This window comes from Oncorhynchus gorbuscha, linkage group LG02 (genome assembly GCF_021184085.1).
Source record: "Oncorhynchus gorbuscha isolate QuinsamMale2020 ecotype Even-year linkage group LG02, OgorEven_v1.0, whole genome shotgun sequence".
Taxonomy (NCBI): domain Eukaryota; kingdom Metazoa; phylum Chordata; class Actinopteri; order Salmoniformes; family Salmonidae; genus Oncorhynchus; species Oncorhynchus gorbuscha.
The window spans coordinates 47,073,549-47,145,637 of record NC_060174.1 but is presented as its reverse complement, the minus strand read 5'-3'; the positions used below and the strand labels follow the sequence as shown (position 1 = coordinate 47,145,637).

Here is a 72,089-nt window from a genome sequence, read left to right as displayed (position 1 = left end):
GCTGCTATCCTAATTTATTACATTAAATGATGTTCACTAAATAGCCTTTTGTTCAACAACTCATCAGTCAGTGAACGCTATGGACTGTGAGCCCATTTAGTCCATGAGCCAGACCCCCAAATTTGGGCCGGTGAGCTCACATGGGCCAACAATATCTCATCGTGAATATCTACAGTGCATTCGGAAAGTATTCAGACCCCTTCACTTTTTCCACATTTTGTTACGTTACAGCCTTATTCTAAAATGGATTAAATAAATAAAAATGTCCTCATCAATCTACACACAATACCCCATAACGACAAAGTGAAAACAGGTTTTTAGAATATTTGGCAAATGTATTTAAAAATATATATATACCTTATTTATATAAGTATTCAGACCCTTTGTTATGCAACTCTAAATTGAGCTCAGGTGCATCCTGTGTACATTGATCATCCTTGAGATGTTTCTACAACTTGATTGGAGTACACTTGTGGTAAATTAAATTGATTGGACATGATTTGTAAAGGTACACACCTGTCTATATAAGGTTCCACCAGTTGACAGTGCAAGTCAGAGCCAAAACCAAGCCATGAGGTCGAAGGAATTGTCCGTAGAGCTCCGAGACAGGATTGTGTTGAGGCACAGAATCACCTTTGGCAGCGATTACTGTGAATCTTTCTGGGTAAGTCTCTGAGAGCTTTGCACAACTGGATTGTACAATATTTGCACATTCTTTAAAAATGTCTTAAAACTCTGTCAAGCTGGTAGTTTTAACATGGCTAGACAGCCATTTTTAAGTCCTGTCATAGATTTTCAAGTCGATTGAAGCCAAAAACTTTAACTAGGCCACTCAGGAACATTCAATGTCATCTTGTTAAGCAACTCCAAGGTACAGTATATTTGGCCTTGTGTTTTAGGTTTTTGTCCTGCTGGAAGGTTAATTTGTCTCCCAATGTCTGTTGGAAAGGCGAGTGAACCAGATTTTCCTCTAGGATTTTGCCTGGGCTTAGCTCTATTCCATTTCTTTCTAACCCCCAAAAAACTCCCTAGTCCTTGCCAATGACAAGCATACCCATAACATGATTCAGCCACCACCATGCTTGAAAAGACGAAAAGTGGTACTCAGTGACGTGTTGGATTTTCAACAAACATAACGCTTTGTATTAAGGATAAAGTCCATTTCTTTTTCTATTTTGTTAGTTTGACTTCAGTGCCTTATTGCAAACAGGATGCATGTTTTGGAATATTTTTTATTCAGAACAGGCTTCCTTCTTTTCACTCTGTCATTAGGTTAGTATTGTGGAATAACTACAAAGTTGTTGATCCATCCTCAGTTTTCTCCAATCACAGCCATTAAACTCTAACTGTTGTAAAGTCACCATTGGCCTCATAGGAAAATCCCTGAGCGGTTTCCTTCCTCTCCGACAACTGAGTTAGGAAGGACGCCTGTATCTTTGTAGTGACTGGGTATTTTGCTACACTGTCCAAAGTGTAATTAATAACTTTACCATGCTCAATGGAATATTCAATATCTGCTTTTTTTGTTGTCTACAAATACACTACATGACCAAAAGTATGTGGACACGTGCTCGTCGAACATCTTATACTAAAATCATTGGCATTAATATTGAGTTGGCCCCCCTTTGCTGCTATAACAACCTCCACTCTTCTGGCAAGGCTTGCCACTAGATGTTGGAACATTGCTGTGGGGACTTGCTTCCATTCAGGCACAAGAGCATTAGTGAGGTTGGGCACTGATGTTGGATGATTAGAACTGGTTTGCAGTCGGTGTTGCAATTCATCCCAAAGGTGTTCGATGGGGTTGAGGTCAGAGCTCTGTGCAAACCAGTCAAGTTTTTCCATACTGATCTCGACAAATCATTTCTGCACGGACCTCGCGTTGTGCATGGGGGCACATGCCTAAACAGGAAAGGGTCTTGGAAGCACAGAATGGTCTAGAATATGCTGTAGCTTTAAGATTTCCCTTCACTGGAACGAAGCGGCCTAGCCTGAACCATGAAAAAACAGCCCCAGACCATTATTCCTCATCCACCAAACTTTACAGATGCATTTGGGCATGTAGCGTTCTCCTGGCATCCGCCAAATCAAGATTCATGCCAGACTGCCAGATGTCGAAGTGTGATTCATCACTCTAGAGAAAGCATTTCCACTGCTCTAGAGTCCAATGGCGTTGAGCTTGACACCACTCCAGCCGACACTTGGCATTGCACATGGTGATCTTAGGCTTGTGTGCGGCTGTTCGGCCATGGAAACCCATTTCATGAAGCTCCGGACGAACAGTTATTGTGCTGAAGTTGCTTCCAGAGGCAGTTTGGAACTCGGTAGTGAGTGTTGCAACAGACAATTCTTAGACTATTTGATTCAACAGTCTCGTTCTATAAGCTTGTGTGGCCTACCACTTCGCGGCTGAGCCGTTGTTACTCCTAGACATTTGCACTTCACAATAACAGCACTTACTGTTGACCGGGGAAGCTCTAGCAGGGCAAAAATGTGACTCACTGACTTGTTGGAATCCTATGAAGATGCCACGTTGGAAGTCCCTGAGCTCTTCAGTAATGCCTACTGTCTACTGCCAATGTTTGTCTATGGAGATTGCATTGCTGTGTAAGAAATTCAAATTCACTCATTTGAAGGGGTGTCCACATACGTTTGTATAAATAGTGTAGGTGCCTGTTGCGAGGCATTAGATAACCTCCCTGGTCTTTGGTTGAATCTGATTGAGAATCGCTGCTCGACTGAGGGACCGTACAGACACAGCAATTGGTACAGAGATGAGGTAGTCATTCAAAAATGATGTTAAAAACTATTGCACACACAGTGAGTGAGTCCATGCAACTTATGTCACTTTTTAAGAACATTTTTACCTCTGAACTTAAATAAACACAACATTGTAAATGAATTAATTATGCCCTAATCTACACTACCAGTCAGGTTTGGACACCTTATCATTTAAGGGTTTTTATTTATTTGTACTATTTTCTACACTGTAGAATAGTAATGAAGACATCAAAACTATGAAATAGCACATATGGAATAATGTAGTAACCCAAAAAGTGTTAAACAAAAAAATATATGTATATATTTGAGATTCTTCAAAGTAGCCACCCTTTGCCTTGATGACCGATTTGCACTCTTCGCATTCTCTCAACCAGCTTCATGAGGTAGTCACCTGGAATGCTTTTCCAACAGTCTTGAAGGAGTTCCCACATATGCTGAGCACTTCTTGGTCAAATAGCCCATACAATGCCTGGAGGTGTATTGGGTCATTGTCCTGTTGAAAAACAAATGATAGTCCCACTAAGCACAAACCAGATGAGATGGGATGACGTATCACTGCAGAATTCTGTGGTAGCCATGCTGGTTAAGTGTGCCTTGAATTCTAAATAAATCACTGACAGTGTCACCAGCAAAGCACCATCACACCACATCCCTGCTTCAAGGTGGGAACCACACATGCAGAGATCATCCTTTCACCTACTCTGGGGCCCCACAAAGACATGCAATTGAAATCAATAATGTCAAATTTGGACTCATCAGACCAAAGGACAGATTCCCACCGGTCTAATGTCCATTGCTCGTGTTTCTTGGCTCAAGCAAGTCTCTGCATCTTATTGGTGTCCTTTAGTAGTGACTTCTTTGCAGCAATTTGACCATGAAGGCCTGATTCCCGCAGTCTCTGAACAGTTGATGTTGAGATGTGTCTGTTACTTGAAGTCGGAAGCATTTATTTGGGCTGCAATCTGAGGTTCAGTTAACTCTAATGAATTTAGCAGAGGTAACTCTGGGTCTTCCTTTCCTGTGGCAGTCCTCATGAGAGGCAGCTTTATCATAGCGCTTGATGGTTGTTGCGACTGCACTTTCAAGGTTCTTGCCATAATATAGACTTGGTCTTTTACCAAATAGGGCTATCTTCTGTATACCACCCCTACCTTGTCACAACACAACTGATTGGCTCAAACACATTAAATCAAATCAAAATCCAATTTTATTTGTCACATACACATGGTTAGCAGATGTTAATGCAAGTGTAGTGAAATGTTTGTGCTTCTAGTTCCGACAATGCTGTAATAACCAACAAGTAATCTAACTAACAATTCCAAAACTACTGTCTTATACAGTGTAAGGGGATAAAGAATATGTACATAAAGATGTATGAATGAGTGATGGTACAGAGCAGCATAGGCAAGATACAGTAGATGGTATCGAGTACAGTATATACATATGAGATGAGTATGTAAACAAAGTGGCATAGTTAAAGTGGCTAGTGATACATGTATTACATAAGGATGTAGTTGATGATATAGAGTACAGTATATACGTATGCATATGAGATGAATAATGTAGGGTATGTAACATTATATAAGGTAGCATTGTTTAAAGTGGCTAGTGATATATTTACATAATTTCCCATCAATTCCCATTATTAAAGTGGCTGGAGTTGAGTCAGTGTCAGTGTCAGTGTGTTGGCAGCAGCCACTCAATGTTAGTGGTGGCTGTTTAACAGTCTGATGGCCATGAGATAGAAGCTGTTTTTCAGTCTCTCGGTCCCAGCTTTGATGCACCTGTACTGACCTCGCCTTCTGGATGATAGCGGGGTGAACAGGCAGTGGCTCGGGTGGTTGTTGTCCTTGATGATCTTTATGGCCTTCCTGTAACATCGGGTGGTGTAGGTGTCCTGGAGGGCAGGTAGTTTGCCCCCGGTGATGCGTTGTGCAGACCTCACTACCCTCTGGAGAGCCTTACGGTTGTGGGCGGAGCAGTTGCCATACCAGGCGGTGATACAGCCCGCCAGGATGCTCTCGATTGTGCATCTGTAGAAGTTTGTGAGTGCTTTTGGTGACAAGCCGAATTTCTTCAGCCTCCTGAGGTTGAAGAGGCGCTGCTGCGCCTTCTTCACGATGCTGTCTGTGTGAGTGGACCAATTCAGTTTGTCTGTGATGTGTATGCCGAGGAACTTAAAACTTGCTACCCTCTCCACTACTGTTCCATCGATGTGGATAGGGGGTGTTCCCTCTGCTGTTTCCTGAAGTCCACAATCATCTCCTTAGTTTTGTTGACGTTGAGTGTGAGGTTATTTTCCTGACACCACACTCCGAGGGCCCTCACCTCCTCCCTGTAGGCCGTCTCGTCGTTGTTGGTAATCAAGCCTACCACTGTTGTGTCGTCCGCAAACTTGATGATTGAGTTGGAGGCGTGCGTGGCCACGCAGTCGTGGGTGAACAGGGAGTACAGGAGAGGGCTCAGAACGCACCCTTGTGGGGCCCCAGTGTTGAGGATCAGCGGGGTGGAGATGTTGTTGCCTACCCTCACCACCTGGGGGCGGCCCGTCAGGAAGTCCAGTGACCAGTTGCACAGGGCGGGGTCGAGACCCAGGGTCTCGAGCTTGATGACGAGCTTGGAGGGTACTATGGTGTTGAATGCCGAGCTGTAGTCGATGAACAGCATTCTCACATAGCTATTCCTCTGGGTTAGGGCAGTGTGCAGTGTGGTTGAGATTGCATCGTTTGTGGACCTATTTGGGCGGTAAGCAAATTGGAGTGGGTCTAGGGTGTCAGGTAGGGTGGAGGTGATATGGTCCTTGACTAGTCTCTCAAAGCACTTCATGATGACGGAACAGGCACACCTGTTAATTGAAATGCATTCCAGGTGACTACCACATGAAGCTGGTTAAGAGAATGCAGAGTGTGCAAAGCTGTCATCAAGGAAAATGCTGGCTACTTTGAAGAATCTAAAATCAAAAACATATTTTGATTTGTTTAACATGTTTTTGGATACTACATGATCCCATATGTGTTATTTCATAGTTTTGATGTCTTCACTATGATTTTACAATGTAAAAACAAAGAAACCCTTGAATGAGTCGGTGTCCAAATTTTTGACTGGTACTATATATATATAGCCCATTGGGGAGATGCAACAGTGAGATAAATATATTTTCGACCCCCTTTTTCAATCTTGTCTCTTCGCTGCAACTCCCCAATGGGCTCGGGAGGTGAAGGTCGAGTTACGTGTCCTCCGAAACATGACCGGCCAATTCACGTCTCTTAACACTCGAGCGCTTAACCCGGAAGCCAACCGCACCAATGTGTTGGAGGAAACACCGTTCAACTGACGACCAAGGTCATCCTGCAGGCGTTAGAGCGCGATGAGCCAAGCTGGGCCAATTGTGCGCTGCCCTATGGAACTCCCGATCACAGCCGGTCGTGACACAGCCCGGGAACAAACCCAGGTCTGTAGTGACACCTCTAGCACTGTGATGCAGTATCTTAGACCACTATGCCACACAGGAGGCCCGTGTTTATATTTTTGGTCAGTATATTTAGGCTTGTCATAACAAAGGGCATGAATACTTATTGATTCAAGACATTTCAGCTTTTCATTTTTAATTAATTGGTAAAAATGTCTAAACATAATTCCACTTTGGCCTTGTGGGTTATTGTGTGTTGGCCAGTGACAAAAAGGCTCAATTTATTCCATTTTATATTCAGGCTGTAGCACAACAAAATGTGGACAAAGTCGAGGGTTGTGAATACTTTCCAACGCCACTGTATCATTGTAAGCTTAGATTCACAGATACGGGCTATATCTAAACAATAGTTGTAGTTGGTGCTTTCAAAGTTGGTTATATTATATATAATTTCAAATGTAATTTCATGACCTTTCAAATGTAATTTCATGACCTTTCAAAAACACTCGTCAAACAAAGATTAAAATGTATCAAGGTTTCATTTTTTAAATGCAATTTATACAGGTAAATATTTGTACCCTAGAGGTCAAAGGTCAAGGTTATTTTTTACCTGAACATTCCAAAAATGTGTCTGATAGCTGTGAATTAAGCTTTCCAGTGATATATGATTAAAGCGTAAACGTGAGCAATAACTTGTTGTATACTGACATAGTTTGTCACAGAGTAAAATCCCTATGGGGAAAATGAATGGGATGGAGGATGAAAGAAAGAGCGATAACACAGAGAAAGCTGCCATTTCTAAACTGCTATCACACATTTACCAAATCTATGGAGCTAGACCTTCAAGAAAATCACTATGAGACATCGTCGGCACAAGTGAGCCCGACAGCCCCTCTGGCGCATGGACTAATAGATGCCTTACTGGTCAAAGACAGCTCTGCAGGAGCATTGCTCCTATGTGTCCTTTGTGCTATATGGCAACCAAGACCATGGATACATCTATGTCTATGTAAGGGAAGGGAAAGTCATAAAGCAGACTGGAACAGGTAGTAGGCAGCATGAACATCAGTGTTCATTTACTCTGTTCACCTGTCTCTCCAACTGAGGAATGGAATGACAGGTCGCCCTTAACCCACACTCAGCCAATTGCTCTCGCAGCATGGAAATGATAACTAAGTACAGGGCATGCTACTGTCGGCAAGGTGTGCAAGTTCATCAATAAGTTGAGGTACTACATGTTGCGCGAGCGGGAACCGTTGCAACCCCCATCATGCGACACTAGTCATATGACAGTGAAAATAAATGACTTTGTGCCTTCCAGGTCCCATTATCTCATTCCAAATCAAATGGGCCACAGATGTTTTCAGGGAAAGAGATATAGCACTTCTTTTTGTCATGTTGTCAGAGTGGCCAATCAATAAATTCTAAATTGCAGTACCCATTGCTCAAGTTTACTCCGTGTCAAGTCCTTCACTCGAAGGAGTCGTGTTAGCATCGACGAGTCATTTCCCACAGAGATGTCACTTGAGAGGGAGCATTACTGAGAGGGAGCAAAGAGCAAGTGTCTGCGGGGGGAAAAAATAGACTCAAAAAATAACTTTTTCATAAAAGCCCCTCTGATCTGCTTTTCTTTTCTCTCAGATAGTTGGGGTTTATTTTTGGTCTCAATGTTTCTACTAGATATTTCCTTTGTACTTTATAGAATGATTGGGATCCAGAGTTTGGATCTCTGTGAGCTGAGGTTTTCTTGTTCTGCCTACTCAGTACATCCCCCTGGTATGTCTTTGTTTGACAAAGGGAAGGAAGTGCTGCATTACAGGGTGGAGGCTAGTTCATAGCCAGCTTTGGCTCTACTCTGACCCACAGGCAGTGGATGGACTGACAGTGACAAGCTAAGGAGGAAGGTATGCTGCAAGCCACAGAAGGGGGATGAAAGCAGATCATAGAACGAAGAAGTCAGTTTGGCATGAGTCTTGTAAGAAGTGACTAAAAAGGTGACTAGGTCAGTTTTACAGATATATTGATATGATCATAATAAAATCTATCATAGCTAATGTGGAGCTGACCATTGTGTGAAGTGCCCTTAAACATCTTTGCCATGTATGTAAATGACAGTTTTCAGTACACTTTGTAGTTTCCTGAAGTCATTCAAGGTAAAGCATCTGTTCCAAAAGCTTTTAAAAAATCATTCAAGAATAAAATAAACCTTTGGCCGACCTCAGTTACAAAAGCTTTTCACTCTGCAATGCAAAGGAACTGTCTAGAACAAAAAGTCTATAGATGGATTTCAGCACTAGTTGCTTTCAAGGGGACATTTTCCCATTACTACAATACAAAAGCCTGCTGTGACATGTCTGCTTTCATTTAAGTTTCTCTGTGAAGTATAATGCACTGAATGCTTTGGCTGCAGCAAATAGTTGTTCTATAGAGTAAATATATTGGTATACAGATGACTTAGTGGGGCAAAAGAATATTTAGTCAGCCACCAATTGCGCAAGTTCTCTCACTTACAAAGATGAGAGAGGCCTGTAATTTTCATCATAGGTACACTTCAACTATGACAGACAAAATGAGAGAAAAAAATCCTGAAAACTGTACCTATGATGAAAATTACAGGCCTCATCTTTTTAAGTGGGAGAACTTGCACAATTGGTGGCTGACTAAATACTTTTTTGCCCCACTGTATATCACAGTTTCAGAGTTTTCCCATCTACTGACTGACAGGAGAACCAGGGGATAAGAGGGATGTACTGTATGTAGTATGTACAGTGTGATTCATAAGTATTCACTCCCCATTAGGTTTCTTTACATTGTATTGTGTTAAAGTGGCATCAAAATGGATTTAAATGCTCTAATGTCAAAGTGGAAGAAAAATGCTAAAACGGTAATATACAGTTACATACATCTTAGCCAAATACATTTCAACTCTGTTTCACAATTCCTGACATTTAATCCTATTAAAAATTCCCTGCCTTAGGTCAGTTAAAATAAAGTGGTGATCCTAAGAATGTGAAATGTCAGAATAATAGTAGAGAGAATGATTTATTTCAGCTTTTATTTCTTTCATCACATTCCCAGTGGGTCAGAAGTTTACATGCTCTCAATTAGTATTTGGTCGCATTGCCTTTAAATGGTTTAACTTGGGTCAAATCGGGTAGCCTTCCACAAGCTTCCCACAATAAGTTGGGTGAATTCTGGCCCATTCCTCCAGACAGAGCTGGTGTAACTTTGAGCCTCGCGCTTCAGCGCTTAGTTGTTGCGGAAACTGACCCACTATGCTGGTTACTTTCTGCATCCTAAACATTCCCAGTGTCTGATATAAAGCAAAGTGACGCAGGTATTTCACTAGTATTTTGCCTGTGCTTAACTCCATCCCGTTTATTTGTATCCTGAAAAACTCCCATCTTTGCCAATGTCAAGCATACCCATACCATGATGTAGGGGCAAATCCAACACAAACACAACACTTTGCATTTAGGCCAAAAGGTGTACTCCTTTGCCATTTTTAAATGTATTTTCACTGTGTAATTTATGTCAATATTTTGGAGTCACTACAATGTTGATCCCTGCTCAATTCTCTCCCATCCCAGCCGTTGAACTCCATAGCTGTTTTAAAATCACCAATGGCCTCATGGTGCCATCCCTGAGCAGTTTCCTTCCTGTCCTGCCACTCAGTTCAGAGGGACAACTGTATCTTTGATGTGGCTGGGTGGTTTAATACATCATACACAGCATAATTATTAACGTGACCATACCAAAAGGAATATTCAATGTCTGCTTTTGTTATTGTTACCCATCTACAAATCACTGCCCTTTATGAGGCGTTTGAAAAGCTCCCTGGTCTTTGTAGATTCATTTGTGCTTGAAATTCAATACTTGACTGAGGTATGTATGGGGGACAGAGGAAGGGAGTAGCTCATAATAAAATAATGTCAACACCATTATTTCAGAGTCCATGTAACTTGTGATTTCTTAAGCCAAATGTAACATGTTAATAACTAATTTAGGCTTGCACAAAGGGGGTGAGTATTATGTTTTTGTTATTTATTTTGTGGAATTGTCTTTTCACTTTGACATTATGGAGTTTTGTTTAGATCAATTACAATACAATCTATTTCAATCCCATTTTGTAACTCTACAAAATGTGACAATTCCAAGACGGTGTATAGTTAACATACTCACTTGCTGTTATGATGTGCTGTCAACTCGATTCATAATCGGGCAAGTACCACACACGCACACACAACCAAGATTTAAATGACGTATGTTTTATTGAAAGCCCTGTGGTTCTCCATTAAGGAGTATTCCTAGAGTGCAATATAATGAAGAAATGGTGTGTTCTCTGCAAAATACTGTGCAGTTGATGAGGATAAACACCACCACCTATAGTGCACTGAGCCATGAGTCACAGGGTACTGCTTCACAGCCTGAGACACCTGAAAATCAAACAAAATGGTCGTCATCAAAGCCTACATGATCATCGATGTCCACCGGCTGCACGAAAGGGATCAATCTCTGCTTGTTTGACAACACCAAAGTGGAAAGTGATGAGATGTGGTGAAGCTGCGGTAGACAGACTGGACTGCATCTGTGGTTTGTTGTCTTGTAGTCTACTCGATTGTTATTAGACCATGGTCACAATGAGCTGCTCCTGCTGGGGTAGTGACACTCCCCAGCTAGCACGTAACGTTCTGAGAACCATATGTTCCCTTTCAGTCAACTTCGGTACAACATACTATGGGGAGTCACACTCTCCTGACTTCGGTAGAAGGAGCTACAATCACGCCTGAAAAGGCAAATGATGAACGTGTGGCTTGGATTAATTCCTTCAATTATTCCGAGGAACAATTCACGTTATGAAAACAAACCATTGGCACACGAGACCGTTACGTTGCGCCAACTAAACTGTCCCTTAGTGGTAAAGCGTGCTCACCCCCTGGATGTTGTGGGCTGAATTTTGTATGGTACTCATACATTTCTTCATCACAAACAATGAGCTATTCTTAAATTGCTTGACCTGACTCTAGCAAATAGTTAGATGGCTATCAAATTGTATTTGAAACGCACACCTATTAAGACGAGGTGCTGGCTAGAGGAGTAGAAAACTTGAAAATAAAAGAGAGCCGCACACTCTAGGAGCTTAGATGCAAAAATGTAATTACCAACGTTTCGACAGCCAAGCTGTCTTCATCAGGGTATAATCACAAACACTGCGGGATGACTCGTTTATAGTGTCAAAAGACACAGGTGTCTGTAATCATGGCCAAGAGTGGCCTAATATCATTGGTTAATAATCAAATATTAAAATGTCATACAAAGAACAGCATACAAACAACAAATGGATAGCATACGATAGATTAATTTGACTACACAAGTTTACAAACAATTACAATTGTTTGTAAACAATTACAATTACAAAGTCACAATAATCACAAGAATGTCTTCAGATCAAGGTCTTTAAATTAAAGATCGAGGCAGCCTCTAGTTTTAACAATAAACTATCAAGGTCACCCCCTCTCTTAGGGAGGGTGACATGTTCGATGCCAATATAACGCAGAGACTAAATCGAGTGGCCTGCCGCAACTGGATAAGTAAAGTTTTTACACCTAATGGTGCTACGATGCTCTGAGATACGTCATTTTAATTCCTTACATGCTGACTAGACCGGACACGTCGCAAAATAAATGTAGGAATCCATATTATTCCATGGTTGCACCCACACTGCTTGCACGCGCCAACGAGCGTCTGCGAAGCCAAGGGCTAAAATAGAACTCCTTTCTATTTCTGACGCAGATCGCGCTGAAAGTCCTGCCTCTCCCATCTCCTTATTGGTTTATAGAAGAGGTTGTTTTGATATTTTAACCTGCGTTTTGTGTAGGGGGACAAAATAAATGTAACCACGATAGCGCACGCGCACAGCCGGTTTGGGTTCCGTGTTAATGATGTGGACACAGAGGAACTTGAAGCTTTCGACCCGCTCCACTACAGCCCGTCAATGTGGATTGGATCATGCTGAAGGGAACTTGGCGTTATAACTACTGTCCCTGTTTAGCCACGTGTCATCTGTTCATGGGCTCTGTGAAGAGCAGTATTGAATTGAAGGAATTCATCAGTCTCACGCTTATCACCTGTGAAAGGGGGGGGGGGGCTTCCAGCGAGGCACGGAATTCATTGGCCTTGTCAGGCATGTTGTAGACATTCAACCAAAGTTGCGAGAGTGCGACTCCCAATAGTATGTTGTACCTCGTTTTCCTCCTCCAGGGAATAGTAGTTATAACGCCATGTTTCTTAGAGCTTGGGTGACAGCAGGATTGTTCTATGGTTATTTTGCATACTACCTTCCCACAACTTTCTGAGAATGGTACAGGATAGTTGCTTTGCTTTGGAACATTCTTTGGAACTTGACAACAACAAAAAAACTTGACAAGTTCAAACATGGTTCAATTTCGGTAATTTTCTAGGAACATTTTTGACATTGGGAATATTCTCATAGTTAAGAGAACGTTAAACAACATTCTTCTGTGGAAATGTCAGTACTTCAGCATAATGTTTCCTACAGGTTTCCTCATGGTTCTATATAGTCATGTTCTTCAGTTGTTCCAAGAATATTAAGAAACAACAAAGAGTTACTATTTCCTGGTTGGTACTGGAAGCCATTTTAGGTTTCAGACAATTAGCCTGGTTTTAGAGGAGTACCTTGCCAACAAGTTAACTTAGCTTGCTACTTTTTTAATCAAAGGAATTAGCTAAGTACTTAGATTTTTCAGAGCAAGAAGGGATTTACTTTGATGAATCCATTATGAATCCTGATTGATTATTTCAAGCTGCTCCTGATCGGTGACTCTGGCATTGGAAAGTCATGTCTTCTATTCCGATTCGCAGATGACACATGCACAATCGGAGTAATACGAACTACAGAATTAGACAGAAACACCATTCAACTTCAAATCTGGGACACAGCTGGGCAGGAGAGGTTTCGCACATCCAGCTACTACAGATGAGCCCACGGCATCATTGTAGTCTAGACCAGGAATCCTTCAACAATGTCAAGCAGTGGCTATGCGGGTGAAAATGTCAAAAAGGTGGGGAACATTTGTGACTTAACCACAAAGAAAGTGGAGGAGTTTGCAGACTCCCTGGGCATCCTGTTCTTGGAAACGAGTGCCAAGAGCGCCACCAATGTGGAGCAGGCCTTCATGACCATGGTTGCTGAGATCAAGAAGAGGATAGGCCACGTACTCAAGATCCAGAGTACGCCTGTCAAACCTGCCTCGGGGGGCTGCAGCTGAGAGAGAACCCCACCAACACCTCTACCCCCACCTCAAGCACCCGCCTCTGGCCTGTCAGCCCCCTCCACTTGGTCCCATTCGCCACCTACCTAGCCTAACAGAAACCGAGAGGGTGGAAAGTCTGAGAGATTGTGTGTGAGGAGAAACAAAATGAAGTTGCCTGAATTTGCACTGCAGCCGCACTACCCAAAAAATTAATCATTATCTCCCCTCCCTTATTGCTCTGGTAATTGATGATTAGTAGTTCCATCTAGGCCATCTGTTTGCAGTCAGATCAACTGCTCCTCACTGGTCCCCTCCTAGAGGCTTTACCCCACACCCTTCCCTGGACCTCCTCAGAGACAACTGATTTTGTTTGCTCTCTCCTGCCCGCACTTAAATGCCCCCTCTGTGTACAGGTTTATGAGAATGTGTGTGTGTATCTCACTGCATTCCTACTTCAGGGTTGGTCTTTGTGGTCAAATTCAATTATGTTTTCTTTTCTTCTGTCCCTCTTTTTTTCTCTTTACTTTCCTTTCCTGTTGGTTTCATAAAATATTTTTACCGGCATGTCTCTTTGAGGTGTTTATTCGCTCATATGTGTGTCAGCCTACTGCACACAACTGCAGTCTCAGTCTTGCGAAAAAGGACTGAAAAATATATATACAGTACCAGTGGGAATTTCAGTACTTCAGCATAACGTTTCCTACAGGTTTCCTCATGGTTCTATTTCAAGTCATGTTTTGAAATTGTTCAGAGTACACAAACAAAACTTTTGTAACTTTTTCAGAGAAAGTTAAACATATACATTCCATTCTCAGCATCAACAAAACTCTCTATCCTCTATGTGTTAAGTGGGTTCAGGTGTGTTGCCCACTAATTGGCCACACCTGATCTTAATGAGCGCTTGTTTCCTTTGAAATGGGGTCTGTTTGAATAGACTAAAATGAACAGATTTGTATGCATAAAAACATGGCATGCAAGCTCTATCCTGGACTAATTCCCGAGATAGAGAATGAACGATTAGTGTTTCTATGATTAATGCCTAAGTAAATTCATATAAATGTGTTCGGTGCTTGGAGTTCTAAAAAATTTAACTGAGTGGTCTTACTGCTGGCAATGTAATAAGAATCCTCCCATGAAGGCCATAAATCATGCGCTATGATTATAGTCAGAGTATGCAATGTAGGTCAAGTCACCAAAAGTGAAAACATTTGGTATGCATGGAAAGGATACACAACCTGATGGTCATTGTAAAGCAATGCATTTCCTTCTCCATCCACATGACCTTGTTTGCATCCTTCACATGAGCCGTTGAATGGCATTCCATGAATGGCACCGGGGGGGATGGCCGCCGTATTACGAGCTCCTGGACAATTGTGCTAGTTTGTGTGGTTTATTTTTTGCGCAATTGTAATATATATATATTTTTTTACATAATGTTTGTGCCATCGTTTCAAAAGAGCCTCTGGACATCAGAACACCGATTACTCTCCTCGAACTGGATAAGGAGTTTTTCTTTAATGAGTCGGACGCAAAGGATATACTGCTCCTCCAGGACAAGGTACAAATCGCTGTCATTCGTATGAAGAGGAGACGCAGTTACCGAGGTCGAAGAGCCTGGTGCTTGGCAAGACCGCGTCGGTGAGTGGATAATCCGCCTTTACCCACCCGTTCTACTGGTGAACGTGAGAATAAACTGGATGAGCTCCTTTTGAGATGGGACATGGGACAATGGGACATTAATAACTGTAATATCCTATGTTTCACCGAGTCGTGGCTGAACAAGGACATAGATAATATACAGTTAGCTGGGTTTTCCATGCATCGGCAAGACCGAACAGCAGCCTCCGGTTAGACCGGAGGGGTGGTGTGTGTCTTTGTCAATAACAGCTGGTATATCTATAATATATAAGAAGCCTCAAGGTTTTGCTTGCTGGAGTTAGAGTATTTCATGATAAGCTGTCGACCACACTATTTACCAAGAGTTCATCTATATTCTTCGTAGCTGTCTATTTACCACCATAAACCAATACCACACTCCACAAGCTATATAAGGCCATAAGGAAACAAGGAAATGCTCATCCAGTGGCGGCGCTCCTAGTGGCCAGGGACTTTACTGCAGGAAAAGTCGAATCCGTTTTACCAGCATGTCACATGTGCAACTACAGGAAGAAAAATGCAATAAGTGCAATGCCGACATCATCCCCACAGTGACCGTACTTACATATCCCAACCAGAAGCCATGGATTACAAGCAACATTTTCACTGAGCTAAAGGCTAGAGCTGCCACTTTCAAGGAGCAGGACACTAATCCGGACAATTATAAGAAATCCCGCTATGCCCTCCGACTAAACCATGAAACAGGCAAAGTGTCAATACAGGACTAAGATTGAAATCTATTACACCAACTGACACTAGTCAGATTTGGCAGGGCTTGCAAATTATCACAGATCACAAAGGGAAACTCAGCTGCGAGCTGCCCAGTGACGCAAGCCGACCAGATGAGCTAAATGCCTTCTATGCTCGCTTCAATGCAGGCAACACTGAACCATACATGAGAGTACCAGCTGTTCCAGATGGCAGTGTGATCACACTCTCTGTAGCTGATATGAGTAAGCCCTTTAACCAGGTTAACATTCACAAAGCCACAGTGCCAGATGGATTACCGAGACACGTACTCCGAGCATGCGTTGACCAGCTAGCAAGTGTCTTCACTGACATTTTCAACCTCCTGACCCACTCTGTAATACCTACATGTTTCAATCAGACCACCATAGTCCCTGTTAGGAATGGGTATTACTACTCTTACCGATACTGCTTATCGATCTGGTACTTTAACGGTATTCTTATCCGTTCTTCTTGTTGTTGTTTTTACAAAGAAAAACTCAAATTAAGAACAGAATTAACATTGCTTTTTTTCTGAAATGTAAAACAAATCAAATTTACAGCAAAAGAAACAGCAATGTTTTGAACAAATCACTATTGACTAATGTTGTGATGATGGAAATTTAAATAACATTTCCTGCAAAATAAAATAGTTGTGTAGAGCAAAACGGGTGGGGCATGCACATAGGCTGCAAAAGGTCTAGCAGTTCTTCTGGAGAAAGATCAACATATTTGCCTTCTCTGCCAGAAGTCGGGGCCTCTCCTGGCTTATTGTGTTCCCTGCAGTCAAATACCCTCTCGCTAGGGGTGGAGGGTTGAGCACAGAGGTAGCTTGTTGCAATGTTTTTGAGGGGCACTCTTCTCCCACATCACAGGATCTTTAGCCATGGGGATGGGAGGCAGGCCTTTACAGAGCTCGACCTCTGGGTCAACACACTCGCTGAGGGTGAGGGACAAGGTGTCCTGTTGGATTGTCAACCTCAACTCTCTGTCCTCCTCTGAGAACAGCTCTTCCAAGGCACTCCTTGTCTTGTACAATGGAGGACTGTCTCCTCCATTTCCTCTCCTTCAGACGACTCCTCCTGCTACTGGTGCGCTGTGTCTGTCTGCTCCAGCTCCTCTGACAACCCTGGTGTTGCTCCTGTTACATTGGCCGCAACAGTTACTTTCCTCAGCCTGTCCCAGGTGGTGTCACTCACCGGCCTCTCTATAAATCTGGGTCCGTTGTGGCCTCATGCAGGATGGCTTGAATGTCCTCATCCTGATAGCGCTCAGAGGTTCTCCCACACCTTCTCTTTGATGGTTGCCACAAACGTATCTTCATGCTTCACAGTGAAGTGCTCTTCCAGTTTGTGGAGGACGGGTATGATCTGTCCGCAGGTGGCATTCTTTTCACATGACACACAGTGTGGATGTATAGAGGATTCTCATGAGCTGGGCAAACTCCTCAGCCTTATGGAAGTCCTTGTCCTTCGGACGGTCCAGGTTGTCCTTGGTCATTGCTTTTCGCAGTTGTGGGTCCAAGGCTGCTGCTTGGATCGCTGGATACTGATCCATGAATCTCTCTATCATTAGACTGAGTTCTGATATTGACATCAAGGATGGGTGAGTGTTGCGGAAGGCCTGAAACAACAACAACAACCCATTACAGTACACTTGAATATTGAATTAGATTGTTAAATGTGGGAATTTCTAAATAATACTTTAATAGATTGAACTGGCTTCTTACCAAGGAGCTTCTGCTTTTCCTTCAAGACTGTTTTGGACATCAAGGATCTCTTGAACCACACGACTACTGCTCTGATTCGGGCTGCCCATTTATGAATGGAAGTAATTTTGTAGATTTTCTGCGCTGCCAGATTCAATGTGGTAGGGCACCACAATGCCTATTCCCCCTCAGGAGGCTGAAAAGACTTGGCATGGGACCTCAGATCTTCAAATTTCTGCAGCTGCACCATCTGGTTGGCTTAACCTGTTGCATTACCTCATGGTATGGCAACCGCTTGGCATTTGACCACAAGGCGATACAGAGGGTAGTGCGTACGGCCCAGTACTTCACTGGGGCCGAGCTTCCTGCCATCCAGGACTTCTATAACAGGCTGGTATAGGCCTGAAATTTGTCAGAAAGGCCCTGAAAATTGTCCAACTCCAGTCAGACTCACTGTTCTCACTGCTACGGGTACTCTGCATTGTTGGTTAAGGGCTCACGAGTAAGCATTTCATGGTAAGGTCTTCCTACACCTGTTGTATTCGACGCATGTGGCATTTGATTTCATCACTCACTCGTTTACAATAGGAAAAGTGAATTGGAAAAGAAGTTTGAAGTTTCTTCACCTGTCTGTGTCTTATTTCAATTAACAAACGTGATAACTTGAAAGGCCTGAGTACTATATATATACTATATTAAGAGGCTTGAAAATACTTTCAACGATTTTTGCCCAGGTACTCACTATCCAATCCAGACGCAACTGGTTTCAAGTGGTCTTGTGATCTGCTACTGCTATCTAGTGGACGAACTGGGAATCAGACAGGGGATAATAAGGTCAATGGATAGGTAGACTTCAGCTTTCTCATCATATGTATATCCTTTCTGTAAGAGGAAAAATATTCCTGTAAGACAAAGTATTATGTTGCACAAGCCCTGCACTTTTAAAATGGAAAGACCTTTATCAGAATTCCACAGTTACCTTTCTAACAGTACTAATCATGTGTTTGTAGGACTTATAGGTACTTTGAGGACAGTATACAATATTATGCATTGTTTAGAAAATGCCACCAGATGGTGTCAGAGTTGAACAGTTTAACCCAAAATAAGCTAGATGTGTTAACATGAACATTCCCAGAACAGGCAAAGTTTACACTTCTGTTCAGAACATTCAAAAAAACGTTCATTTTTGGGCCTCCCGAGTGGCGCAGCGGTCTAAGCCACTGCATCGTAGTGCTAGAGGCATCACTACAGACCCAGGTTCGTTCCCAGGCTGTGTCCCATAGGGCAGTGCACAATTGGCCCAGCGCTGTCCGGGTTAGAGGAGGGTTTGGCCAGGGGGGTTTACTTGGCTCATTGTGCTCTAGCGACTCCTTGTGGCAGGCTGAGCGCCTGCAGGCTGACACCGGTCATCAGTTGAACAGTGTTTCCTTCAACATATTGGTGCGGCTGCTTCCAGGTTAAGCAGGCAGGTGTTAAGAAGCAGTTTGGTGAGTCATGTTTTGGAGGAAGCACCACTCAACCTTTGCCTCCGAGCCGATTGGGGAGTTGCATCGATGAGACAAGATCAAAATTAGGGAGAAAAAGGGGGTAAAATACCAACAATAAAAAAAACATTTTGTTTTTTACCAGTTAGGAAACGTATGGCGTCCTTCCCACAACCAACATGAAACCAAAAATATATGTTCCAAGGTACCAAATGTGATTGCTGGGTCACTGTTCAATGGACTGTTGCCTCAGAGTCCATCTTCCTCCCACTGTCTGGGAGTACACAGATAAACATCCTGAGAAGATTGGTCATTATTCCCCAACTACATCAGCTCACCTCGGTGAGACCAAGACCAACAAAAGTAACTTTGATTTTGAAAAAGTAATTGATCACTCTGAACTACATGAGCACTGAGCAGACGTTAGTGTGCTGCAACATTGAATTTGTAATGCATGTGTTCAAAACAATATCAGGCTGTTCAAGATTAAAATGGACCAGTGACTGTGGTTAGTATTTGGCTAGGAGTAGTGAATGATTCATTATCCTAACCATAAGGACTTTCATATCATTTTTGGGGGTATTGTTTGTCTGGCAGTATCCTGGATCAAACAGCAGCCATTTGTTGTAATTTGATGTCTCATAACTTTCTATATTAGTGTATTGATTCCAAAAAAATATCTATGGGAAAATGCATGTGTTTATCTATAACAGGCTGTCAAGTGGGACAAATACTTTACTTGTGAATCTGTTGATTCACTTCTGAACTTGTTGGGAAAGCCAAGCTTTAGCAAGATGTAATTGTCTAATTTTACTTGTACAGAAACGGTCTTTGAGTAATGTGTTCTGTGTGTAATCGCTGCAGGGGGTAAATGTGTGACAAAGATGAGCATTGAAATCCCATTCAGTTTTGGGTAAAGTACAGAATCAAAACTGCATCCTCCATCTCTGTAGGGGGGGTTCAGATAATGATCATACACATGTTGTATGTCCATGGACTTTCAGAGAGAATGAGACTAAAGTATTGCATAAAGTATAAGCTGGCAGTGAACCAAGAAGTTTTCCTGGGAGGTTTTAAGGCTCTGAGAACAGAAATGACAGGTTATTTTAATGTAACTAAATAAACATTTTAGAACATTCTCTAAATGTTGTGAACATTTAGTTATGGTCATTATTGAAAGTTTTCTTAACTGTTCTTAGTGTTGAGGTTTTCCATAACTTAACTTTCACTGAATTTAATTAGGCAAGTCAGTTAACAAATTCTTATTTTCAATGATGCCTTGTTCAGGGGTAGAACAGATTTTTACCTTGTCAGCTCAGGGATTGGATCTTGCAACCTTTCGGTTACAAGTCCACCGCTCTAACCACTAGGCTACTTGCCGCCCCTCTGAATGTTTCAGTAAGACTTTGAATAGCACCTCCAGAGCACCTTTACTCTGATAAGCTGGCTTTGTTTTCTTGGAAATGGATCATACGGTATAAATTGCTTTACATGACATGTGAATTGAAGCCCAAGTTTTTAAAAATCTCTGAGCCAGACCACATACCCTCTCGGCAATGTCTGTGCACTTAAACGGGGGCTGAATTTCCTGATTTAGCCACGGTTTCAAGTCTCCTCATTAGGAAATGTGACAATGAGATTTTGGCCTTGGAGGTGTGCTTTGATGTGGGTGTCGTTTGTGTGTGTTCAAACGTGGGAAGCGTTTATACTTTCACTCTGCCAAAACAGTACACAATTACAATACAGTCACACACCCTTCTAGATAACATGAAATAGTCTAACCAGGTCTAGTGTCTGGAAATAGCCTAGCCTGGACTAGCTAGCAAGCTAGACAACTTATTTTGGCAATTAGCTTCAGCCAGCCAGTGTGCGACCGTGGAAAAGTCGGTTTGACTTCGGACTGTGGGGCTAGTGGTGACCGTCAATACATTACACAATGTAAATTGATTATGTCTCATTAAAGCTGCAATATGTAACATTTTGGCTGACCCAAAATATGTCTAAGAAGCAATAGACCTCTTCTATGTGCGCTATTTCTATGCTACCCGTTCTTAAGTTCAGTTTACTACTTTTACGGTTTTGTACACCAGATTCAAACAGCTGAAAATACAATATGTTTTGTTATGGAAAATATATTTCACAGCGGTTTAGATGGCACAATGATTCTCAACACTATACTTGCATGTTTTGTCAAAATGAAATTAGGTGAATTATTCCAATTTTAGCAAATGTTGGTGAGATTTCTGCATAGTGCATCTTTAAATGCTTTCAATATGTGTATATGCATTTGTAGATGGTTTGAGGTTAAGTCATTGAAATTTGGAGCTATGGACATTTTATTACCATGTAGATTGTGTCATTTTACTGATGGTCCCTAACAAGCCCTATAAGTATATCAAATATACTTTTATATTGACAAGATGGTCAACTGACCATTAACAATGGAAATCCATGACCTCAAAGATGGAAGGCAGGCGAGGAGGCGAGCTCAAGTGAGACCATTCTAGCTAATGAGTGGGCAGATACGCGTGTGAACAACAGGCATAACTCCGATATAAAGTCGTTGTTTTTTCAAAGTTGCTGAAATGATGTGTCCACGTACAGTACCAGTCATGTCTGGACACCTACTCATTCAAGAGAATGCCAAGAGTGTGCAAAGCTGTCATTTTTTTATTTAATGTTATTTCACCAGGTAGAACAAGTTCTCATTTACAACTGCGACCCACTCATCAAGTGGCTGCGTTGAACTTTGTTGTTGGTTACTACATGATTCCATATGTGTTATTTCATAGTTTTGATATCTTCACTAATTCTTTTAAAATGTAGAATACAGTAAAAATAAATAAATACCCTAAAATGAGTAGGTTTGTCCAAACTCTGGACTGGTACGAGATAGATATGGTCACATGATCTCGATTGTCAGGGCTTTGAGCAGGCCTACACCTTGCCATCTACTGGACAGGTTGTGGTACTACTTCTACACTGTCATAGGAAAACAGAAATGAGTAAATTGCATAAAAGGTACAAGGATAAATTACCTTTATATAACGAAGTACACACATTTGACACTTCTCAATATAACTGACCACATACAATGCAATCAATTTAACATAATGAACCTATGGTTTTCAGACATAAGAACATTTGAAATGCCTTGCTTGTAGTGCCTTTCACCTTTGTAAATCCACCCTTCTGCCTGCTCAAGATTATCCATATTTCATAAAAGCCATCAAAACTATCCTAAATCACCTTCTGAAAAACATAAGACATTTAATCCTGATTTAAAAGTCTTACTTGTCTCCTTTTCACTCAATTTCTCATGATTTACTTAAAAGGCCAAGTGCAGTGAAACTTGACTTTCCTGTGTTTTATGAAGTTGGAATAATACTGTGAAATTTTGAAAATGATAATGCCCTTTTAGTGCAAGAGCCCGTTTTGTTGGGATTGAGTTAAATTAAGCGTGCCAAACCTCTGCCAATAACATTCCCCACTCAGAAGTTTTTTTGTGTGTTTTTTTTACCATTTTAATTTAAAACAATCACAGTACGGTACTTAATTGTAACCCAGAAATTGATGTTAAGATAAAAGGTCCAATGCAGCCGTTAAGGGACGAGATGAGCATTCACCGCCATCTAGTGGATTTGTTGGGAACTTTAATTATTCATATTTACCACAGCTCAAACAAGTCTGCCTGTCTATTCAGATGTTTGCATTGGGAATCAACAATGAGCACATGAACCCTTGAAATCCCAAGTCTATTTTTCTGGGTTTTAAAGTCAATAGGAGAGCATCTTAAAGTCACACTCCAGTCCCCTTTTCACCTAATTTATCACCGGATTTATTTAAGGCACATCTCAATATGTGGTCCAGGTATCCTCATGACATGAGGGGTGGGCCTTTCCTCTTTTGTTCTCTATTCCTCCTCTATAGACGGGATGGCTGACATCACCAACAAGAGGCACAGGCTTTGATGGGTCTGGAAGCTGTGCTTTGTTATGATTCTGAATGGTAAGATAGCTAGCAACAATGACAAGAAGCTGCCATGTGGGGAATTGTAGGTAGCTTGTTTCAGGTCTCTTGTTCTTGGACCCATGCATCTTGTTTTGAGGTCTTTTGATTCCATGTCAATGCTAAAATGTAATTCGCTAGATAAACTACTAACAATGTATTTGAGAGAAGTGCTCATTGTGCAAATGAATTTGTTTTCAATAAACATTGAGATGAAATATAATTGACACGTCAACCACTTCTGTTTTGCGCCATAGTTGCGCACGTGTTGGTGTTGTTGCTAAACCAACCCGTCTATTGTTCACGCAAGCAAAGGAGGACGCCGCGGAAGGCAAAGGACGCCGAAGGCAGAGGGCACCATCAAACCAACTCCTTGAATGGCCTACTACTTGAAGTTTGCAGTCTACAAATACACTATTTTGCTCAAAACATTTTGTTACCATGAATTGTGTGTACATTACTGTATGTATGTGTAATGTTTTCAACAGGGAAAAGTAAAACAAAAACAGCTGGAGTGCATCTTTAAAGGTGAGATTAGATTCCCGAATCCCTATCCAGAAATTCAGAACAAAACATCTCAGTTTTGAAATACCCAATTGAGATTTAATCTGATCAGAACTTTTGAAAAACTGTTCCCAGGGCCAAGTTTTACAAAAACCTTTCGAAATGGATTTCAACAATAGGATTGGAATAAATCTTAGAATCTGGTATAAAAAAATATTCAAATCCTTCGGCATTCGTATTTGGTCATCCAATTTGACTTTTAAAATCAGGACTAAATGTTTTTGCGTTTTCAAAACTCAAAAAAAGGTAGTGATTACAATAGTTCCAAATCTTGATACCACTAGAAGGGTGGATGTACACTGAACAAACATAAAAAGCAACAATTTCAGGTTTGAGTTAGTTTGTATAAGAAAATCAGTCAATTGAGAAATTAATTAGGCCCCAATCTATGACTTCACATGAATGGGAATACAGATCTCTTAAAAGGTTGGGGCATGGATCAGAAAACCACTCAGTATCTGGTGTGGTGAGTATACAGGCCATGGAAGAACTGGGACATTTTCAGCATCCAGGAATTGTGTACAGATCCTTGCGACATGGGGCCGTGCATTATCATGCTGAAACATGAGTGATGTCGGCGTATGAATGGCACGGCAATGGGCGTCACGATCTCGTCACGGTGTCTCTGTGTATTCCAATTGCCATCGATAAAATGCAATTGTGTTTGTTGTCCGTAGCTTATGCCTGCCCATACCATAACACCGCCATTACTGTTTTTATTTATTTAACCTTCACAACAATGACATCTGCAAACCGTTCGCACACACGACTCCATACACATGGTCTGCGTTTGTGAGGCTGGTTGGACGAACTGCCAAATGCTCTATAAACGGAGGAGGCTTATGGCAGAGAAATACATTCACATTAAATTCTCTGGCAACAGCTCTGGTGGTGGGGGGGCATCTTAAGTAGAAATAGAATGAAACCGGCATTATATTTTTGCTCTATTGTAGTGGCCATTATGGCAGACATCAATCAAGTGCACACGAATGTGTGCAAAAATAACATTCACTGAGTAAAAAAAAAGTAATAACCCCCCCCTCTCACACACACGCGCGTGTTACTGTCAAGTTCAACACGACAAAAGCAACATCTTTGAGCTGCACTGCACATTATTCCTGTGGACATCTGTTCTACAATGCGGTCAGCAGAGCATACCTTTTGTTGGCATAATTTAACTCTTTCAGGCAGAGAGTATACCTGGCATACCCCTTTTATACACTGTATTAAAAAATGAGAGGAAAGTGTGGTGTTCCTTTCACCTCTATAGTGGCATCTAGCTTAAGCCAGGCCCAGCTCCACTTAACGGTTTATAATATATAATATAATAATATATGCCATTTAGCAGACGCTTTTATCCAAAGCGACTTACAGTCATGTGTGCATACATTCTACGCCTCATTTCCACCTAATTCTCTCATTCTGAAAATGACCACATACCGTGGAGGGAAAACATTCATTCACAGATAGTTGTTAGTTCGTTAACATTTCATTGAGATTGCCAGGGTCGTATAACGTTACCAGTTCATACTAGAGCGAATTGGTTGGGTTACTAACGTTAGCGCATCTGATGTTTTAACTTTAGCTGTCTGACTTCATTAGCCAGGTCATTTACACACCATAAACTTAATGATTTGATCAGTTAAATTGGCTAATGTTGCGCAACATTTCTCTGGCTAGCTAACGGATAATTCGATCCAGCCAGCAAGATACCTAACAATAACTGTTAACGTTACTTGTTCCACCACACTTTCTCCCTCACCTCAAACTTTACAAATGCCAGTTGTTTTTCGGATACAGGTCATTAAGTACGCTTCATCACCTCACCCAGTCTCCGTGGTCAGGCTTCTCACCTACCTCTTCGTTCTCGTTCAGGGGACCCGCTGCTGTAAATGAAATGGTAAACTAGTGTTTAGTCTTTGAGACACCCCAGTAAACTGTCTTTCCAGAGCGTGCGCTGATGCTGTAACTAGCAAGTTGACTGTCTTTTCTCCTCAGTCGCACTCTGTTATGTGAACGGTTGGCTGAGCCTTGGAAACAGACAGCATTGCTCCAAACGCGCATCACACGTCCCCAGGCATTCGGAGCCTCTTTACTGTGTTGTCACCATGCTCGACGCTAGGAACAAGGACCGCTACTTCAATGCAGATAAGAAACAGGGTTTACTTGAAATGTTAGACACAGCTGGACAAGATGGAAACGGCCATAGTTACAGGGCGCACGGAGGAAGAGAGGCCACGGACAGACAGAGCTGAATCTTCACTGCTTGACATGTATGATGAAATCCTGGTTGAGACTGAACAAATGAATAACGAAACAGCAAGTAAGTGAAACATGTTTTGATTACCAGTAAAACAATGGGAATATATGTAAATGCCAACAAGATATTTTTGGGTGTGTGTGTGTCTACTAGAACACTTAAAAGGCCTCTACAATATCTGATATCGGTATCGGCCCCACCCAAAAAATGTTATATCTGTACATCCCTACTAATAACAAGTTAGATCGCTCTTTTCTTGTTTATAATGGGTCTGAGCAGCATCACCGAAACGCATCAGCTGTAAACAAAACTGAAACACTGCATATTCATGGTACCTGACAAGTACCACACCATCAGCCTTGTCTAAAATAAGCCCACACCTGCCCCACTGTTACTGCCCAGCTGCTACAGTAGCTAATGTATGACAAAACATTACTCAGCTAGCTACATCTGCTGAGAGTGATAATTACCTTGATCAAGATGAAGTACTAACAACTTGTGGCATGAAATCTCATATAAGCTTTAAAAACTAAAATCTGAAATGATTTGTTCTTGTGAATCCAAACACCGGACCCACAGATCAATCACCAGCCATAAAAGCATGACTGACATCACCTGCTGTTTACATACACATGCATAGTAGACTATAGGAGCTGATGAAAAGAAATAAGTCAAATTATTATACATGGTCCACTTTATTTTATACGTTTCACTTGATAACACAAGGTCAGTCTGTCTACAGAAGGCCTGGTCAGGAAGCAGGTATGGTAGCAATAAGAACAAGTAAATAACAACAGTTCAAAAGAGAAAAAAGGGGTGCAGAGCAGTCAGTTGGGGGGGGGGGGAGAACTGGCTGTAGAGAAGAGAGAAATGAGAAGGGAAGGGTGGAGGAGAGTTCAGGGGCCAAGAGAGATCTATTTAACACTGTTCAACAAGCAGGACTTAATTCAGGGGAGGGAGTGTCCAGTTGTTTAGCTTTGTGGAATAAGAGCCTAAAACTAGTCGGAAGAACATGTCCATCGTACAGGTCTTTTGGGACAACTGTGGAATATGGGCCTGCCAAGTAACATCAAGCAGTTTAAATAGTGAGAACAAAGATGGTGTTCATTATTTAAAAAACTAAACATAACATGCAAGCGGTTTCCCCTGACCTAATATCAAGCTTTGTTCGTCCTCCAGTCAAAATAAGGTAGTGTCACTTCTTACAACAGGATTGGGTGGGCCTAAACAAATTGTCCATGCATCTGGAGAAATCAGGGTTAAATACAAATGTATGGGCAGTGTGTGTGTGTATGCAACTCAACACTTCCTGAACAAAAATACTGTTTAAAAAATAAAAATCGAAATTGATGTCCTTTATTCCTACAGAACGCTCAATGGCTAAAAAATGTATTAGCACAAGGGTACTCCTAAACAAGAGATGAGCCGTCTTCATTCAGTTTGGTTCCTTTAAGTTACCGGTTGGGGTGTTTTGCGTCGCCATGTATGGGCATGCGTGGGAGAAGGCTTGACGCAGTGCCCTGCCTCAGGGGTCAAAGATGGTCCCAATGCGTCACAGCATCAGCTTCCGGTCTGGGTGGTCAGCGCGGCCTGAGCGCTGGTGGCGTACCTCCAGGTGTTTGCTCTGGACACGGTCAAAGTGCTGCAGCAGGTCATTGTAGTCCATGTGGGTGTAGGCCGGACGCTTGGTGCCAACAGGCTTAGACTCAATGTACTTTGACTCATCCCTGCAACATAAAAACATGCTTCCAGATAAATTATAAACAATACATATGCATATGGGGCACAGCCGATGAGAAGTGTTATGATGAATATTGTAATGGCCATGGTAATAGAATTCTGCACACCACAATAACACAGTGTTTAGTTCTACTCACACTGTCCTCATAAGCTCTGGGTTAGGCACACAGCGCAGGCGGTGGGAGAGCAGCTGGAAGGCCTGGCTCTGGGGCAGCAGCATCAGCAGGCCGTACAGGGCCTTGATCAGGTATGGGTTGTTCTCCACATCCAGCAGTTGGAGACGCAAGTCTATAAAAACAAACCGTTGAGAGACCGGTTGGTAGGCTAGTGTGTGAGTTTGTAGTGCGGCTGAATCCCAAATCAGTACCTTCCCCTTCCATTTGCACATTCATGCACACATCTGCCATATGCACCAGTGTACCAAAGCTGAGGGAGTGAAAATTGAGGGTGTAGGGGCTAATTACACCTTCCGATAGAAACTCAGCCTAGCCAGCAAGGCTGCAGGCTCCAGGGCGAAGTGCTTTCCCGATACACACAGCGATATGTTTGGAGAGGTGTGTTACGTCTAAGGCTTGACACATGTAACAACAAATACTGCCCAAATGAAATGTTTTAACTGTTACTGAGGTTTTATCTTGTAAAACAACAGAGGGAATTTGATCATTTGAACTTCATGCTTGTTTTATTATTGACATGTGGAACATGAATTGCATCATTCAAGTCACAAGTGTGTCCCAAAGTTGAAGGGTTGATCCCCCTCGCAACTCTTAAGTCGCCCTCAAAAGTTCCATTAGAAACACATTAAAACGGAGGGCCATCCGTTTGAGTTGGTAGGGGCGAGTGGGTGGTTTGGGATCGACTGTGTGTGTTCTGATCCAATATTGATCTGTGGGACTCACAGGTAAAGATGGGGCTCTCGATCAACTGTACCAGCTTGTCAACTTCCATGAGGAAGTCTACAGTCACCTCCAAATCACCGCTAAATGGCTAACATTAAGGAAACATGGTCTGCCATAATATACCAATAGGCATACACTACGAGGTGCAACAATGCTGATATGCAAAATGTATATCAAAGACAACCAGAAAGGATACAACTTTTGGATGAGGTCATAGGCATGGCGGTAGTTCTGGGTCAGGAAGCAGAGAGACACGGTGGCCACAGGGTTGTGACACCAAGAACGATACAGGCAGCAGAACAGGGCACAACTCTCCTGCAGGGGGTGCAAAACACAGTTAACATGAGGATACACACAGCAGGGAAAACTATACCTCATTGGGTCAACAGGGTTGGGTTCAATTCCATTACAATTCTGCCCGTTCAAGAAGTGAAATAAAATTCCGCACATTTTTCAAAATGCTTTCATTTTTTAAATTGGAAATGTCCTGAATTCAAATGGAATTGGTGGTCAGCCAGGCATTACCTGTGTGCGCAGGTCCTTGAGCTGGTTGCGCAGCTGAAAGAGCTCTGCAGAGGTGAGCAGGATTGTGTTGAGCGTCTGCACCATGGTGGATGCAAACTTCAGGTCCTCTTCCTTCAACAGGATGTCTGCCATGGAGTGGAATATGTTCTCTGCGTGCAGAAGCAGACACAACTGCCTGGGGGGGGGGGGGTGAGTGCAAGGAGAGTGAGAGGTGATGGGTAACAAACTACAAACAATCCCAGGGGGTGGAGTAGGTTGAAAAATATACAAAAATCCATGGTCTTGAGAAACTTTGAGTTTCAGCAACAATAAAAAATTCACAGGAATATGTGAGTCTATACCAATGTCGCAGGTCATTGATGCACATATGTCACTACCTGATAATGAAGGCTCCTCTGTTCTCCAGCAGCTTTCTCTCCAGGCAGAAGCGCTTCAGGAGGTTGATCATGAACTTGTAGAAGTAAGAGTTCATGCTGGGGGTGGAGGGCGACGAGTCACCTATTTTGGAACCAGGGTTACAGGACATTAGGTGGGTGAGAATTAATGCATAATTTACTTTTATGCATCATACTACTGTTCCAGAGGCATTTTCTACTCACCCACGACTGTCTGTGGGCCTGCCTTGGACCCATCAGGAACCTGAAGCTCCAGTTTGCTGTCAGAATTATCACAGGAGCCTGAGGAATCGGTCTGTCCTGCTGGGGATGACGCAATCTCAGCCAGAACCTCCAGGTCCTTAAGAATGACCTGAGTAATAGATGGGGTGAGGTTGGTTACTTTTGTAAAAGATAGTTCAGCCAAATTACAAATTGCTTACATCGTAAGGAAACCAGTGTAAGGCAAGTCAGCAATCAATGCTTTGGTTCTTTACCTGGCCAATTAGATTTGCCACAAATGCTCAAATGTAAGCAGTTGAAACAGTGGCCAAGTAAACAAAACCAAAAGCATGGATTGCTGTTCAACCTTGACCTTTAACATTAGTGAGATACTCAACTGGGGGTGCATGTAGTACTCACCTCATCAGACTCATCAGAGAGGGTCTTCAGCAACATGGGGAACAGACTGTCTGTGTGCCGGAACATCTACTCATCACAAAGGCACACAAATAGACACACACAGATCAGTGTGCTAATAGACATACTGTAAAACACTCCAAAGAAAGGAGCAGCATTGGTAATACGACCCACTTTGCGAGGTGTCTTGATGTAGAGGTGGTACAACCACTTGAGCACGGCGATGCGGGTCATCATGCCGGTGGAGGAGTCATGCAGGTGGCGGTCCAGCACCTGAACTATCCCATCAAGGTCAAGGGTCACCTGTGACCGGTCAGCACTGTCCAGGAGAGAAAACGGGTAAGAAAGGAAGTACACAAGACAACGTTATGGGAACACATACTCCAAAATAGGTAACAGCAGATACTAAAAAGCCACAGAGGGAAACAGAAACAATACAGAGGAAGATCAAACACTGTAGAGGCCTTTGAGGCATGGTCAGGTATAACAGAAAACAGTAGACCCACATAAAATGAGACATAGGTGTCGGACTGCACGACAGATCTGGGCAATTCAGCAGCTTAGCAAGTTACCATTGCTCTAGACTAGAGGACACAATGCACAAGCTTTCAGAAACACAGCACAGCTAGGCCAGCAGGAACTATGGGAAATCTGGAGTTTATCTACAGTGCATTCGGAAAGTATTCAGACCACTTGACTTTTTCCACATTTTGCTACATTACAGCCTTATTCTAAAATTGATTAAATAGTTCTTTCCCCCCCATCAATCTACACACAATACCCCATAATGACAAAGCAAAAACAGGTTTAGAAATGTTTGCACATATATAAAAAATAAAAAAATTGTATTCAGACCCTGCAATTAGTACTTTGTTGAAGCTTACAGCCTCAAGTCTTCTTGGGTATGACGCTACAAGCTTGGCACACCTGTATTTGGAGAGTTTCTCCCATTCCTCTGCAGATCCTCTCAAGCTCTGTCAGGTTGGATGGGTAGCGTTGCTTCACAGCTATTTTCAGGTCTCTCCAGAGATGTTCGATCGGGTTCTGGCTGGGCTCTGGCTGGACTGGGCCACTCATGGACATTCATAGACTTGTCTAGAAGCCACTCCTGCGTTGTCTTGTCTGTGTGCTTAGGGTCATTGTCCGTTTGGAAAGTGAACCTTCGCCCCAGTCTGAGGTTCTGAGTGCTCTGGAGCAGGTTTTCATCAATAATCTCTGTACTTTGCTCCATTCATCTTTCCCTCAATCCTGACTAGCCTCCCTGTCCCTGCCACTGAATAACAAACCCCTACAGCATGATGCTGCCACCACCATGCTTCACAGTAGGGATGGTGTGAGTTTTCCTCCAGACGTGATGCTTAGCATTCAGGCCAAAGAATTCAATCTTGTTTCTCATAGTCCTTTAGGTGCCTTTTGACAAACTCCAAGTGGGCTGTCATGTGCCTTTTACCAAAGGGTGGCTTCAGTCTGGCCACTACCATTTAACCCAAGTCAAACAATTTAAAGGCAATGCTACCAAATACTAATTGAGCGTATGTAAACTTCTGACCCACTGGGAATGGGATGAAAGAAATAAAAGCTGAAATAAATCACTACTATTATTCTGACATTTCACATTCTTAAAATAAACTGGTGATCCTAACTGACCTAAAACAGGGAATTGTTACTAGGATTAAATGTCAAGAAATTGTGAAAAACTAAGTTTAAATGCATTTGGCGAAATCTGTTTGCGCTTTGTCATTATGGGGTAGTGAGTGTAGATTTGATAAGGGAAAATACTTAAAATAAGGCTAATGTAACAAAATGTGGAGAAAGGGAAGGGGCCTGAATACTTTCCGAATGCACTGTATGTGTGTCCGAACTGGCTCCATGTAAATGAATGAGCAAACATTTATCGTGACAGATCCTCCTCAGTTCCCAACGTTTATCTGAGCACAGACAAACATCTTCTAGGTTCTCTGCAGGTCTGTTCGTTCATTCCACCAAATTTACGACTGCCTTTCCCCAATTCCCCCCCCTTCCAACCCTGCTGTGCCGTGGCATTCTTCTCTCCTTCAGAAACAGAGGGACCCTTTTCTTCACAGCTAAACATTGGTGGTTCAGTGGTAGAATTCTCACGCTGCCAGGCCCGGGTTCGTTTCCCAGCCAATGCATGCACAACCTTTTTGGAGCTTCTATACTGAACAAAAATATAAACGCAACATGTAGTGTTCCATACGCACAAATTTGTTTACATCACGGTTAGTGAGCTTTTCTCTGTTGCCAAGATAATCCATCCAGGTGTACCCTGTGCTGGGGAAAATGAAAGGCCACTAAGATGTACAGTTTTGTCAAACAATACAATGCCACATATGTCTCAAGTTGAAGGAGCGTGCAGTTGGCATGGTGACTGCAGGAATGTCCAACAGAGCTGTTGCCAGAGAATTGTAATGTTTATATTTCTCTACCATAAGCAGCCTCCGGCATTTTTTGAGAATTTGGCAGCACGTCCAACCAGCCTCACAAGCGCAGACAAATCACAATAGCTTGAAGATTTTGAACACATGGCACCCGTCATGAGGCATGGCACAAGCATGACATATCGTATCCATGCAAAACAGAGACGTCAGGTCTAGTTAAAAACAAGGCTTCACTGTAAGTAATCTAATAGCTCAGACAAACTGGTAGGATTGAGTGGCTCAAAGTAAAGTTGTTGGTTACTGACTAGCATTGCGATTCTACAAGTAGAAACGGCAGGTTCATCATGCAGCAGGTAGAGCTTTTGTTCAAGCAAGAGAAGGAAAGCCTCCCACTGTGATAAGTACCTATCTGCAGTGAGATTCTCAATGTGTTTCATGCATAATAAGGGTTGCAAGGAGCAGTATGTCACTAAAGGTTGTACTCAGGGCTTTGCTGTAATCTAAGCATTGTAGGACACCACATTTTTAGAGGTTGAATGGAGTATACCACTAATCTAAGGGTTATAATACAATAATAAATACAGTCAGGTCCATAATTATTGGCACCCTTGAGAAAGATTTTAAAAAGACTTGGGACATTTTATTACTACATAAATGCTCAGACAAAGATATTTTGTTTAACAAGTAGTAATACATTTTTTTAAAGATGGGGCAAAATTGTCACCATGATTTAATCCTCTAGCTCCCTCCCAATTCTAATTTATTTAATGAGATTGGAGAACACGTTGGGAGGGATCTTAGACCATTCCTCCATACAGAATCTTTCCAGATCCTTGATACCCTTCGTCTGCTCTTATGGACTTCCCTCTTCAATTCAAACAACAGGTTTTCAATGGGGTTCAAGCCCGGAGACAGATGGCCATTGCAAAATATTGATTGAGGTCAATTATTTGACAACGATTACTGTGTTTTTCTTTGAATTTTGATTTGTGTTTGGGATTATTTTCTTGCTGGAAGATCCACAAGTGTCATCCTCCTGGCAGAGGCAACCAACTTTTTGCCTAAAATGTCCTAATACTTGTTAAATTTCATGATGTTGTTGACCTTAACAAGGGCCCCAGTACCAGTGAAAGTAAAATAGCCCAATAACAAAGATCCATCATCATATTTCACCGCAAGTATGAGGTACTTTCTGCACATGTGAACGACCTGTTTGAGTCAGTCTTATGTAGCAAAATAAGATGTCATATTTTTTGGTTATTTAAAAAAAAAAATGTTCCTTTTCATACAGGACAATCAGTATGAGTTACCATCGAGAGCATGCTTTTCACAAAAGGCTGTTCCCAATATGTATAAGAAAGTGAGGGGAGAAATTATCCAAGAACTCAAGACATGCCCAATTTCTCTCACAACAGATATTTGGTCTAGAGTAAACATGACCCCATACATGAGCCGGACTGTTCACTACATATCCAGTGATTGGTCTCATATGCCCCATTGTCTTGAGACAACCTATATGCCAGAGAACCATACTGCGGACAATCTGAGTGAAGCTCTCCGGTCCGTGTTGGCAGAATGGGCATTGGATGAGAAGAAAGTGTCCTGTAGCACAACTGACAACAGGGCAAACATTGTGGCCGGGTGAGGCAGTTGGGTTGGCCATGGCTTAACTGCTTTGGACACAAACTGCATCTGGCAGTCACAGAAGGTGTTGCAAAACACACAACCCGGGCCTTCGACAATGTAGAAAATTGTAAAAATAAAGAAACCCTGGAATGAGTAGGTGTGTCCAAACTTTTGACTGGTACTGTATATGAAATTATGCCTAATGCATTCCATAAATGTTTGGCTATTTAAATCAAATACAATTAGTCCTACTAATTGAATGATGTGCACATTTCATTCTATTAATTTTAGGCTATTTAAATCAAATACAAGCTACAATTTGTTACCAAGATGTTGGTCCTAGATTAATAAATTGTATACATCAAATTATATGAAATGCAAGGGAATAAATATTTTAATCCTGCAGGATTATAAAACACAAACAAAGTTTTGGAGCAGGTCCTGGCCATACGACGGGTATTGATTGACGATCGAGACCACAAGCATTTAGATCAGTCATGGCAGGTCAATGTTCTGCAAACGATCAATGCCGCACTGAAGCCTGTGCCGGACTTCACTGATATCCTACCTGGGGAGAACTGTGTGACAGTGTCGTCAGTCAAGCCCATTTTACAACTTTTAACAGGACACACACACAACAAGAGCTAACAAAAAAGAAAAAAAAGATGGGCAGTGTATTGCAGGACAGTTAAGCTGCCCGTTGCCTATAAACGGCTATTGTTTCAGTCCACTATCATAGGCTCGCACTCGCCAAAGTTAGGCTATAAAGTTTCGATCAAGAGACACCATGTTTCTTAAATCGAATAGGCAGAACCACTTAAAGATCTGCCCATTTTTTTGAATGTTCACCTAAAATGACATACCCAAATGTAACTGCCTGTAGCTCAGGACCTGAAGCAAGGATATGCATATACTTGATACAATTTGAAAGGAAACACTTAAGTTTGTGGAAATGTGAAATTAATGTAGGAGAATATAACACATTAGATCTGGTAAAATATTTTATTTTTTAAATAAAAAAACGTGTTTTTTTTGCACCATCATCTTTGAAATGCAAGAGAAAGGCCATAATGCATTATTCCAGCCCAGGATAAATTTTGGGCACCAGATAGCAGCAATGTGCAATTGTTTTAGACTGATTTCTGTTCAAATCTTTGTATCAAGACTGCCCAAATATGCCTAATAGGTTAAATAATACATTTAAATTCATAACTGTGCACTCTCCTCAAACAATAGAATGGTATTCTTTCACTGTAATAGCTACTGTAACTTGGACAGTGCAGTTAGATTAACAAGAATTTAAGCTTTCTGCCCATAGATATGTCTTTGTCCTGGGAAATTTTCTTGTTACTTACAACCTCATGCTAATCGCTGCCTACATTAGCTCAACCGTCCCACGGATCCTGTAGAGGCTTTGAGCGCAATAGTTATTTTCCGTTGTGTCTTTATTTACATAATTATAAGTATTTTTTTATTCATCACATGTGCTTTGGCTTTACATGTATTACTGTTATTATTCATAATTGTTTTTACATGAACATAATAACCAACCAAAAAATATCTATGAAAATTCCTATTTGAAAGCCTAAGTAGCCTACGGGCACCATTTCTCACAATGCTAATGTCACCATGCTGCTTTTTGTTGCCTTCAGTAAAAAATAGAAGACCATGAACAAAAACTGTGTGTAAGCTTAAATTTTGGGCTCCCAAGTGGCGCAGCGGTCTAAGGCACTGCATCTCAGTGCAAGAGGTGTCACTACAGTCCCTGCTTCGAATCCAGGCTGTATCACACCCAGCCGTGAATGGGAGTCCCAAAGGGCGGTGCACAATTGGCCCAGCATGGTCCAGGTTTGGCAGTCATTGTAAATAAGAATTTGTTCGTAACCGACTTGAATAGTTAAAGAACAAAATATATATATATAAATGCTGGTGGCGTTTAGACTGCCCAGCTGATAATTGGCCATTTTAAATCGAAACAGGCAATTAATTACACTGCAACAAATAGTGTATGCCTTTTTTTTTTTACATCAATATAGTGGAATCATGCAGCCCATATGTTTTGATTTCATAAGACATTAAGGTTTGTATCATTGTTACAAATAACTCAATCATAAATAACCGGTTTTAAATTATCACTTTTTAAGCTGAACGCAATAACGGCTACATGTGCACACTAGCTCGGGAAAATTATATTATATTCTTACAATAAAGTCATAATATAAAATAAAGGCACTTCATGTTTCATAGGAAAGACCTTCCTAAAATAAAGTGTACAGGCAACTAAATTGATTTATTCCACTTTGGACTTAAAATGTAGATGTTGCAAAAGCCCGCATCAGCAGCTTGCATGTGTGGAACCCATTGATGTTAATTAACGGTCAATTACCGTGAGACAGACAGTTATTTGCTTCACAATTACTGGCTGACAATTTGACCGCAACAGCCCTAACCCCACCCATCTCTTTAAGGAGTCAGGTGAGGACATGTGCTAACAGATTGAGTACGGTAGTGTACTAAACAACCAAAGATTAAAAGGTTAGCTTATACTAGGTCTATCGACATGTCTGTACACAATTGGCACAGTGAAATCATGAACAAACTATCATCACCTGAGAGCAAACTTTTCGTTGTCGTTATGAAAAAGTATAAAACACAAAAACAGGCTGCATGACAACAGCAGCCTGGTGGTCCAAAATAGTATGACTGGTGTATTTTAACACCAATAAACCAATCCATTTAAAAATGATTTTTGTATATGTCAATCTAGCAAACCAGGCAACTAAAAGCAACTTCCTAAACAATGTTTTGGTTCATTAAGTTAGCTGGCTAGCCAGTTCAAATAATGACCATGTCATAGCTGACAACATCTTAACCTTAGCTCAAATCACATCTATTTATAAAACCCTTATACATCAGCATATGTCAAAGTGCTTATACAGAAACCAAGCCTAAAACCCCCAAATCGGCAAGAAATGTAGACGCTAATTTGTATTAATTAGAGGAAAATAAACTCTCAACAAGATCATTATTTAGAAGTTAGTGGCGCACTAATTACAGAAAAGCAGGGCATTCTACCGCAGTATTTTAAGAACTTGGACAGTCTCGTTGGCCTAATATTATATCCTAATTTGAATTTAGTGCAAGTCATGTTCTTCACATTACAGTCTCTGGTAAACACACACTATCAAATCAAATATAAATTTGTCACATGCACAGGATACAGAAAGTGTGAACGTTACAGTGAAATTGTTACTTGTGTAGTGGAGTCTTCGCTAGCTAGCTAAACAATTACCCATTATCCCAACTCATGTTACTACCATGCATTAATCTGCCGAGCCACTGCCTGTTCACCCCGCTATCATCCAGAAGGCGAGGTCAGTACAGGTGCATCAAAGCTGGGACCGAGAGACTGAAAAACAGCTTCTATCTCAAGGCCATCAGACTGTTAAACAGCCACCACTAACATTGAGTGGCTGCTGCCAACACACTGACACTGACCCAACTCCAGCCACTTTAATAATGGGAAATGTAAAATATATATCACTAGCCACTTTAAACAATGCTACCTAATATAATGTTACATACCCTACATTATTCATCTCATATGCATACGTATATACTGTACTCTATATCATCTACTGCATCCTTATGTAATACATGTATCAATAGCCACTTTAACTATGCCACTTTGTTTACATACTCATCTCATATGTATATACTGTACTCGATACCATCTACTGGATCTTGCCTATGCTGCTCTGTACCATCACTCATTCATATATCTTTATGTACATATTCTTTATCCCCTTACACTGTGTATAAGACAGTAGTTTTGGAATTGTTAGTTAGATTAGTTGGTTATTACTGCATTGTCGGAACTAGAAGCACAAGCACTTCGCTACACTCGCATTAACATCTGCTAACCATGTGTATGTGACAAATAAAATTAGATTTGATTTGATTTGGTAGGTGAAGCTAAGCAATTAGGTTCGATGTTGGCTAGCTAACATTGGGCTATAACGAGTAATGGCTTTCTGAGATACGAACAATATTAATACACAGATCATACACGTAATGTTAGCGAGCCAGCCAGCTAACATTAGCTAGCTAACAGTACGCATTAACTTCAATGCTCGCTAGCTGGACTCTCTTCACCGTATACATGGATGAACACTTCTCCTTCTGTCAAGGAAGCCATGGTTGCACTTAGTTTGAAGATGTAATCCAGTGTTTTTATACAACAGCCTTTTGGGTGTTCTCCATCCGCATATTTTCAATCAAACGTCAGAATTTTCAACATCTCCTTACATATCACTCTGCCTTCCACTGATTTCAAAACTCGGTCCTCCAGAAAGTGGAGATTTGTGACACTTTTACAGTTCTTCATGATATCTTTTTTTTTTTTATCATCATTAGAAAGGTTTATCTACACATACTGAGCAGCTAATGTTAGACAGAAGCATGCTACATGAAAAGTTAATGAAAGTTCACGTTCCAGAAGGCATTTGCCAAAAAACACATTGATACCTCTCCTGTGACGTTCAACATACGCCTAGTTTCCTTAAGTCACATATGCTGTTTTTCAACACCAAACCCACCACTGGTGTACGTGGTCAAAAAGCTCATGTCATCCTACTTAATGTCCCACATTTTTTTAACCATACAATGTAGCTCAGTATTTGTATAATTTATTTTGTACAGCATTTTGACTAATCCTTATCAAGGGTGCCAATAATTATGAACCTGACTGAATATGTGATGGGTTGTATGGGATACATCCTAATGGTTTTTATAGACTACATCCTAAGGGTTGTCTAAGTACTTGGATAGTTGGAGGTGGACTGTGGTACTCTTCAGGCCAGGGCGATGTGTCACCGTGGACACAGTGGTGCAGAACAAGGGTCTTTGCAACTTCTTACGAGGTCTCATAGGGAAGAGAAGGCTAACTTGTGGTTAATCACATGTGAATGTTAAATGCAGGCTAAGTGTGGGCACACCGGGCAAAGGGAAATCATTCCAGCCGGTTGCCATGGCCACCAATACGTAAAATGTATGAATGCATGACTAAATCACTTCAGATTAAAGTGTCTGCTAAATGGCATATATTACTATTAAGACCAATATGGATATATTTTATTTTCTAGGACATGTGCATTTATTCTGAACATGCTGCCAGTGAATATTGGGATGCCCAAAGGGAAGATGTACATTTGAAATACATATTGTTAAATAAAATCTCAGCTGCAGAGGGCAGTCTATAAATTGATGAAACTGATCAAATGTGTAATTACCAGAGGTGGGACTAAGTCACTATTATTCCAGTCACAAGCAAGTCTCAAGGTCCGAGTCTCCAGTCGAGTTCCAAGTAGAACAAGCAAGTCTCGAGTCAAGTGCAAGTCATGCATTCTAACAGCAAGTCAAGTAAACATTTTTTATCTATACATGCTATGACTAGTTCAACTACCAATCTTTATTTGAGGCTACCAGACAGAACTTTATTACTTTGTCTATAACATAGATTGTAATAATTACATTTTAACAAATTCAAAATGTCAGCGTCATAAGTGAATTCTCAATTTCGACATACCAAAAGACCAGTAGCTAAGCCTCTGCTAGTAATTGTTGCCTTGATACCCAATTGCTGGTATATTTACAAAGTAAAGAGTTAATTTTTTGATTACCAAAATGTTTTGTAGCTGGATATTTACAGGAAATCAACTCTCCCTACAATTTGACATTGGCTCTGCACCCGATCCTATTGCTGTACAGCAAATCAGCACTCTGCCTGCTAGCTCAGTGGTTCTCCAACTTTGACCCGCGACCCCCCCCACAAAAAGCAGTGGTTCAAAGCTTGCGACCCCCCCCCCCCCCCTCCCATATGGGCACACAATCACTTCTCAAAATGTAGCTGATTATTTTTGGATTCTGAAGTACAGGCATGCTTGAGACAAATTAGTACCATACCGTAGGCCCATATCAGAAACCCGATCAAATAAAATGTTATGTCACATGCTTCTGCCTAGAATTCGAGCATTCCGGGTTCGCCTCTTCAATGTTGACGTTGAGACTAGTGTTTTGTGGGTACCATTTAATGAAGCTGCCAGTTGAGGACTTGTGAGGAGTCTTTCTCAAACTAGACACTAATGTACTTGTCCTCTTGCTCAGTTGTGCACCGGGGCCTCCCACTCCTCGTTCTATTCTGGTTAGGGCCAGTTTGCACTGTTCTGTGGAGTAGTACACAGCAATATACGAGATCTTCAGTTTCTTGACAATTTCTCGCATGGGATAGCCTTCATTTCTCAGAACATGAATAGACTGACGAGTTTCAGAAGAAAGTGCTTTGTTTCTGGACATTTTGAGCCTGTAATCAAACCCACAAATGCTGATGTTACAGATACTCAACTAGTCGAAAATATGTTTTATTGCTTCTTAAATCAGCACAACAGTTTTCAGCTGTGCTAACATAATTGCAAAAGGGTTTTCTAATGACCAATTAGCCTTTTAAAATGATTAACCTGCCTCTGTACGGCTATGTAGATATTCCATTTTTCTTTAATCAGCTGTTTCCAGCTACAATAGTCATTTACAACATTAACAATGTCTACACAATATTTCTGATCAATTTGATATTTTAAGTGCTTTTCTTTGAAAAACAAAGGCATTTCTAAGTGACCTCAAACTTTTGAACGGTAATGTGTGTGTGTATATATAAACTCAGCAAAAAAAGTCCTCTCACGGTCAACTGCGTTTATTTTCAGCAAACTTGCAAGCCCTCAGTTCAGCCTCTCTCAGCCTATTGCGGACAGCCTGAGCACTGATGGATGGATTGTGTATTCCTGGTGTAACTCAAGCAGTTGTTGTTGCCATCCTGTACCTGTCCCGCAGGTGTAATGTTTGGATGTACCAATCCCGTGCAGGTGTTGTTACACGTGGTCTGCCACTGAGGACGATCATCTGTCCGTCCAGTCTCCCTGTAGCGCCGTCTTAGGCATCTCACAGTACAGACATTGCAATTTATTGCCCTGGCCACATCTGCAGTCCTCATGTCTCCTCGCAGCATGCCTAAGGCACGTCCACGCAGATGAGCAGGGCATCTTTATTTTGGTGTTTTTCAGAGTCAGTTGAAAGGCCTCTTTAGTGTCCTAAGTTTTCATAACTGTGACCTTAATTGCCTACAGTCTAAGCTGTTAGTGTCTTCACGACTGTTCCCAGGTGCATGTTCATTAATTGTTTATGGTTCATTGAACAAGCATGGGAAACAGTGTTTAAACCCTTTACAATGAAGATCTGTGAAGTTATCTTTGAAAGACAGGGTCCTGAAAAAGGGACGTTTACACACACACACAGGGGTACAAGGTATTTGAGGTAGATATGTACATAAAGGCAGGGTAAAGTGACTAGGCATTAGAACTTGGAGGGAAGTATCAAGTTGAAATCTGAGCTATAGTCTATGAACATTACGCCCGGGACCAGTATCGTAAAACTCATTAGTACCATGGCAAGGAAACAGAACACGAAGCGTATTTACCTTTAGGGAAAAGCCTGAATGTTGGACCAACATTATGTTGCCATCCAAAGTCAGTTATTTATTTTCCATGCTATAGCACACAATATTTTACAGTAGGTTTTTAAAGGAGCCAAGAGTGTGGTTGCTTTGTGTTGACATTTTGAGGAAAAATTGAGATGGAATCATCTGTGGATCTGTTGAGGCAGTATTGAAATTAGAGCAGGTCCAGGGTGTCTGGGATGATTGTGTGTGTGTGATGACCAACCTTTCAAAGCACTTTATAATTACAGATGTAAGTGCTACAGGGCAATAGTCATTTGCTCCCGAGTGCCACAGCTGTCTAAGGCAATGCATCTCAGTGCAAGAGGCGTCACTACAGTCCCTGGCTCGAATCCAGGCTATTTCACATCCGGCCATGATTGGTAGTCCCATAGGGTGCAGCACAATTGGCCCAGCGTCATCCGGATTTGGCTGGGGTAGGCAGTCATTGTAATTAAGAATTTGTTCTTAACTGACTTGAATAGTTAAATAAATAAATAAGTTGAAAATGCCCATGAAGACACTTGCCAGCTGCTCTACGCATGCTCTGAGAACGAGCTCTGGTATTCCGTCTGGCCCGGCGGACTTGCAAGTGTTAACCTGTTTAAAAGCTTTACTCACATCGGGAACGGAGAGAGACCACAGTCATCAGAACAGGGACTTTCATGCAGGACTGTTTTCCTTGAAGTGAGTATAAAAAGGCAGTTAGCTCATTTGGGAGTTCTGAGTCACTGGGCATCTCACGGCTGGGTATCCCTTTGTAATCCATTATCTTCTGCAAGCCCTGACACATCAGGGGAGCGTAGGAGCCCGGTGTAATAGAATTCCACCTTGGCAGGTAGCCTAGCAGTTAAGAGAGTAACTCCGAGCAGACTAGGTGAACAATCTGTCGATGTGCCATTGAGCAAGACACTTATCCAGAGTGACTTACAGGAGCAATTAAGGTTAAGAGTGTCTGCTAAATTACTCAAATGTATAGCGTTCTTTTGCATATTTGATGTCTCGGAGGTCACAAATAAATAGGAAAATATATCAAATATAAAATTGTAGGCTATATGTAGACTTAAAAAAATATTTTCCCCCCCATTCAGTTTAAACCTCACTTTGAAAACTAGCCCATCAGTTGCACTATTGTTTTTTGCAAGTCGATGCTGCGGCGGTCTCTGGCTGAGTGAAAGACACAAAATGAGTGACAAAACCTGTCCAGATAATTTCAAGTTGAGTCTTGAAACTCCAAGTCAAGCCATTTTATTTATCAAGCCGAGCCTGAAGTCAAATTTGTGACCTTGAGTCAGACTAGAGTCCAAGTCATGTGACGAGTCCACACCTCTGCTAATTACTAACTGCACAATTCAAATCACTTAACACATACCTTGTGGGAGTGAAGAAGCAGATGTTGCTGAAACCCACAGACTCCTGTGACGCGTTGAGCATATCTGAAATCAGAGGTTGTTTAGAGTCAGAGCCACCAAAAACCCCTTTCAAGCTAAATAGTAGCCAATGTTAATACTGGGTGCACCACTGCATGTAAATTATACGTTGATTGTTGCCAGTGATCGCATTGAATGATCGAGAGCAATGTATTTACTGTAGCCTATAAATATTGTGCACTGGAAAACCTTCAGAGGACAAGCGAAAAATAGACAATTCTGTGGGGAAATGCATTGTAACTTTAATTGAATATGTTCATGGTACAATTCATAGCAATGACAAATGCATAACCCATTTATACAAATCCACTACCAGCGCAAAAGGAAATGCATGCATTGGCCGGGAATCGAACCCGGGCCTCCCGCGTGGCAGGCGAGAATTCTACCACTGAACCACCAATGCTTTACATGCTAGAACTTCCCTGCTTATGGCTTAAAAAGGAACTGCATTCCACAGAATAATCCAGCCGGAGAGTGGCCACCAACCAGAGTGAAGGGGAGGAGCACAGCAAACAAGTGACTGAACGTGTCTCAAAGCAGGATGGAAGACTTTCTCGGCACAGAGACTCCGACTGAATGAGCATGTATAACAAAGGTACATTGAGAACAGACCCCTGGAGTCACTGACTTTATGAGTACCTTAAATACTCCTGCTGTTGAGCTGCTGTTGGTCAGGGAGAGGGGTTAGTTACCAGTAGCCTAATATGATAACTGGCTGATGGCTGCTCATGGCACATTCTTCATGTACCACTTACCCTCACTCACCATAGCTGGCAGGCGAGGGTGCAGACCAACATGTGCAGGCGGGGGAAGGTACGGCTCAGAGCGCATTAGGAGAAGAATGACTCATCACCCTCCTTCCCCCTCCGGCCAACCCCTTAGTGACGTGGCTCTCGGCCTCATTCAAAAGAGCAGGATACACCCTATCCCCATCTAAGCATGGGTGGTTCAGTGGTACAACTCTTGCCTGCTGTACAGGAGCCGGGTGGCCCGGGTTCGTTTCCCAGGCAATGCAGAATACCTTTTTTAGAGCTTCCGCCTTCCGATAATACTGTATAAACCAAACATTGAAAAGGCATTCAAGGAACAATTGTGAAATATTACATATTTCTAAAGCTATATTCACTCCAAATGCTGTCAGTGATTTATGTCAAATACAATTCTTATCGGGCTAAAAAGAGGCACAATTTCGATAGCATAGCTCTGTAGTACAGCTACAAGCAAGGATCCATTTGAGAAGGTCACAGATGTGGATATTATTGGGTGTATGTCAATATGATTAGCTCCAATCTCTACAGAAAACACTTTGAACCATAAACAAAATTGGGCAAATAAATACAGAAAGACAGATGTATGTATGTAAAGACACCAAATAAACAGGGCAGGATATGTGACAGTATGCATGAGAGTCAGGCATACATAGAAATGCACATGGGATAGTACTGGACAAGAGCTTGCTAGCTAATGCTAGCAAATGATGATACAGTCATGGGTCCACAAAATCATGCAAATGGTACTGAACTCAGTACCAAAATCATGTTTTGACATTGCAGTGGCTATTGCTGTTTTGGTTGTTTTTTTACTTAGCGACATTGCGGATATCATCGTTTTGGCTTTTAACTCTGATCTAACTAGCTGCATCTAATCCGGAGTCGGCATGTTGACTGACGTCCTAAATTCCCACGAGATACCGCGACAGTTTTCACACTCACGGATACGGACCCTCAGAACTAAAATATCCGGGCACGGATTAGGAACCACTCCCAATTTTAAACTAAATTATTTTTTTCACTGGCCTACACACAATAACCAATGTCAAAGTGGTATTCTTTTTTTATATTTATATACTTTATTTTTTAAATAGGTCAATAAGTATTCAACCCCTTTGTTATGGCAAGGCACATAACTACCTCATCTCTGTACCACACACATACAATTATCTTGACGGTCCTTTTTATTTCACCTTTATTTAACCTTGTAAGCTAGTTGAGAACAAGTTCTCATTTACAACTGCAACCTGGCCAAGGTAAAGCAAAGCAGTGCGACAAAAATAACAAGAGTTATTCATGGAATTAGCAAGCGTACGGTCAATAACACAATATAAAAAAAAATTGTCCATTTACAGCGTGTGCAAATGACGTGATGAGGTAGACAATAAATAGGCCATAGTAAGCGAAGTAATTTCAATTTAGCAGATTAACACTGGAGTGATAAATGAGCAGATGATGTGCAAGTGGAGATACTAGTTGGCAAAAGAGGAAAAAGTAAATAAAAACAATATGGGAATGAGGTAGATTGGGTGGGCTATTTACATATGGACTATGTACAGCTGCAGCGATCAGTTAGCTGCTCAGATAACTGATGTTTAAAGTTAGTGAAGGAAATATAAGTATCCAGCTTCAGCAATTTTTGCAATTCGTTCCAGTCACAGGCAGCAGAGAACTGGAAGGAAAGGCAGCCAAAGGAGGTGTTGGCTTTGGGGATGACCAGTGAGGTACACCTGCTGGAGCGCGTGCTAGGTGTTATCGTGACCAGTGAGCTGAGATAAGGCGGAGCTTTACCTAGCATAGACTTAGATGACCTGGAACCAGTACGTCTGGCAACGAATATGTAGCGAGGGCCAGCTAACTAGAGCATACAGGTCGCAGTGATGAGTGGTGTAAGTGGCTTTGGTAACAAAACGGACGGCACTGTGATAGCAAACTGGATGCAGTCTGAGTAGAGTATTGGAAGCTACTTTGTAGATGACATCGCGGAAGTCGAGGATCAGTAGGATAGTCAGTTTTACTAGGGTAAGTTTGGTGGCGTCAGTGAATTAGGCTTTGTTGCGAAATAGAAAGCCGATTCTAGATTTGATTTTGGATTGGAGATGTTTTTTAAATAGGAGTCTGGAAGGAGAGTTCACAGTCTAGCCAGACAACTAGGTATTTGTAGTTGTCCACATATTCTAGGTCAGAACCGTCCAGAGTAGTGATGCTAGTCAGGAGGGAGGGGTGCGGGCAGCAAACGGTTGAAAAGCATGCATTTGGTATTACTAGTGTTTAGGAGCAGCTGGAGGCCACGGAAGGAGTGTTGTATGGCATCGAAACTTGTTTGGAGGTTAGTTAACACAGTGTCCAAATAAGGGCCAGATGTATACAGAATGGTGTCGTCTGCATAGAGGTGGATCAGGGAATCACACACAGCAAGAGCGACATCATTGATATATATAGAGAAAAGAGTCGGCCCAAGAATTGAACCCTGTGGTACCCCCATAGAGACTGCCAGAGGTCCAGACAACAGGCCCTCCGATTTGACACACTGAACTCTATCTGAGAAGTAGTTGGTGAACCAGGCGAGGCAGTCATTTGAGAAACCAAGGCTATTGAGTCTGCCGATGAGGATGTGGTGATTGACAGAGTTGAAAGTCTAGGCCAGGTCGATCAAGACTGCTGCACATTACTGTCTTTTCTGTTGGCCTTGGTTGGGGTAGCCAGGAGGAAAGCATGGCCAGCAGTAGAGAAATGCTTATTGAAATGTTCAATCTGTGGTGACCATGTTACCTAACCTCAGTGCAGTGGGCCGCTGGGGGGTGCTCTTGTTCTCCATGGACTTTACAGTGTCCCAAAACTTTTTTGGAGTTAGAGCTACAGGATGCAAATGTCTGCTTGAAAAAGCTAGCCTTTGCTTTCCTGACTGACTGCGTGTATTGGTTCCTGACTTCTCTGAACAGTTGCATGTTGCGGGGGCTATTCGATGCTATTGCAGTCTGCCACAGGATGTTTTTGTGCTGGTCAAGGGCAGTCAGGTCTGGAGTGAACCAAGGGCTATAGCTGTTATTAGTTCTACATTTTTTGAAATGGGCATGCTTATTTAAGATGGTGAGGAAATTACTTTAAAGAACGACCAGGCATCCGACTGACGGGGTGAGGTCAATATCCTTCCAAGATACCCGGGCCTGGTCGATTAGAAAGGCCTGCTCGCAGAAGTGTTTTAGGGAGCGTTTGACAGTGATGAGAGGCGGACCCATAGCTGATGCAGGAAATGAGGCAGTGATCACTGAGATCCAGTTTGAAGACAGCAGAGGTGTATTTAGAGGGCAAGTTGCTCAGGATGATATCTGAGGGTGCCCATGGTTACAGATTTAGGGTTGTACCTGGTGGGTTCCTTGATATTGTGGGCATCTAGCTTAGATTGTATGACTGCCGGGGTGTTAAGCATATCCCAGTTTAGGTCACCTAACAGAACGAACTCTGAAGATAGAGGGGCAATCAATTCACATATCAGTCGAGCAGTGAATTTCAAAACAGATTCAACCAAAGACCAGGGAGGTTTTTCAATTAATCGCAAAGGGCACCTTTCTGGTAAATTGGAGAAAAAATAAATATATAATAAAAGACATTGAATATCCCTTTGAGCATGGTGAAATTATTACACTTTGGATGGTGTATCAATACAACGATGCAGGCATACTTCCCAATTCAGTCGCCAGAGAGGAAGGAAACCGCACAGGGATTTCACTGAGGCCAATGGTGACTATAAAACAGAATTTAATGGCTGTGATAGAAAACTGAGGATGGCTCAACACAATACTAACCTAAAATGACAGAGGGAAAAGGAAGTCTGTACAGAATAATATTCCAAAACATGCATCCTGTTTGCAATAAGGCAATAAAGTCAAACTGCAAAGAAAGTGGCAAAGAAATTAACATTATATTTTGAATACAAAGTGTTATGTTTGGGACAAATCCAACAAAACACATCACCAAGTACCACTCTTCATATTTTCTTCATATTTTCAAGCGTGTGGTGGCTGCATCATGTTTTGTGTATGCTTGTCATTGCTTGCCATTTTAGGGTAAAAAAATAATAAATCCAAATGAAGCACTAAGCACAGGCAAAATCCTGGAAAACCTTGTTCAGTCTACTTAAGACACTGGGAGACAAATGTACCTTTCAGCAGGACAATAACCTAAAACACAAGGCCAAATATACACTGGAGATGCTTACCAAGACGACACTGAATGCTCATGAAAGGCCTAGTTAAAGTTATTACTTAAATTGGCTTGAAAATCTATGGCAAGACTTGAAAATGGCTGTCTAGCAATGATCAGCAATCCACTTGACAGAGCTTGAAGAATCTCAAAAAAAGAATTAATGTGCAAATAGTGTACAATCCAGGTGTGCAAAGCTCTTAAGAGAAAATAAAATAAACTGTAATCGCTGCCAAAGTTAATTCTAACATGTATGGACTCAGGGGTGTGAATACTTAAGTAAAAACATGGCATTAACTTTATCATTATGGCGTATTGTGTGGAGATGGGTGAGGGAGAATTTTTTTTAAATCCATTTTGAAACCAGGCTGTAACAAATTGTGGAATAAGGGGTATGAAAACATTCTGAAAGCGCTAAATGTCCCTCACAGTCTTCTGAGGTCAGAGCAGGGGACTACAATACTACGGGGTCCGGGGAGCAGTTGTAGTAGAGGATTTGGTGCCTTGCTCAGAGGAAAAACGGCAGGCGAAGGCATTTAAGATTTTACAACAGGACCGTCACAACCCTAGTCAGTTCTCCTCGGTCTTTCTCACTACACAACCCCCGAGCGCCACCCCCCTGCTATTAAAACAGCACCAATCAACGCATAGGCTCAATTTCTGTGTGAATACCGCTTCTTTTTTGTTTTACTACTGTTGCATGGTATTTGAAACTTCAGTACTTTTTCAATACTAGAACAATGACTACAAAATTGACAATAAGCATGGTGATCAGAAGAGGAAAAAGGTCAACATTTTGACCTAAGGTATAAAAAAAAATCCCCTTTTTCAAATTGAATCACAGCAAAGTGCTGTAAACAATAACAGGACTCCTCCCTGTTCACCTTGGAATTAACAACAATCCTTGTCCTATAGGTCAATTTGGACGACTTAAAACGAAGCATCAAGTGGTAACTTACCGTTAGTGTCCCCCTCGGTCTTTGGCGGGCTGTCTTCTCTGGGTTGGCTGTCACCACTTCCAGTTTCTTCTTCATCCTCATCATCTTCAGGGGTCACCAGCTTCATCAGGCTGTGGTTACAGGCACTGGCAGCTTCTTTGGTGCCTGGACAGGATCGGTGAAGGACACAAACCTCCCGAAAGTGCAATGGCGCCATCTGGTGACCAGATTTTATAAGCACTTGCTCGTGCTACTCCTATCATACAGTACAATACACAACCACGTTGATCTGTGATAAAGGCCTAATTAGTTACCATTCTTTGCTAACGCATCAAGTTATACATTCCATCTGACACCATGATGTTTCTATACTAAGCTTTTGATGAAGGATACTCTTTTTGCGGTCGTCGTAGGACAGGCAGGGCAGGACAGCAGTCAGGATGCCAGAGGAGTAGGGCAGGACCACCCTCCCTGCCAGCTGGATAAACTCCCTCATCCACGTCATGGCTGTCAACTGGATTAGGTCATTTGCTAGAAGGACAGAAAGAGTCATTTTGGGGGCGGGTGGGGACTTTGATTAGATAGATTGAACTTGGAAATGGTTCTGTGATAACTTGTTAAACTTTCAGGTGAATTTCAAATAATTCCTGAGCTTTCAACCTTCATTCTGTTAGGGATAACTGTGACTAAGTCATAATTTTGTATAATGGATAAGAAAAACATAAATTAAACAGTCAATTTAAAAAGAGAAGATAGTCAAAGTAGTGCAAGCGCTCACTGCCATTAGTATCAGATGTCATTGCAGCATTAGAGCAGATCAGTTCTCCTTTCCTCATTGGCTAACAAGTCACACTAACCCTGTGATGGTTATAGTGTGATGAAAGCTCAATGCTGGGTTCCTCTTACACACACTAAGCCCAACTACCATCTATCTATGATGATGTTTATCGGTTTTCCATTAAAACACTAAGAAACAATTATAAAATTCCCTGTCAATTTACAATGCAGAATAATGGTCCAATTACATAAGCATTACCGCTTGGGGAGGGCAATTAAGTAATTTACCGCAACCCTTTACAGACATAGAACACAGCTACAGTAACATGTCAATAGAGACAATTGATAACTTTTCAGACAAAAAAAGTACCACATCAGGTCTGTACCTTTTCAGACAGTATAATTCTGCTCCGGCATAAAATGTTCTGTATTTTTTCCCCCTAACAATAAACATTGCTAATTGATGTGCTGCTTTGTTGTTTTATGCTAGCTGTGTTTTATTTCTACTAAATGTCTTGGTAAGTCACGATATTTAAACTTTAAAGTACTTTTTTTAGTAGAGTGGTCAATGCGCAGGCAAGCAGGCTGCACGCAATAGCTCCCGATTGTTTGATTGACAGTTCTGGTTGCCTAATGATCGATTTTAGTCTCATTTTGAAAACAGCGTTCCTTTACAGACAAGTAAAATGGCAGTTCATATCACCAGATAAGATTGTGTTTCTGCATTTATACAACCTAGTATAGCCCACACTAACAGAAAAACATGTGGTTGCACTTTCAAGGGGCCACATTACATTATGTCTGAAAAGCATTATCGATACAGGCTACCAGTAGCCTGCTGTAATTTAATATTTGGCAAAAACAAAGAGTAGGCTACGCCATGCTCGCAAAGACTGGCCCGAAGACATCCGTGCCATGAATAGGCTAGGATATTCTACACGCAACAGACCGAAGACACACTTGAGTCATTAGCAATGACAGAGCAGGCAGGCCAGTTAGGGAGGGGCAGAACCATGCTCATGCTATGCTCATGCCATGCTATGTTTTGGTAATCTGAATCTCACAATGTCTTGTCTTACAAAACTCTGTCTCTGGTTTTATTTGAATTACACAAATTCCCCAGGCCTTTATAGCCTATAACACAGAAAATATTATTTTGTGATACTTGAACTGTGATTTTAAGTATGTGTGGGGGGGGGGGGGGGGGGACTAAAATAGTTTTTCGGGTTGGAGATTTTTCTTAACATTAAGGATCCCAACTTCATCTTAACGTTTAAAAGTTCACACCCCTAGTTAGGCTACTGATGTTGTCATCACTTGACCGCCTGTCTTGCTGACAGTGTGCCTGGGCTATTTTATTGTTATAAAAAGAAGCTGTTACCGTGTTCCAACACATGCTTTCTGTTTCATGGTTGTAACAAAGGCAATCCACAAATAAAAGTGATTAAACACTTGAATTTGTGGTTGACATACAGCAACAAATGTATATGCTATTGTGTTATCTGAAATACAAATAGTCTTTTAATAATACTTAAGACCTTCATAAAAACACCCAAATAATTTGTGATGGCATATATGAAATCTATTTATTATACTGTCAGAATGACTGCTCATTAACTTGAAGGAGAGTACCTCCAGGCCCAGCAGTTGTAGTGTTAAACCCTTAACAGTTGCTTACAGATCAATCTAATGACCTATTCCTGAAATTCCACTTTACAAGTTTAACTAAAAGATTTAATGGATGGATCCCAATGTGAAACTTACTGAGTTTGGACTCATCAGAAACCTGGCAATGGATGACCAGGATGTTGGCCATCTCTGCAAACTTGACACTAGAGGGAGTCTTCTTGATCTCCTTCAGGAACTCGCCCAAGACAACTTCACACCTGAAAGACAAGAAACAGTCACAGTTTCCTTCCTAGAGTACAGCAGACTGAGGAGGGGAGAACAGCGGGTTTGGACGTGCGAAGAGAAAAGAGGAATAAAGGGTTCTTACGTCCTCCGAATCTCTTTGCTGCTGTCCCCTAAGATCTGGAAGAGTCCATCAAGGATTTCTGGCAAGTAGTCCAGGAGGTTGATGTCTGGAACAGATTCCAGAACTAATATCTGTAGCAAGGGAGAACCAGAATAACAACCTCAGCTGCTATTAATGTATAACATTTAGGTGGGCTATAGGATAGCCCAAAAAACTCATTTTTAACAACCTTTAAATGGCTATTAAAGAATGGATATTAATTCATAAAGAGTGATGAATAATGATATTGCTGTAAAAGTATAGAAACAGGTCTTATTCTGCTCATCAATGACATACATTTTAATGTGACATGGCAATCGGTTGTACTCACCCAGGATATGATGAATTGACGGGCATACTGGTTATTGGAGTAGATTCTCTCACGCAGCAGGGGGACAAACGCCACCAGGTCAAACTTGTTACTCTCCGTCACAATGTCCTGTGAAAGCAGAGAAGGGTCATTGTTTTGAGGGTTCATGACCGAACTCGTCTCTTACCTTAGCTGCTCTTCATGTATAACTGTTTGTCACTTCAGCTATTAACCAATCATTAACCACTTCATCTAGCCAAAGCCCCTTCTAAACTGACATTAAACTTCCAGGAAATGTCTCAACATGGTTTTTACTGGAATCTCACCTTCAACAGTCTGTCAAGGAGTTCAGAGCCACTCTTCACATTGGGGTCAGGATCTGCAGCAAGCTGGAGGAGAGAGCACACAACATCAGAGGTAGCCTAAAGACATGTCTTCTGAGAATTAAGACTCTGGTTACCTTGCTGAGGCCGTCGAAGAGCACGTTGAAGTGGGGTAACACAGCTCCCCTGGCCACTTTTACTATGTTGTAGAGCGCCTCACAGGCATAGTACCGCAGTCTGCTGTCTGAATCATTAAAGCAGGTGAGTACGGGCTCGATAAGCTCCTTCAGGTACAGCCCGGAGTCCTGCAAGACGCACCAAACGTTAGGGATGCAATCTCAACTTTTTTTAAATTACTTAAATGCAGTCTTCTCAGACATGTATATTAAGTAGATGCATTTACATGACATGTTGGCACGCTTACAAACGTGTAACTTGCTGGAATGGGGTTAACAATGGCATAAAAAAACAAGGATGAAACAGCAAACAGCAAAACAACCCTGCATAATGTACAATGAATTACAGATCTGTGTATGGGTGGCCAGAGGCTTTACCTTTCCCAGGGCAATGGAGCATGCTGCCAGGCCGATGAGGCCTCCTTTGCGGCTGTGAGGGTGCTGGGACAGGGCGAACTCTGAGGCCAGTATCTGGATAACATGTCTAATCTGGGTAGAGTTGTTCTGAGCCACAAACTCCCTCACCAGTCTGTGGATTAAGGCAACAGAGAAAGGTTATGTTCATTAACGTAAAATAAACAAATGTCTAGCAAGATAGGACACACGAAAATCAGAGTAATGTTCAATCTTGGGGATACACATGGTGTGCAATGCAGGCTTTGGCCCAACACATTAGCCTCCACTGATCAACTTGGCGTAATCATGAAAAAGGCATTGATGAGTTTAATCAAGAGTGTTATTACTTGGCTAGAACAAAGCCTGCCCACAGTATGTCTCCAGCCATCAACTTATCATACAATGCAGCAACATAACCCAATCAGGGGCCTGTGGCAGGACCACCTAATGCTCTATAATCCTTTCCCATTTTAACTTTAGTGTCACATGATGCATCTTACATGCCCCAAGAATAGAAATACAAGTCAGTATCATGTGCCTGAAAGAAAGCAGGCTTCCAAATTTAATTTCACTTAAAGGCCTCAACTTTCAAAATACAGAACATCTCAAATGATAATTGGAAGGCAGTGGGTCACATTTCACATGGTTGCTCAGGAGATTGCTTACCATGTGCTAACCCAGCTTACTTGAAATTATATGTAGTGTGTGAAGTGATGGTCACATTACAGTACAAACCATTCCCACTAGCTGACTCTTACAAACGCTGCCAGTCATGCACAGGCATGAGACAGACGAGTAGTCATTTTGGAAGGCTATATATTAACCCCTACAAACACAAAACAAAATACTTTCACCAGAACGATGTGCAAGAACGACTCACTTTTCAATCTCTAGAGCAGCAACCTTCCTCTTCTCGTACAGTTTGTCGTTGAGTGCTCTGACAATATTTGGGGTCAAAGGCGAGAAGTCTTTCTCGGTGTTCATTTTCAGAGGCTTTAGCTGGGAACTTGACAGTTCGGTTAATGATAAGGGGAACGTTGTTTCATAAACTCGCCCTAAACTATTCCAATAACGACGCAAATCACTTACAGAAAACAACCCCCGATACCAAACCTGGGAATAGCAGGCTTCGAAGCCTGTGATAACCTGTCACGACGGAGCGTGGCAAGATGATCGTCGCAAAGATACCTATTGATAATATGCAGCGATCGGTCCTAATAGACTTGCTCATGTAGCCATATTTCCTGGCTCACATGACTTCCTTGAAGGGCGGTTAGTCAAGCACCGATCTGAAAATCTGTTTTGAACGTCACGTGCAAATGAACGCGAGAGGTGGGGCGCTTTAACATCAAGGCTGGGTTCAGCACGAAAAAAAGTAGTGGAACGTTCAATTAAACGGAAACGTGCTAAAGATCAGCTGAAAAACGGGGAGGGGTTGGGTTTGATTTAAGTGCACCGCTGTCATTTAAAAACGTCACTAACTGCTGCAGTTAGAAGCGTTTTGGGGGAAATGTGTCGATCAGTACAAACCGTTCGGGAACGTAGCAAACGTTCAACCGCAATGAATGCATCGCCAGAATGACGTCTACATAACGCACATGTGGTAATCAAAAAATGTCAATTTATACATTTAGAATGGGGCATCACTTGTGGGAAATAAAGTTTCACTGTTGCAGAAATGCGTAGGCTAGCTGCTTTTAGCAATGCTTATATTTACACACCAACGTTGCCGGAAGTTAATTTTAAATTTTGTCGAATGTTTGGTCCATATTACAGTCGGATGTGTTTTAATGAACATTCATGCAATGTATAATTACACAGAATTTCCACACCTGGGTCTGGTAACCCATGCAATTTCTCAGCGATGTCAAATCAAATGTTATGTCACATGCGCCGAATACAACAGGTGTAACCCTTACAGTGAACTGCTTAAGTTACTTACAAGCCCTTTACCAACAATGCAGGTAAGAAAGTATTTACTAAAATCAACTGAAAATAAAGAGCAAAAAAAGTCAGTTCCTTTATGCTTACCTCATTAAAATATGTCCACCACAAGTTGTTTTTTTGTGCAGATACATGGACTTTTGACATGAGAAACTGAGAGAAAAGTAATTGACGTTCTCAATTTTCCCCCTGCATAAGGAAACCTACGGACAAAACGATACAACCCTAATGATCGCTTCTTTTTTAAACACACAAACTGCTCATAAGAAAATAGCAATACAGCACTTACAGTTTGATGCCCAATTTACGATGGATAACAGCGTTTCAATACAAAATAATGAGTCTGCAGGAGGTTGGCTGACACCTGAAATGTTCATCAAAATGGAGGAAAGAATGTCTGGAAAGAGCCACTAGGGGCTGCTTGGAGGTTGGCCTATTCGCTCAGGTGACTTTTAAACAGCTGTTTTTTTTTCATACAGGCAATCAGCTATAGGCCTGGTAATCACCGGTCTTGTCCTTTCGATGAGTTGTGTGATTGATGATGCTACGGTTTTTTTGTTCTTCTTCAGACAGGAAATTGTTACTTTGACCTTTTTTAAAGTTAATAAAAACGAGATTGCAATAACCGATGGCTCTCAAGTTCAACTTGTTGTGTTGATAATGTTATGCTTATATAAACAATTACGAACTTTTACATCGCCTTATCAATTAAATATGTTGAATGAACATTGTAAATGTTCTGAAGGTTAATGGATGTGACATTTACTAGATATTGTTGGTCCTCGTGGTCATTTCCTGCTGTGTCCGCGATGGTGTTCTTGGAGATTTTAGTTTTTCTTGGATAGATTATTATTTGCCTGAATTTTAACATGGGATCGTTGACAGTATTTGCTCGAATCATGTCACACAGTGCAAGTGTTTGATATCCAGTGGTGTAAAGTACTTTAAATAAATATACTTTCCCTGACACCCTAAAGTAGCCATTACATTTTAAATTCTTAGTAGGGCAGGAAAATGGTCCAAATCACACACAAATCGACAGAACATCCGTGATCATCTCTACTACCTCTGATCTGGCGGACTCACTAAACACAAACGCTTCGTTTGTAAATGATGCCTGTTGGAATGGTGCTGTCTGGTTAGCTTAATAGATGGCATTTTAAATAATTGATACTTAAAAATATTGTAGCAATTACGTTTACTTTTGATACTAAGTATATTTAAAACCCAAATAATTTTATACTTTAACTCAATTGGTATTTTACTGGGTGACTTTCATGTTAACTTGAATAATTTTCTACTAAGGGATCTTTACTTTAACTCAAGTGTGACAATTGCGTACTTTATCCACCAAAGTTAATATCCCCCGACAAACGCAGCTGAAAATGGGCTGTGGGCTACTATGGAGACCTGTGACAAATGTACGTGTTTTTGCTGTCAGTAGACCAATGGAACTAGAATAGTTCTGTGTTGGAATTAATGTTCTTAATTGTATTAATCACTCCTTTTAATTATGCAACCATATGTCATGTGTGGAAAAGCCATTACTATCATGTTGATTGACTACTATTAAGCACCTGTGCATTTTAAAAATGAGTCTTGCATTGCCCACAAGGATGCACTGTCTGGCCTCCTATACTAAGTGCATATATTAAATTTTCCGTACATTACCTGTGGCGGTAACCCCCCCAGGAGGCAATGTTCCCTCTAAACTAGCTCCCCCGGGACTGCGGTGCAGAAGAACTATCAATTCCACGTAGAGAAGCACGAGATTGAACTTCACTCAATTTTCTAGAACACTAACTATCAACGTTTCCCTTTACTGGTTGAAATTGTCGATCGAATCAACACATTGGCCGCTTTCAATGCAACATACAGAAACAAAACGAACTATGCAAAACGAATTATGAAATAGTTTGTGTTGTAGGCATTACGCATCGTAGTATGATTCTAGTGCATTGACAGGGACGCAAGACTCAGGCCCTGTACTCTGTCTGCACAGATCACTGCGCCATAACCAATCAGACCTGCAGTATGCCTATATGCAAATAGACCATTGCCATATGTGGGTGAGAGACATTTATTTTGAACTGGACTGTTTACAGCACATATGTCAGAGTCAAGGCCCGCGGGCCACATCCGGCCCGCGAGAAGGTTTTTTACGGCCCCTGGGATGATCTTGATTTGTTATTAGAACCGGCCCGCAGACCGCAGCAAGCCGGCAGCCCGCAGATCTTTTACACGCACCAATACTACATTTCCCACAATGCAACGGTGACGCACCGAGCAGTAGGCTGCTTCATTTCAATATTTATTGGCACAGCAGTTGTCAGCATCACAGTAAAATTAACTTTCAGATACCCATCAAAAATGGCAAAACGGAAGGTGGACACTGAGAACTGGGGGTTTCAAACAAGGTGGGAGTCGGAGTATTTGTTCACGGAGGTAGCTGGAAAACCTGTGTGTCTTCTGTGTGGAGAAAGTGTGGCGGTACTGAAAGAGTATAATCTGAGACGACATTATGAAACGAAACACGCGGACAAAAACAAGAATATGGACATGGAACAAAGGCTACAAAAGGCAGAGGAATTAAAACGAGGCCTCAAATCTCGACAGGCTCTGTTCAAAAAAGCCAAATCACAAGGCCAGGCTGCTGTCAAGGCCAGTTTTATTTTGGCAGAAGAGATCGCTAAATCAGCCCGGCCATTTACGGAGGGGGATTTCATCAAAAACTGCATGATTAAAGTTTGTGACGAAGTTTGCCCAGAAAAAAGGCAACTCTTTTTAAATGTGAGTCTGAGCAGAAACACCATTGCCGAGAGAGTAGACCAGTTGTCCATCAATCTAAAAGAGCAGCTTGTGAAAAAGGGAAAAGATTTCATTGCATATTCCTTGGCTGTGGATGAGAGCACCGACATTTCTGACATTGCCCAGTTGTCAATTTTCATCCGCGGAGTGGACTCCAGCCTAAGCGTGACAGAGGAGTTTTTGGCTTTACGTCCTATGCATGGCACAACTACGGGGCATGATTTGTATGAAGAGGTGTCAAGATGTGTAAATGAGATGGAGCTGCCTTGGGAAAAACTCGTGGGTTTGACAACCGACGGAGCACCTGCGATGTGTGGACACAGGAGCGGACTGTTGGCGAAGATACGGGAAAAGATGCAAGAGGAAAACGCGACAGGTGAGCTGACAGCTTATCATTGTATCATACACCAGGAAGCGTTGTGCGGTAAAGCCTTGAAAATGGGGCATGTAATGAGCATCATCACGCGCACAGTTAACTTTATCAGAGCCAAAGGTTTGAATCACCGCCAGTTCAAGGCATTTCTGACGGAGTTAGAAACGGAGCATGGTGATTTGCCTTATCACACAGAGGTGCGATGGCTAAGCCAGGGAAAGGTGCTTCAAAGATGTTTCGAGCTTCGTGAGGAGATTTGTCTGTTCTTGGACAGCAAAGGGAAAGACACAACACAACTCCGAGACGAAATGTTTCTGTGTGAAATGGCTTTTCTGTGTGACATTACGAGTCATCTGAATGCAATGAACTTGCAGCTGCAGGGTCGGGATCGTGTCATCTCTGATATGTACAGTACAGTGAAGGCATTTAAAACCAAACTGACTCTGTGGGAGACGCAGATGCGGAAAGAAAATTTGAGCCACTTTCCCAGCTGCCAGACCATGAAAGAGAAGCTCTCTACCAGTGCGTTCCCGAGCGCACAGTTGGCTGATAAAATAGGTATGCTTGCCGCTGACTTTCGACGCCGATTTGCTGACTTTGAAGCACAAAAAAGCAGGTTGGAACTGCTCGGTAACCCATTTGCTGTTGACGTGGAAAGCTCACCACCAAACCTCCAAATGGAGTTGATTGACCTCCAATGCAATGATGCACTGAGGGCAAAATATGCGGCAGTGGGTGCTGCGGAGTTCGCCCGTTTCCTCCCCGACACAATGCCCCAGCTGCGCATCCAGGCTGCTCAAACGTTGTCTATGTTTGGCAGCACATACCTGTGTGAACAACTGTTTTCTTTGATGAACTTGAACAAAACATCACACAGAAGTCGACTTACTGCTGAACACCTCCACTCAATTCTGAGGATTTCCTCAGCTCAGAGCCTTACCCCGAACATTGATGAACTTGTGGAAAAGATGGGACACCACCAAGTATCACCCTCAACCTCAAACAAGTGAACATTACTGTGCAATCACATATTTAGAGTTTTTACTCAGTTCAAGTTTAAAAGTTAAAGTTTAATATTTGTTTTCACTGCATGTTACTTCTCCTTAAACAAAGTGTTGTTTTTGATTAATAGATTTTTGCACTTTATTTTATTGTATTTCAATCCAATTATATTTTAAAAATATTTCAGTTGAGTGGATGATAGAAAATTGCTATTATTGTTTTTTTCTTTGAAGTAAATTTAGCCCACTTTTGCTAAAATAGAAAATATAGGCTACTGATGGTGCCTTGAATACCGGTTTCTTTCATTTAATGTTCATGTTATGGGGATTTTTATATAAAGGAAATTTGTCTTTTGTGTCTGTTGAAAATTAAAGATTACTGACAGAGCCATAAGAAAATATTGCTTTATTTATCTGATCATATTGGAATATATTTGTTAGGTTTTCAGTAGGTTCAATTAGGTTCACTAGACTATATGCGTCATTTAAAAAATTTTCAATGAACATTCGAACAGTCCGGCCCTCGGCTTGTAGCTAAATTTTTATTTGGCCCTCCGTCCATTTGACTTTGACACCCCTGGTTTACAGCATGAGCAGTTGTGAGTAGATGTGCTTGTTTTGAGATCAAAGCCGTAGCGACATGTGCACATTTGTACATATCCTTAGCTAATTAGTTACTTATTAACCCAGTTATATTATTTCTAGACATCTTTGAATAGACAGTATGTTTTGTTTGTTTTTTGTCTTAAAGGGGCATCATTGTGTTATGAGACTTGTGTTATGAGGCTTGAATAAGCTACGTAGCCAATAGGCAGAGGGTAGCATAATTTGTCTGATTCTCTGTAATAATGGTATGGGAATAATTATGCATTTTATTTTGTAAAGTGGCTTCTTGAATCAAGCATTTTCAGTCACCTCCTTGTCTGAAACACAAGTGGGTAAATAGGTTCATGTCAAGCCCTACATGTTTTTTTCTTTCAAAAGTCTCATGAAATGTTAAGATGGTACCGACACAAGGCAGCTCCGCTTCTAGCTCCTAAGAAACTTTGCAGTATTTAGCTTTTTTTGTGTCTTATTTTTTACATTATTAGCCCAGAACGTTTTTGTGTTACATACAGCCGGAAATAACTTTTAGATATCAGAGCGGCGGTAACTCACCAGCATTACGACCAGGGATACGACTTTCCCGAATTGGATACTTTGTTCGTACCCCCAGGGCAATTGAACTGGCTGCTCCAAGACGCCGCCAGCGGAGAAAAGGTATTCTGAGTGGACTTCTAGTCTGAGGAGGTGGGCACACCATCAACCACTTCAGAGTATATTACTCGCTAATGTTCAGTCTCAGGACAATAAAGTAGATGAGCTCAGGGAGAGGATCTCCTTCCAGAAAGACATCAGTGACTAACATTCTGTTTCACGGAATCATGGATCTCTCCGGATATACTGTCCCCGTCTATACAGCCAGCTGGGTTCTCAGTACATCATGCAGACAGAAAGAAAGAACTCTCCAGGAAGAAAAAAGGTGGTGGTCTATGTTTCATGATTAACTACTCATGGTGTGATTGTGATAATGTACAAAAACTCAAGTCCTATTGTTCACCCGACCTAGAATACCTCACAAACAAATGCTGACCATATTACCTCCCAAAATGATTCTCTTCGGTTATAGTCACAACCGTGTATATTCCCCCTCAATCCGATACCACGACGGCCCTCAAGGAACTACACTGGGCTTAGTGCAAACTGGAAACCACATGCAGTTGAAGTCGGAAGTTTCCATACACTTAGGTTGGAGTCAATAAAACTAGTTTTTCAACCACAACACAAATTTCTTGAAAACAAACTATAGTTTTGGAAAGTCGGTTAAGACATCTACTTTGTACATGACACAAGTCATTTTTCCAACAATTGTTTACAGGGGGATTATTTCACTTATAATTCACTGTATCACAATTCCAGTGGGTCAGGAGTTTACATACACTAAGTTCACTGTGCCTTTAAACAGCTTGTAAAATTCCAGAAAAGTATGTCATGGCTTTAGAAGCTTCTGATAGGCTAATTGACATCATTTGAGTCAATTGGACCTGTGGATGTATTTCAAGGCCGACCTTCAAACTCCGTGCCTCTTTGCTTGACATCATGGGAAAATCAAAATAAATCGGACCAGACCTCAAACAAAATTGTAGACCTCCACAGGTCTGGTTCATTCTTGGGAGCAATGTCCAAATGCCTGAAGGTACCACGTTCATCTGTACAAACAATAGTACGCAAGTATAAATGCCATGGGACCACGCAGCTCTCATACTGCTCAGGAAGGAGACGAGTTCTGTCTCCCTAGAGATGAACGTACTTTGGTGTGAAGAGTGCAAATCAATCCCAGAACAACAGCGAAGGACCTTGTGAAGATGCTGGCGGAAACCAGTACAAAAGTATCTATATCTGCAGTAAAACGAGTCTATATCTACATGATCTGAAAGGCCGCTCGGCAAGAAAGAAGCCACTGCACTGGGTTATAATCCTGCCATGTTCTGTTATAATCTCCACCGGACACAGCCAGAAGAGGACTGGCCACCCCTCATAGCTTGGTTCCTCTCTAGGTTTCTTCCTAGGTTCTGGCCTTTCTAGGGAGTTTTTCCTAGCCACTGTGCTTCTACACCTGCATGCTTGTTGTTTGGGGTTTTAGGCTGGATTTATGTACAGCACTTTGTGACATCAGCTGATGTAAGAAGGACTTTATAAATACATTTGATTGACTGCTCCAAAACCTCCATTAAAAAAGCCAGACTACAGTTTGAAACTGCACATGGGGACAAAGATTGTACTTTCTGGAGAAATTCTCTGGTCTGATGAAACAAAAATGGAACAGTTTGGCCATAATGACCATCATTATGTTTGGAGAAAAAAGGGGGAGGCTTGCAAGCTGAAGAACACCATCCCAACCGTGAAGCACGGGGGTGGCAGCATCATGTTGTGGAAGTGCTTTGCTGCAGGGGGGACTGGTGCACTTCACAAAATAGATGGCTGCATGAGGGAGGAAAATTATGTAGATATATTGAAGCAACATTTCAATACATCAGTCAGGAAGTTAAAGCTTGGTCGCAAATGGGTCTTCCAAATGACCCCAAGCATACTTCCAATGTTGTGGTAAAATTGCTTAAGGACAACAAAGGCAAGGTATTGGAGTGGCCATCACAAAGCCCTGATCTCAACCCTATAGAAAATGTGTGGGCAGAACTGAAAAAGAGTGTGCGAACAAGGAGGCCTACAAACCTGACTCCGTTACACCAACTTTGTCAGGAGGAATGGGCCAGAATTCACCCAACTTATTGTGGGAAGCTTGTGGAAGGTTACCCGAAACGTTTGACCCAAGTCAAACAATTTAAAGGCAACGCTACCAAATACTAATTGAGTGTATGTAAACTTCTGACCCACTGGGAATGTGATGAAAGAAATAAAAGCTGAAATAAATCATTTTCTCTACTATTATTCTGGCATTTCACATTCTTAAAATAAAGTGCTGATCCTAACTGACCTAAGACAGGGGATTTTTACAAGGATTAAATGTCAGGAATTGTTAAACTGAGTTTACATATACCTTAACCAAATACATTTAAACTTCAACTGTATCCTGAGGCCACATTTATTGTAGCTGGGCATTTTAACAAAGCAAATTTGAGGAAAACACGACCAAAGTTATATCAACACATTTGACTGTAGTACCCCAGCTGGAAAACGCTCAACCACTGCTATGTCCCATTCCAGGATGCCTACAAGGCCCTCCCTTTGGCAAATCAGATCACGACTCCATTTAACTTCTCCCTTTCTATAGGCAGAAACTCAAACCGGAAGTATCCATGTTAAGGTCTATTCAACGCTGGTCTGACCAATCGGAATCTATGCTTCAAGATTGTTTTGATCACCCGGACTGGGATATGTTCTGGGTAGCCTCTGAGAATAACATTGACATGTACACAGACACTGTGACTGAATTCATCAGGAAGTGTATAGGGGATGTTGTTCCCATTGTGACTATTAAAACCTATCCAAACCAGAAACCGTAGCTAGGTGGCAGCATTCGTGCAAAACTGGAAACGCTAACCACCACATTTAACCAAGGTAGAAAACAACACCTTTACTTCGCTGATCCTCAACACAGGGGCTCCACAAGGGTTTGTGCTCAGCCCCCTCCTGTACTCCCTGTTCACCCATGCCTGCGGAGCCACGCACACCTCCAGTTAGCGGACGACACAACAGTAGTAGGCTTGATTAACAATGACAAGACAGAATATAGGGAGGAGATGAGGGCCCTGGTGGAGTGGTGCCAGGAAAATAACCTCTCCCTCAACATCAACATAATGAAGGAGCTGATCGTGGACTTCAGGAAACAGCCGAGGGAGCACACCTCTATCCACATCAACTGGACTGCAGTGGAGAAGGTGGAAAGCTTCAAGTTCCTCGGTGTACACATCACTGACAATCTGAAATGGTCCAAACACAGACAGTGTGGTTTTAACCTCGAGGCTAAATAAATTTGTCTTTGCCCCTAAGACCCTCACAAACTTTTACAGATGCACAATTGAGAGCATTCTGTTGGGCTTTCGGGCTGGTACTGCACCGCTGCAACTGCATGGCTCTTCAGAGGGTGGTGGATGCTATTTATATATTTAATTCCATTCTTTTACTTTTAGATTTGTGTGAATTGTTAGATACTACTGCGCTGTTGGAATTAGGAACACAAGCATTTCGCTACACCCCAATAACATCTGCCAAATATGTGTATGTGACCAATAACGAGTTGATTTGAAATGTAGGCCTACATTGAACACCACACATTGGCTGCTACTGTAGGCTGAACAATATAACATATTTTTCCATGTTAAAATGTTATGGGATGGATTTTATCCATTGTTTTTGATGGTAGGCCACTCTGGTAGGCCTACATTATGATCAAATAGCCAGTATGTTAAAACAAACTTAAAGCGGGTACAGCCTCAGTGTTCACAGTAAACGCGTGCCAGAAGTTGCACAGAATTTTCACAACTTTCAAGTTTGTGCTCAGCAGATGTTGGAGACAGATTTATAGCAGTGAATGTAATGTATTAATTTACTGTTTGTAGTATTTGTAATAAGCAGCCATATCTACCAGAGAAACTAATTGTTCTCACTTTATGATAGAACATTCAGATTTGTCTGCCTGACTGTGGCTCTCTTTACTTTAATTTTATGATTTTCTTGTGATCACAACAAAACTACTTATTTTGGTCAAATAGAGATTATATTGTGCTTTCTTTGAAAAAAATGGGCCTGACTGAAAATAGAACATTCTGTTTTCTGCCTAAGTGTGGCGCTGTTTACCGCAATTTTCTGGAATATCTTGTGACCAGAACTCAAAATCAAATCAAATTTATTTATATAGCCCTTCGTACATCAGCTGATATCTCAAAGTGCTGTACAGAAACCCAGCCTAAAACCCCAAACAGCAAGCAATGCAGGTGTGGAAGCACGGTGGCTAGGAAAAACTCCCTAGAAAGGCCAAAACCTAGGAAGAAACCTAGAGAGGAACCAGGCTGTGTGGGGTGGCCAGTCCTCTTCTGGCTGTGCCGGGTGGAGATTATAACAGAACATGGCCAAGATGTTCAAATGTTCATAAATGACCAGCATGGTCGAATAATAACAGGGCAGAACAGTTGAAACTGGAGCAGCAGCACAGTCAGGTGGACCGGGGACAGCAAGGAGTCATCATGTCAGGTAGTCCTGGGGCACGGTCCTAGGGCTCAGGTCCTCAGAGAGATAGAAAGAGAGAATTAGAGAGAGCATATGTGGGGTGGCCCGTCCTCTTCTGGCTGTGCCGGGTGGAGATTATAACAGAACATGGCCAAGATGTTCAAATGTTCATAAATGACCAGCATGGTCAAATAATAGTAAGGCAGAACAGTTGAAACTGGAACTCAACTAGAAATGTAAGTAAATAGTAAATGGTTTCTTTAAAAAGATGGGCCTGGCTGACGGACTCTTTCCTCACCTTATTCTCATTGGTTGTTGGTTATTTCCCAGGTAAAGAAGTGAAAACTAAACCAGGGCTGAAGCAATAGACTCCTTATTTTACTCAAATACAGATTTAATTAAATGTTGTTTCTTGGAAAAGATGGACCTTGCTGACTTAAATACATTAAGGGGAAATGATCCACAGACAGGCTGATTATCTTTCTGCACATATCTTTATTTACAATGCTGGCCACCATGGTTAACACATTTAATGCTACCAGATTTGAAAAGTAGGCCTACAGTATCATAGTGAGGTCGTGTGTGTGTGTGTGTGTGTATTAGTCAGATTATCCATCATCCACAGCAACACTTGATGACTCTACCCCCAGTGCATGTGGTGTACTACGGTCTTAGCCATGCTCTCACTAGCCCTCATCTTTTCTCTTTCTCTGTCTCCCCTTTTCCAGAGGGCCTGAGGCTCTTGGACCGCGACTGAGGACACCCTGGCCTGACGCCTGTACATACCTGACCCCCATCTACCTCCCTGTTACTTTAAAGTCTATAATTAACCTATACAGCCGACTTCTGAGTCAATTCAGGTAGCATTTAATGTCCTGCATTTGTAGTAACCATGGCAACCAGCATTGCAAATAAAGAGATGTGCTGAAAGATAATCCGACCCAGTGTTTCTGGATCCTTTCTCCTTTGTGTATTTTTCATGTCAGGCAGGCCCATCTATTTACACCATTTTTATTTAAATCTCTAGTTGAGTAAAATACTGTAAGTAGTTTTGTTCTGGTCACTAGATAATCCAAACAGGTGCAGCCAACACCGCTACACTCAGGGAGAAAACGGAATGTTCTATTCTCAGCCAGGCCCATCTTTTCAAAGAAACACTATTTAATTATCTCTATTTGAGCAAAATAAGTCGTTTTGTTGTGATCACAAGAAAATCCTAACAAATCAGGTAAAGAGCGCCACAGTCAGGCAGAACAATCCGAATGTTCTATCATAAAGTGAAAACAATTCGTTTTCCTGGTTGTTTGTTATATGGCTACTACTTATAAATACTATAACAGCAAAGTAATAGATGACATTCACCGCTATAAACCTGTGTCCATATTAATCGCATAATTTACACAGACCCACCGCGGACCTGAAAAGGCGTCCCATGGTCTGTTTTGTGAACGAGTTCAATGTATTCCAAACACTGGTGGTCATAAATGATCCCAATAATAAGGGTAGTAATCGATGCCCCCTCTAGTATGTTCTATTGCAAACTGTCTGGGACTCGTTGTTTTCTCCCTGTTCGCTACTCAAAAATAGATGACTTATTAAGTCAAAGACAAAATGAACTGCAATACACTGGTCTCAATATATATTAGCATAACTAGGCTACACAGAACCACGGCGGACCCATAGTAAATCGAGAGACTTTTTACCATATTAAAATGTATCCAAGCGCAACATGCCTAGCTCTGCCCACTGAAGCGTGGCTTACGGAGCGCTCTATTAAATAAGTGCTCGTATCGTCATGCCAAAAGATCTCACCATACCGGCTGCACTGTGCAAACATTATGGTTTAGCATCGTAAGTGAAAAATACTTGAAAGTACTCGTTTTTTGGGGTACCACTACTTTATATTTTTTACAACTTTTACTTCACTACCTACTTTACTATTTATATGTTTACAACTTTTACTTCACTACATTTCTAAAGAAAATAATGTACTTTTCACTCCAAACATTTTCCCTGACACCCAAAAGTACTTGTTACATTTTGAATGCTTAGCAGCACACGAAAATTGTCTTATTCACACACTTATCTAAAGAACATCCCTGGTCATCCCTACCGCATCTGATCTGGCGGACTCACGAAACACATGCTTTGTTTGTAAATGATGTCTGAGTGATGGAGTGTCCCCCTGGCTATCCGTAAATAAATTTAAAAAACAAGAAAATGGTGCTGTATGTTTTGCTTAAATAGAAGGAATGTTAAATGAGTCATACTTTTACTTTCAGCAACTCCATTTCCTTTCGATACTTAGTATATTTAAAAACAAATACTTTAAAACTTTAACTCAAGTAATATTTTACTGGGTGACTTTCACTTTTACTCGAGTCATTTTCTATTAAGGTATCTTTACTTTTACTCAAGTATGATGATTTAGTACTTTTTCCACCACTGGGAGTTTATCTAGCACAAGTGGATATCTCGAAGGCAATCAGCCCAACTGTCATCAGTAATCTCCATACCAAGGTCTTCCTCCCAGGTTTCCTTCAAATGTTGTGTGGTTACGGAGTAATATGCTGTGAAGTAATCTACAAATCTGGAAATCAAACTCTTGGAGTCAGGGGCGAGGTTCATGAAAATATATAGTTCGCGAGCTGGTGTAATCGCCTCAAAACGTGGTATATTTAAGCGAACGTAACTACTTATCAGAAGATATCGGAAGAAATTAGATGCGGGGAGTTTGTACGCTTCCCTTAACCGTGCGAACGTGGCAAAATGATTATTGATGTAAAGGTCTGCAATAGTAGTAACGCCCTTTCTCTTCCAGAAAATAAAAGTATTGTCAGATAGTGGGAGGGCATGGTTATGGCAAATAGGCGTACAGGCCGAAGGTTTTCCTTATTTGATACCAAATGTGTAATACATTTTTTGTCATAAAGTTATTGCCAGTAATACATGTAGGGGATTTAGTTGATGAAAAGAGAAGTGCTGGGAGAGAGGTGTTGTGTACATCGTGTTCAATAGCAAGCCATGAAGGGGTGGAGAGAGCTACATTACCACGCCAGGGAATGCATCCTGCCAATAAACCAGTGCTCCAACATTTGCTGCCCAATAATAATGCTGTAAATTTGGCAGGGTCAGGCCCCCTAATTATTAGGGCCTGATTCTATGTTTTTTTTAGAGATACGGTGTACTTTGTATCCCCACACAAAAGGCAAGATGATATAATCCAATGTAGTGACAAAAGCTTTAGTGAAAAATATAGGCAGATTCTGAAAGAGATTAACACGGCCTATCATAGATTGAGGCAAAACTCTCCAAATCTCAATGTTGCGCTTCAATTTCTCTATCATGTCTAGATAGTTGATTTATAAATTGAAGTTAGTTTCCTTGGGGATGACAACACCAACATATTCAGTTTAGTCTCCTGAGATTTTAAAAGGTATAGTTTTAAGAAACTCTGGGTTTAAGTCACCTTTAAGAGGCATGTATTCACTAAATACACACTGCTCAAAAAAATAAAGGGAACACTAAAATAACACATCCTAGATCTGAATGAATTAAATATTCTTATTAAATACATTTTTCTTTACATAGTTGAATGTGCTGACAACAAAATCACACAAAAATTATCAGTGGAAATCAAATGTATCAACCCATGGAGGTCTGGATTTGGAGTCACACTCAAAATTAAAGTGGAAACCACACTACAGGCTGATCCAACTACAGGCTGATCCTTAAAACAAGTCAAAATGAGGCTCAGTAGTGTGTGTGGCCTCCACGTGCCTGTATCACCTCCCTACAATGTCTGGGCATGCTCCTGATGAGGTGGCTGATGGTCTCCTGAGGGATCTGCTCCCAGACCTGGACTAAAGCATCCGCCAACTCCTGGACAGTCTGTGGTGCAACGTGGCGTTGGTGGAACAAGACATGATGTCCCAGATGTGCTCAATTGGATTCAGGTCTGGGGAACGGGCGGGCCAGTCCATAGCATCAATGCCTTCCTCTTGCAGGAACTGCTGACACAACTCCAGCCACATGAGGTCTAGCATTGTCTTGCATTAGGAGGAACCCAGTGCCAACTGCACCAGCATATGGTCTCATAAGGGGTCTGAGGATCTCATCTCAGTACCTAATGGCAGTCAGGCTACCTCTGGCGAGCACATGGAGGGCTGTGCCACCCCACACCATGACTGACCCATCGCCAAACCGGTCATGCTGGAGGATGTTGCAGGCAGCAGAACGTTCTCCACGGTGTCTCCAGACTCTGTCACGTCTGTCACATGTACTCAGTGTGAACCTGCTTTCATCTGTGAAGAGCACAGGGTGCCAGTGGCGAATTTGCCAATCTTGGTGTTCTCTGGCAAATGCCATACGTCCTGCACGGTGTTGGGCTGTAAGCACAACCCCCACCTGTGGACGTCGGGCCCTCATACCACCCTCATGGAGTCTGTTTCTGACCGTTTGAGCAGACACATGCACATTTGTGGCCTGCTGGAGGTCATTTTGCAGGGCTCTGGCAGTGCTCCTCCTGCTCCTCCTTGCACAAAGGCGGAGGTAGCGGTCCTGCTGCTGGGTTGTTGCCCTCCTACAGCCTCCTCCACGTCTCCTGATGTACTGGCCTGTCTCCTGGTAGTGCCTCCATGCTCTGGACACTACGCTGACAGACACAGCAAACCTTCTTGCCACAGCTCGCATTGATGTTCCATCCTGGATGAGCTGCACTACCTGGGCCACTTGTATGGGTTGTAGACTCCGTCTCATGCTACCACTAGAGTGAAAGCACCGCCAGCATTCAAAAGTGACCAAAACATCAGCCAGGAAGCATAGGAACTGAGAAGTGGTCTGTGGTCACCACCTGCAGAACCACTCCTTTATTGGGGGTGTCTTGCTAATTGCCTATAATTTCCACCTGTTGTCTATTCCATTTGCACAACAGCATGTGACATTTATTGTCAATCAGTGTTGCTTCCTAAGTGGACGGTTTGATTTCACAGAAGTGTGATTGACTTGGAGTTGCATTGTGTTGTTTAAGTGTTCCCTTTATTTTTTTGAGCAGTGTATATAAATAACATAAGTGTGGTGATCAACCTTGCCCGTGTTTAAAGTAGCAATGACAGGATGGCCCCTTATACTAATAGCTCGGGGTTCCATAGAAATGGCGAATAGCAACGGATTCAAGGGGAACCCATGGCGGCAGGAACGCTAAAGTGAAAACGGAGGGGATTTATTGTAATTAGTGAGAACTGATGCAGTCAGCCACACATATAGTATTTCAACCCAAGAGACAAAACTCTTGGCCTAACCAAACTCATTTACTACTGTCAGAATGTAGTTCCATTCCACTTGGTCAAATGCTTTTTGAGCGGCAAGTGCAATAATGGCAACTTTAGAATGTCTGTCATGTTTGGAATACATGACATTCATCAGTCGCCTAATCTTGAAAAATTAGAATCTGTCTGGGATAAAAATGAAAATAAGCATTTTGGTCAGGATGAATTCTAATCTAAATGCATTTATTTAGTCTGTTTGCAAGTATTTTAGTAAACACCTTAAGGAGGGAAATAGGACGATAGGAAAATGGATCGTCTTTATCTTTATTTAATATTAGGGAGATATTGGCTGAGTGTAAACACTCCGGGAGTATGCGTTTGTCACCGTTATGGTGCAATGAATGTATTGTTTAGTGTTGTGCTGTGTGGCGGCTTTACTGGCATGCATCTAAAATAAAAATGAGTTTGAGTTTGCCCCACCAAGATTTACATGCTTAAATTGCAACTGGTAGTCAATATGACCCTATATTGAAACAGGGCAACAAGTCGGGTGCAGTCTTTACACCTGTAGAACTATGACAGTGCTGTCATATCCAAAATCAGCGGGATAATCGGATTTTCCTCTCCCGGGGGAACAGCTACTCGGAACTGCCCTACCGGTCGTAGGCGTCAGTGGCTATTGTAGTAATCCTGTCAATGAAAGACTCGGCATCTTCTCTACCGTACCATGGGTAAGAATCAGCCGAGCAGGGGAGAGAGGAAATTGCCAATCTCTAACAGTTTTGGTATGAGTTCTGCCACAAACTGAGTTGGTCTTCCAAGCCTGTGATTTTGAGATTGGAACGGTTTGAATGTCACTCGAGGTGAATTGGCTTGAGTTTCATAGCTTCGTTGGCTTTGTTGGCTTAGAGGTTGGTGAAGCTTGTCTCGTGGTCACCTGCGTTTCCTTCCAGGTCAATAATGAGGGTTGTGTGGTTAGACAAGGTTTGCACTGATTGTAAGGACGAGTGCAGATGATTAAATCCAGTGTTCGTGTCCATGTTCTTGATAGCTGCTAATATGATAGTCGGTGAAGGCTCTGAGTCAGGGTTAGCCATTGCGGCCTGGCTATCGCAAGAGTAGCCATCCTCTCTTGTGCTGTGGTGGGTTCAGACACCAAGGCAGGGACTTTGCTGTATCTCTTGCCGTTTATTTTGTTATTATTTCGTTTCCCCTTGGCCGTTTCTCACGGGGTTTGATCAGGCAAAAGTATAATTTAAATCTAATGTAAGCAAGGGTGGGGAGGAGGTAGTCAGAGAAGCGTCTGCTCCTTGTGGTGCTCACTATCGACCCCCCTTAGGGATTCATCCCTGATGTTAAGGTCAACCCTGTTAAGTGAACTGAACTGGGTCATTCTACGAAAACGGTGGCTTTCCTTTCCCGGCCTTATTCACCAGGAAAAACACTTAAAAGTGTGAGATAATGACACAAAAAATATTGTTTTTGTTTTAATTGAAGTGTTTTATTATTAATAAAACATACGTAAGACAGTTATATTGCAAACCATTTTTATATATACATTGTAGAGCACGGTCAGTACAATGAAATTGGCTTGTCCCTCGGGTCAGGAGTCATGGTTTGGTGACATATTTTGAGTTTCAAAATATATATTTTCTCCCTCTTTAATTGTCATAATACAAAGGAAAGTATTATAGTTATTTAGTAGACTACTTAAAAACTAAAATATCTAATAAATATTACAAATCATTTTCAAGTAATAACTGTCTCTCAATTTCATGTCACTGGTGTTAAAATGTATAAAAAACACCACTTTGAAAAAAATGCAACATCCTTGATAAATTCTTCCTCTGTAAAATGTTTATTGGAGATGGGACTGTTTTGAAAAGCACATGGTGAGTGTGTACTCTCTCTTCGTATGTTAACAATTTGATGATTAACTTGGTCATTTCATACGAGGACTTAAGATGTGTCACTGGTGTTACACAGTTTATAGTAAGGGGAAAGGAAATTGGATTCA

At 41.7% G+C, this 72,089-nt stretch overlaps 1 protein-coding gene, 1 non-coding gene and 1 pseudogene across 3 annotated transcripts; 1 reads left to right on the top strand and 2 right to left on the bottom strand.

The window, feature by feature from the left end:
- The first annotated feature begins 13,008 nt into the window (after positions 1-13,008).
- Positions 13,009-13,479, top strand: LOC123990302 (annotated as a pseudogene).
- Positions 13,480-26,546: 13,067 nt separating this feature from the next.
- Positions 26,547-55,316, bottom strand: vac14 (vac14 homolog (S. cerevisiae)). Of its 2 annotated transcripts, XM_046311395.1 has the most exons (20): positions 55,189-55,316; positions 54,987-55,102; positions 52,938-53,088; positions 52,521-52,688; positions 52,387-52,449; positions 52,082-52,189; positions 51,733-51,842; positions 51,501-51,622; positions 49,353-49,490; positions 48,981-49,124; positions 42,991-43,054; positions 30,222-30,366; positions 30,051-30,116; positions 29,634-29,781; positions 29,412-29,532; positions 29,035-29,209; positions 28,706-28,824; positions 28,510-28,589; positions 27,748-27,898; positions 26,547-27,597 (listed from the first exon to the last, which is right to left on the bottom strand). In XM_046311395.1, exons 2-20 carry the CDS (start codon positions 55,031-55,033, stop codon positions 27,423-27,425), a joined length of 2,295 nt encoding a protein of 764 aa, XP_046167351.1. In that variant the 5' UTR covers positions 55,034-55,102; positions 55,189-55,316; the 3' UTR covers positions 26,547-27,422. The 2 variants fall into 2 exon arrangements, with proteins under 2 accessions (XP_046167351.1, XP_046167342.1); XM_046311386.1 differs by lacking the exons at positions 54,987-55,102; positions 55,189-55,316 and adding an exon at positions 53,836-54,241.
- Positions 43,381-43,451, bottom strand: trnag-gcc. The gene has a single exon. It is a non-coding gene; the product is annotated as a tRNA-Gly (tRNA).
- Positions 55,317-72,089: the final 16,773 nt, after the last annotated feature.

Excerpts from the sequence above, each read along its gene's own strand:
- vac14 (XM_046311386.1), bottom strand. The coding sequence starts at position 53,939 with ATGAACACCGAGAAAGACTTCTCGCCTTTGACCCCAAATATTGTCAGA. Across the intron at positions 51,843-52,081 it reads GTCAATTCATCATATCCTGG|ATATTAGTTCTGGAATCTGT; the intron begins GTGAGTACAACC and ends CCCTTGCTACAG. Across the intron at positions 29,533-29,633 it reads AGGCCCACAGACAGTCGTGG|GTGACTCGTCGCCCTCCACC; the intron begins GTGAGTAGAAAA and ends GTTCCAAAATAG.